General features: G+C 42.3%; 2 protein-coding genes across 2 annotated transcripts; both read left to right on the top strand.

Annotated features, from left to right (window-relative positions):
* Positions 1-3,436: 3,436 nt before the first annotated feature.
* Positions 3,437-5,745, top strand: LOC307004561 (uncharacterized protein; the record flags this gene model as incomplete). Its single annotated transcript, XM_079623878.1, has 3 exons — positions 3,437-3,537; positions 3,689-3,824; positions 3,972-5,745. The coding sequence occupies 3 exons, from the start codon at positions 3,437-3,439 to the stop codon at positions 4,275-4,277; spliced, it is 543 nt and encodes a 180-aa protein (XP_079480004.1). The 3' UTR covers positions 4,278-5,745.
* Positions 5,746-19,641: 13,896 nt separating this feature from the next.
* LOC307004135 (E3 ubiquitin/ISG15 ligase TRIM25-like) lies at positions 19,642-54,421 on the top strand. The gene is made up of 6 exons (XM_079623103.1): positions 19,642-20,272; positions 31,794-31,880; positions 31,968-32,201; positions 42,082-42,241; positions 42,392-42,439; positions 53,718-54,421. The coding sequence occupies exons 1-6, from the start codon at positions 19,703-19,705 to the stop codon at positions 54,227-54,229; spliced, it is 1,611 nt and encodes a 536-aa protein (XP_079479229.1). The 5' UTR covers positions 19,642-19,702; the 3' UTR covers positions 54,230-54,421.
* Positions 54,422-60,948: the final 6,527 nt, after the last annotated feature.

Here is a 60,948-nt window from a genome sequence, read left to right on the forward strand (position 1 = left end):
CCACACCCACACACAGCAATCCACAGATGCACGCGAGAGATCCACACACACACAGCAATCCACAAATGCACGCGAGAGATCCACACACACACACACACACACAGCGATCCACCACGAATGCACGCGAGAGATCCACACACACACACACACACACACACACAGCAATCCACCACGAGTGCACGCAAGAGATCCACACACACACAGCAATCCACCACTAGTGCATGCGAGAGATCCACACACACACACAGCGATCCACCACGAATGCACGCGAGAGATCCACACACACACAGCGATCCACCACGAGTGCACGCGAGATCCACACACACAGCAACCCACCACGAGTCCACGCGAGAGATCCACACACACACGCACACACACACACACACACACACACACACACACACACACACACACACACACACACACACACACAGCAATCCACCACGAGTGCACGCGAGAGATACACACACACACACAGCAATCCACCACGAGTGCACGCGAGAGATCCACACACACAGCGATCCACGCGACAGATACACACACACACACACACACACAAAGCAATCCACAGATGCATGCGACAGATCCACACACACAAACAGCGATCCAAAGATGCACGCGAGAGATCCACACACACACACACAGCGATCCACCACGAGTGCACGCGAGAGATCCACACACACACACACACACAGCGATCCACCACGAGTGCACGCGAGAGATCCACACACACACACAGCGATCCACCACGAATGCACGTGAGAGATCCACACACACACACAGCGATCCACCACGAGTGCATGCGAGAGATCCACACACACACACAGCGATCCACCACGAATGCACGCGAGAGATCCACACACACACACAGCGATCCACCACGAGTGCACGCGAGAGATCCACACACACACACAGCGATCCACCACGAGTGCATGCGAGAGATCCACACACACACACACAGAAATCCACCACGAGTGCATGCGAGAGATCCACACACACACACAGCGATCCACCACGAGTGCACGCGAGAGAGCCACACACACACAGCGATCCACGCGACAGATACACACACACACAAAGCAATCCACAGATGCACGCGACAGATCCACACACACACACAGCAATCCACAGATGCACGCGACAGATCCACACACACACGTCACCGGCCCAGCTGGGGGTAGGGCCCAGTAGCCCACCACCCATACCAACTACCACTCTGAGGAGCTACACCAAGGGAACACCACGAAGCAGGACACGAGATAAGATAAATAAGTTGACTTTATTGAATATTAAAACACTTAAAATAGTATCAGCATGGAGGACTGACACTCTTTCTCTTCTTCAGAGCGACCAGGGAACTCAGCACACAAGGATCTTCAGACGAGGAACCCAGAGCAGCGGGAGGAGCTGGCTTGCTATATTTCTTCAGGACAGCGGTGGAGCTCAGAGTACTCGGACTAACAGGATCTTGAGGTGAGTAACTCAGAACAGCGTGGGTGAATAACTTTCTCTGTTTCCTCAGGACAGCGAAGGAGCTCAGAGTACTCGGACTAACAGGATCTTGAGGTGAATAACCCAGGACAGCGGGAGGAGCGAGCTTGCTCTGTTTCTTCAGGTCAGCAGTGGAGCTCAGAGTACTCGGACTAACAGGATCTTGAGGTGAGTAATAATAATAATAATAATAATACATTTTATTTGTACAGCACTTTTCATAAAAGAATCTCAAAGTGCTACAGAGACCACATTAAAAAAAGAAATAATGATAAAAAACAAGTGAATAAGATACATTTTTAAAAGAAAAAAGACAGCTAAAAGAGGAGTTCTTTCAGTGCAGAGGGAGATTTGCAAAGCCTAAGGACAACTTAAGAACGCCTGCCTGAACAAAACAGTTTTAAGCTCTTTTTTGAAAGTGTCCACAGACTGGGGTTTTCGCAGATGTTCAGGGAGGGAGTTCCAGATGCGAGGGGCAGCACAACTGAAGGCTCGGTCTCCCATGGTGCGGAGTCGTGAACGTGGCTGATGGAGGAGATGTGTGCTTTGGGACCGGAGGTTATGGGTGGATGAGTGAGGGGTAAGGAGGTCTTTGAGGTATTTCGGGGCATTGCTATAGATGCACAGATGGGTGATGAGGGCAATCTTGTACTGAATTCTTGAGGTTATGGGTAGCCAGTGGAGATTTTGGAGAATGGGAGTGATGTGTTCGTATTTGCGGGTTTTCATCAGAGTTCGGGCAGCACAGTTCTGAATGAATTGAAGTTTTTGAAGGTGTTTATTTGGTATACCGATAAGCAGGCTGTTACAGTAATCCAGCCTGGAGGAAATTAAGGCGTGGACGAGTTTTTCTGCGTCAGAGAAAGTGAGGAAAGGGCGGAGTTTTGAAATGTTTTTGATATGAAAAAAGCAGGTTTTATACAGATGTTTGATGTGATTTGCATAGGTCAGTTGAGGGTCCAGCTTCACACCGAGGTTGGTAACAGTAGTTGAGAGGGGGATGTCTTGACCGGAGAAAGAGATAGTGGTTATGGGTGATGACTGGACCTGATGAGGGGTGCCGATTTGTATGGCTTCAGTTTTAGAGCTGTTTAACTGGAGGAAATTATAACTCATCCACGCCCTAATCTCCTCCAGGCAATTTGAGAGGGCTAGAGATGATGGTGAAGAAGCTGATGAGAGAGCAGATAATGATGGAAGGACCGGGGTAGAACATAGGTTTGAGTCGGTTCGCAGGTATAACTGGGTGTCATCAGCATAACAGTGAAAGGAGATGCCGTGACGGCTGATGATATGACCCAATGGCAACATGTATATAATAAAGAGCAGGGGTCCTAGGATAGATCCTTGCGGGACACCACAAGTGACAGGGGCTGTTCGAGACCTGGCTGATCCCAGGCTGACGTGCTCTGTCCTGTCAGCGAGGTATGAGGTGAACCAGTCCAGTGTGGAGTGACGGAGACCAATGTCAGTATGAAGACGGCTTAGTAGGATATGGTGGTCGACAGTGTCAAAGGCCGCTGAAAGGTCAAGGAGAATGAGCAGAGAGGGGGATCCAGAATCTGCAGAAATGAGAAGGTCATTGGTTACCCTCAACAGTGCTGTCTCTGAACTATGAGCAGTTCGAAAACCTGATTGAAATGTTTCAAAGAGTGAATGACGTTGTAGATGCTCCTGTAGTTGAGCAGCAACAGCTTTTTCAAGCACCTTGCACAGGAATGGAAGATGGGAGATGGGCCGATAGTTGGAGAGGGATTCTGGGTCAAGGTTGGGTTTCTTCAGGAGAGGTTTGATAACGGCAGTTTTGAGTGGGGGTGGGACATGACCAGAGTTTAATGAATGGTTTATTATTTGTGTAATGAGAGGACTAATGGCCGACAGGTTCGATTTGATGAGTGCTGTAGGGAAGGGGTCCAGTGGAGAGGTGGAAGGCTTCATCTTTTTAATGAGACCCTCGACTTCAATCTGTGTAACTGTAGTGAAAGTGCTGAAAAGAGGGGGTTGTGAGCAGACAGATGGCAGAGATGGAGCTGGGGAGCCAGAAAGGTGAGACCGGATGGAGTTGATCTTATCTTTGAAAAATACAAGAAACCTGTTGCAGAGTTCTGCTGTGGGTTCGGTATGGGTTTGGTTTTTGGAATTAAGGAGATGATTTACTCAGAACAGCGTGGGCGAATAACTTTCTCTGTTTCCTCAGGACAGCGAAGGAGCTCAGAGTACTCGGACTAAGAGGATCTTCAGGTGAGCAACCCAGGACAGCGGGAGGAGCTGGCTTGCTATATTTCTTCGGGACAGCGATGAGTTCAAGATGTTCGGACTACGGGAATCTTCAGGTGAGTAACTCAGTACAGCGTGGGCGGCCGGTGTTCTTTATTTCTTCAGGACAGCGGTGAAGCTCGGAATACTCTGAATATGAGGGTCTTCAGGTGAGTAACTCAGAGCAGCATGAGTGACTGGCTTTCCCTGTTTCCTCCGGACAGCGGTGGAGCTCAGAATACTCGGACTACGAGGATCTTCAGGTGAATAACCCAGGACAGCGGGAGGAGCTGGCTTGCTCTGTTTCCTCAGGACAGCGGTGGAGCTCAGAATACTCGGACTACGAGGATCTTCAGGTGAATAACCCAGGACAGCGGGAGGAGCTGGCTTGCTCTGTTTCTTCAGGTCAGCAGTGGAGCTCAGAATACTCAGACTACGAGGATCTTCAGGTGAATAACCCAGGACAGCGGGAGGAGCTGGCTTGCTCTGTTTCCTCAGGACAGCGGTGGAGCTCAGAATACTCTGACTAAGAGGATCTTCAGGTGAGTAACCCAGGACAGCGGGAGGAGCTGGCTTGCTCTGTTTCTTCGGGACAGCGGTGGGCTTGCTGGAGAAGATGCAAACCTCTCGTTCATTTTGTTCTGGGACAAATTACATTGGCTTCCAAAGATTGTTTTGTTCCTTCCCGCTTTTAGAATGCAGTTTGTTAAAAAGCTTTTGTATCAAAAGCTGTCTTGGACAAATATAGCTTTTAAGCTTCTAAGTGTGGTTGGGAAGTTTGGATTAAAGAGAGAATTATTTTGGACAAATTCTTCAAAAATGTGTTTGAAAGAAATCTCCTGTTTTTAATGAAGGTGTTCGAAAATCATGGAGTTTGATGAAAATAACAAGGTCCACTGATGGAAAATCTTTGCATTGGTTAATGCTAGAACCATTGATTAATGGATCTCGCTTGAATTTGTCCTGTGAAATAGTACCATGGTTTGAACACAAATTTGAATAATGAGAAGATTATAATAATGAAGGACTTGGTGGAAGTGACTGGATGGAATTTAAGTAACACTGTTGCATTGACTCAAAGACTTGGACTTCGGTCAGAAAGAGTAGTTGGACAGATGTTGAAAAAATGTCGAGAGTCATTATCTGAAGAAGAATGGACGCTTCTCCATGACTTTTCAACATTAAAAAGTGAGTCAAATGCTGAAGACCTGTTTCCAGCGATGAGGATTTCTCCAGACTTCCCAGATACAGATACTAATTGTCTTTTAACAATGTCAAAAGATTGGAAGGACCGAAATATTAAGTTTATTGGTGGAAAGAGTTATTATAAAATGTGTGTAAAAGTGTTGAATAAAAAACAGTCGATGCTTCGTTCTGACAATCCTTGGCGATGTCATTTAAGTGTGGGTTACATTATACAAGCCACCATTGACAAAGTTTACTGGAGACTTGCAATGGAGAATTATGCATGGCATTATTGCCGTTAATTCTTTTATTTCTATTTTTAATCCGCTTGTAAAAGACAGTTGTGTTTTTTGTGAACAGAGAGAAACAATATTTCATTGTTTTGTATATTGTGAGAGGTTGAAGCTTTTGTTTGAACTGTTGAAAGTGAAATATTTTATATAAAATGTTTTTATTTATGGTTTTAAGGATTCAAAAACAAAGAGAAAAATGGGGCGTTTGCTCAATTTTATTATTGGTCAAGCAAAAATGTCTATTTATTTAAGAAGTAGAAAACAGAAAATGTAATATGGAAATGAATTTAATATAGTGATTGTGTTTAAAGGGCTTGTAAAAGCGAGAATCAAGCATGATTATTATTTTTATTAATATATGAAAATGGATTTTGAAAAGATCTGGACTTATGTACTTTGCAAAGTTGAAAATAATGATCTACTATTTTCTGATGAATTGAGATGAAGTAATATGTAAAAACCTGTGTGAATAATTACTGTATAGTAAAGTTTTTCTAAAAATAAAAAATGTCTCTCTCTCAGCATGGACTTGTTGTGATTTAGGCCTATGTCAAATTCAGCACATACTTCTTCTAAAGACACCAACCACAGTTTACAATCATTAATCGAGTATTGTGAAACAAAGAAAAAGGTCTCATGATATTACGACGCATATTTGCTATGTGTATGCACAATACTCTTGTCTGATCACCTTATCTCATTACAGAACTGCAAGAATACAATGCAAACAACAGATCGCATTAGAATTAGACAAATCTTAAAATATGAATTAGAACTATAGTCTACTTTGGGGGGAATTAAATTAAAGGTTTGGGTGAAACTGGGTGAATAGCCCATTGGTAAAGTAGGACAATGGGTTTAATGTTTCTCTTTTTTATTCTGTAGTATAGTAGAGTTGAAATATGCAGAAGGTAAATTATCACACAGTTTCCCAGTATTAAAAAATAAATAAAAAATAGTTTCTCTGTGTTTTAGTACAATGATTGGATAGCCTAATACTGTAAAATGAAATCAGTCCGCTGCTGCCCGTTAATCTCATGACTGGCAGCACCCGTCCGACAGCGCTGACAATAATCAGTGATGAGGAAGATGTTGATGACACTGAACATCATACAGAGGATGAACAGTTAGGGGTTAGTCTTGTGTATCTACTTCCTTGACTACTCCAAAGGTTCTGGTCTGTATTACGTGCTATCTACTCAAAAAAACTATCAGACTTTCAGAACCACAGTTCACTATTTATTTATTTTTTTGTGCTCCTTAGGAGTATAGATTATACCTAACCTAAATAATAGCACTATGTGAAAAAGCTCATTTAAATAATGGTACATCAGTCTCCCTGAACAGTTATGCAGGAAAATGTCAAAAAAAAATATATACACTCTTACTCCTGTAAGTTGCGTTGTCATCAAATCAATTTAGAGCAGCTTATATCAAAAATGTGACATCCAATTATCTTTGCAGTGTTTATCAGAGGCTGACACTTTTTATGCATAATTACTAAATAACTTTGATGCAGTTTAAAAGTTGACTTAACTGTAGCCAGTTCCTCAGTTTCATTAGGATTTTTTATATATTTTTTTATAGATCTGCCAGGGAGAGTTCTCAACTGATGTGCTACCAGTGCATGCAAGTGCATGCTGTATTGATAGGTAAATTCTTAATTTTGCTAATGCAATGCAAACATTTTATCATCCAAAAATGTTTGTTTGAATCACATCAGTTTTTGACATTGAATATTGGACATTCATTTCTGAAGTCGCTGCCATCTAATTGAACAAATTGGTTACTATTTACTGCAGTGAAAGTTACATCAATACCACATTTGTTTAAGGTCTTCTCTAGAGTCCATTGTTGAAGAACACCCAGGGACGTCGCAAAATGCAGTTGAAGGAACTTCCCTTGAGCCAAGGTCCTCATTCTTCAGAGATTCTACAACGGGTAGGTTTTTAAAAAAAGATCAAAGTATGTCGGACATAATACCCAGGGTTCAAATTTAATTTTTTATAGAAAAAATAACCTACCTTAAAGCTAACCACTTCTTAATTGTATAAACCACATAATTTTGACAAAGTTCAGCAGGGTGAACAGTTCATTCATTTGTACTGCTCTTGCATTTGTCCAGATTGGAAAACCGAACCATGTCCAAAGAAGGCTAGTCTGCTTTTTGTTCAAGAGATCTGTTGTCAAAATGAGGAGAACCCGCAAGTCTGAATCTGACTAGATGACTTGCAAGAGCAAGACAGTGCAGTCATTTTGTTCAACGAGCAACATGTGAATTGGGCAGCTCCAGTAAAGTTCAACTTGAAAGGTAATGATCCACAATGTTCTTAAAGTGATGTTGATATTGTTTTGCAAAACCATTAAAGACAGATGCTGGCAGAACAGTGCAGGTATTTTCAAATTATGTTTTTCTGATTTTTGTGACGCTGGAGTTGGTAAAGAAGTGACACGACATGTCTTTTCATTAATGATGAATAAACTCAAATCTGGATTCAATTTCAACAGGTTTGTATTTAAGATTCTGAGATGAGCAAAAAGCTATCTACAAATCCTTACTGTTTGAATGAATTCTAGTGTTCATATCTCTCGTCTGTTCTACGCCTTTTCTAGAAGCCATCTGCCTTGTCTGGTCGGATCTGTATTGTCGTGTTGGTCTCACCTGTTTTCTGTCCAGTCGCCTGCTGCACGTGAGTGACCTTCTGGACGCTGTCTGTGGTGCGGACTGGGGCTGTTTCGCTCGCTACTGCCTACCCTGCTACGAGCTCAGACGTCTGCCTATTTCTGAAGACTGTCTTGTTTGAAACCTGTGTTATGTTCCAGATCTGCATCACCTTTTTCCTGTGAGCGGCAGTCTGCCTTAGTTCCTTTGACAAAATAAACTTTTTTTTCACCTTTGCGTTTGGGTTCTCTCTCCGATCTGTGACAGTGTTGTCCTGATTCTCAATAACTTGTGTTCTTTGAGTGACTGTATGAGACTGCCCTCAAATGTCTGCTAAATTGGATAATTTTGTACTAAATACATTTTAGTTGTACAAAGTAATGCAAAAAAAAAAGTGCAACTAAAGTTGTATTTAATATACTTGTTGCTAAAGTGGAACCATTCCAAGTATACTTAAGTACACTTTAAATATACTCTTGTATTTAAGTTTTGAAAGGTAGAATTCACTCAGCATAAACTTCAAATGTATTTTGGTAATATTAAAATTGCAATTCAATTACACGTAAGAGTGTTGAAAATACATTACTATTATACTAATAACAAACTGATAGAAATATTTTATGTAATGGGTATTTTCAACATTAAATGTACAGAGAAATGGTCAAAGGCCACATTTACTTAACCAAAAAGTGCTTAACACAGTACGAAAGGTCACATTTATAAAGTTAATGTATGAACTAACAGTCATATGATTAGCTTAGATCATTACAAACCAATCGCCAGAACGAATCACAGTGAAGAAGACTTGAGTGACATTGATTTTTATTCAATTGTATGATTTAAATGTGCATGTATTTTTCTATTCAGGAGATTCACTTGGTTGTTGTGGCCAATGATCTCCCGGCCGTCAATAAAACTTCATTTCTACAAAGAGCAACTTGGGAGTCGTGTCAGGTATATGCTGCGCAGCTGAGAAATATATTCTACACTCAAAAGACAACAACAGAACATCTATGTGTGATTGAGGTAGTAATAGAAGTACTAATATTCTACGGTCAAAAGACCACCGTAGAGACAGTGATAGTGTTGGAAGACTATAGAGCCGCCCGCGTGAGGCTGTAACACCTAGAGATCGGCATGGGGTAGTTTCCATAAGATCATCTCTCAATGCAAATCAAACCAGCTATTAGGTGAACTGAAATACAACCATGCCAATATCTAGGTGTGGTGAATAGTGTGTGATGATGTGGGGCTATTTTAATTCCAAAGGCCAAGGGAACTTTATCAGGATCATAGTATCCTGGATCCATGAAATAACTTGCCTTTAAAAATATAAATCTGCCTGCCTCTACATTATTCATTCACAAAGAAAATTGGTGTCCTTAAAGGTTGGATTTTTCCTCATTTTTTAAATTAAGGCATTAGGATCAATTTCCAAAAGATGATTTTTGTATTCCTCTTTTTAGTCAACTTTTGTCACAGTGTTGGGTTATGTTCCCTGGTGTCCACTAGAGGTCCCCTTCCCCCACGGTGTCATTCTCATTAGGAACTTCATTCCCCACAATCCTTGTCTGTACTCATCACTGTTCATTGTACCCAGCTGATCCCCATCATGATTGTTAGTTCTGTGTGTATTTATACCCTGTCTGTTTTAGTATTGTTACGGAGTCCTTGTTATTAGTCACACCACTTTTGAGGTCTGGTTCCACGCTGTCTTTTGCCTGTTTATTTGTGTTTCGGATTGCTTATTTGGACTTTGACCCCTGCCTGGACTGTTATGAGTTATGGATTTCCCTAATAAATACTGCAGTTGGATATAACTGTTTCATCTGTGTGTGGATCGTGACAACTTTAGCATGAGTGTGTTCACTTATGCTAAGCTTTATATATATATATATATATATATATATATATATGTGTGGCAAAGCGGTGTTCGCTCAGGCAGTTCTAATTTACCTACTTTCGACTACGCCACCTGGGGAATTTCACCCCAGGAATCTAACGGTAACTCTAATGTAAAAGGCACGCACAGGTCCTAATCACGTTGAGTCAGAGACACAGATAAATTGCAAAAATAGATGTACGTTTATTTCATTCAGCATTAAAAGACATTTGTCATTAAAAAGGTGTTGACCAGCAATCACTTCAATTTACTAAATCCTAATGTTGGCTGTGGAGGGACCTGGACACATCCAGGGGGCAGTCTCAGGATATCACCCTTTTGGTAATTACTCTACTCAGTGCACGCACACCAGCACAGCACACTCAACGACTCATGTAAGAGAAGACCACGACACACAGTGAGGACACCACCACCCAATTCGGTCACTCGTCTGCCCCCTGTGCGCCCAGGACCTGCCAACAAACAAAAGGAAAAAATACATTAACCAGTGATATGCAACCAAAATAACATGTAAGCAAAAATGATATATATAAACAAAAATTATATTGTTAACAATTTCAAGAGGGGACCAACTCCTTGGTCCCGATCTGGTCGTCACAAAAATAAGAAAACTCTATAAACAAAATCACAATTTCAGCAGCATATGTCAACCAAAAATAATATATAAATTTACAAACACAGCAATTGAGTAGGAAACAAATACAAAATTCAGGAAACACTCGCTCCTTAACATAAATCAAAGTAATAAACAAAAAGACAAAATAAACTCAAAACATACCACGGTTACCAGTCACCGTCAGTGGAACTGGTTCATGGAAACGATTCACCTGATGCGGCTCACCAAAACAGTTCACCTACAATGAATCACTTAGAATGGGTTACTTGAAGGGTTTCTCACAAAACAGTTCGCTCGGATGATTCACTGGAATGGATTACTTGAAGGGTTTCTCACAAAACAGTTCACTCGGATGATTCACTGGAAACGATTCACTTAGAATGGATTACTTGAAGGGTTTCTCACAAAACAGTTCGCTCGGATGATTCACTGGAAATGATTCACTTAGAATGGATTACTTGAAGGGTTTCTCACAAAACAGTTCACTCGGATGATTCACTGGAAACGTTTCACTAGAACCATTCACTTGGTGTGAAACCGCGCCAAACAGCACAAAAACAGAACAGCACATAAGCAGAACAGCACATAAGCAGAACAGCAGCTGGTAAGGCACAGCGCAAACAGGCTCCACAATGAAGCACCAGGCAGATAACTCTCGTTCAGAATGGCGATATTGTCCTTGTCGCATGCCTACAAACAAAGCAGAAGGTGTTACACTGAGCGTTCTTCCCCCTCAACTTCGTGCTCTAACAGAGACTCTATACTCACAACGGAGCACGCTGTCCCGGGATCAATATGAGAGGAATACGGCCGAATGCCTCCGACAACACTCACCAGCGCAGACGAATCTACACTACAATGGGCATACGGGTTAATCAGACTAATCGCTGGGTCAAGCAACCAAGCTTACAAAGCGCTGTCGCACGCGAATGCCTCTTACCTGTCTCAAATGTCCACATACAACTCCCAACAGCACCCAGACCGGCCTACAGCACTGCCAGAGGCCAGCAACTTCGGTGAGCTTTTACGAACCGCAACACAGTTTGCCGTGCACTCGATTAACCCGCAGCAGGGCACATGGATGACGTCATGGCCCCGGACGATGACGCATGCCAAAACAGCAGGTAGGCTGTGCTCTTATTTACACTGGGTGCCGGGCCATTGGCCACACATTAAACAATTACGCGCTATTCAAACGCAGATGATCTGAAGCAACACATGCAAACCAGTCAACGCCCACAACAGCTGGATAACACACTCGCTGTGAGGAATAATAATATTGTGATAATCCTGGAAATTTTACCTCAAACGTGCTGGAGTAGCCTAACAACGGATCCAGCTGCAGATCATCAGTAAGTGCTTTGTTCTAATCGCGATATGAAATGGTGTCTGTAAACCGCAAAAGACTGTTAAAATTTGAATCGCGTTTCTGTGTTTGAATGAATCAACGGCACATATGCATGTTGTTGTTGTTTACTACAGCTAGCACGTGTCTGTGTGTGAATGAAACTATACTGAATCTATATTGCCTACTGAGATGAGTAAAAATCGACTGAATACGTTGAAATAAAATGTCTTTGTATAAGCAACATATTAAACTGCAAATTAACATTTATGCCCTAATATATATTATAAAAGACGATATGTTACAGACGAAATATGAAAGACAACATTTAGTTTTGGATAGATTATAAAGTTTTTACTGCCACATCAAAACCTAATTTACAAGGGGCAAACAAAATCTTAAAAGATCAATATAAGCCTTCTCTTTAAATTATTTTTGTGTTTTATTAGTGACAAATTTGGGGAGAGGATAGCCTACATATTGCAAAACTTTCTGAAAATACGAATGAGAATTAACTGCACAATTACTAGAAATGTTTACCTTGGATATTATACAATTTGCAAGCATACAGTTTTTGGAAAAATACACTTTTTTTCAAGATGTTTCCAACTCTGAACCAATTCTGTAGTAATATATATATGTATATATATATGTGTGTGTGTGTGTGTGTGATGTCTTTGCATTCTATCTTGTGGCTCCGTGACACCTGAAATGCTCATTAGTATGCAGCATTAGCAGGTCTTTGTCTTCAGGTGTGAATGAGGACATTATTCATGACCTTGTTGGATCATTCACGCCCACTTGCATATTGCCTTTCCAAACAAAAAGTGTCTTACAAAATTTAAATCAATCTATTGTTTAATGTGAACGATTAGCCCGGATGATTTTCAGATAATTTTGAAGTAAACACTCTAGCCGACAACGCCCATTAGTCAAAAGTATTGTGGGAATATGTGAAGTTGGTCGTTTGTGGTCTTATATCAGAAAATGTTTGAGTTTTTCGAATAACCACGCATAAATAATATTCTCTCAAAAATGCAAACATACATGTTGGTCACATATTATGATAGCCATGTTTGTGCTAAATAGAGTGTAATTACACCTTTGCCATTAATATGTTTATAAGCAACTGAAAAAAATACAAATATCAGGGCATGTCAAAACATCTCAAGGACCCCAAAAACACCTTAGACCCCTGAGGGTTAATATTTAAGTCGTTAAATTCAAGTTTACGTAAACCCTCCGCTGTGGCTGTCAGTCATTCTCCATTCAGCATCAAACAGTGCGCCGCGTTCGGTTACGACAGTCAACAGCATGAAACGCTCAACAAGATGATTCAAAGTTAATATTATTATACTTGATCTGTAGTAAATGCCAAGGTATGGTTTCACATAAAATTACTTTATCTTGCTGGACTGTATTGCTGTAATCGTTAGCCTACTTTCTACCGGGTGTCTCTCACAACACCGGAGTAGAGCACTATGATTGATTCACGCGCACAGTAACTGAAATTTAAAACTGTTAAAAGAAAAGAATAAATAAACTATTGCTTAGATAGATACTGTATAATACACTACGCATCAATATGTCTTTCCTTCGTGCTTTAAACTCTTCAATGTTGTGGACTCGACGCGCTGCGCGCTGTGACTCATGTTGCTTCAAGCGCATCATTCTGTGCTCACGATGCGCATAAGCGCTTTGTACCGCACTGTACTGGAGCCTTTCATATTATAATACAGTGACGCAATGAATGTATTTTACAACAATACAATGTCTTGTTGTTTTACAACATAAAGCAATGTCTAACGTTTTAGCAGATTTAGTACTACACTTATTGTCTCTTAATTGTTCCCCACTAAATAATGTTTTTTTTTACTAAATGCTCAGATTTTATAAAATCGTGAGCTTAGAATAATAAGGTTCTATCTCCGTTTAGGGTAGTTCTGAGATATTGAGCATCAAAGTTTTTACATTCCATCTGGCAAAACTGAGATGGAACATTTTATTTTATTAATAACTACTAACAAAACATTTTTTTTCCAAAAATAACACCACACAGGTATTAATAAACACCTAATGGATCAGATTATGTCAAAAACTCAATTTCGACCAAAAGTGGAGATAGAACCTTATAATTCTAAGCGCACAAAATTATTGTGCATTTGTGATTTTTCTAGAGTAAATTTTACTGCTGAATTATCCACTAATCTAGTTTATAATAGCATTTTTGTCATAGATTATGATCATATATTTTTCTGATTTGTTGTTTTTATTTATAATGAAGTTGTCTGTATTAAGTAGGTTGTGTTTAACACACATAATAGTGATTATCAGTTCAACACACAGGGTTATAGAAATTCTACTTGATAAAAAAAAAAAAACTGCCCTGTATCGGATTGGTATTGGTATCGGTCGATACTCAGAATTTTTGGATCGGATCGGTTCTAAAAAAAAATGGTATCGGTGCATCCCTAGGTGTAACGATACACGTAATATTGAACCTTTCGGTTTGTAACGCGTACCGAACCGAAACCAATTGGTTCGTTGGACCATTTTTCCTGCCGACCAAATTTCGTTATTTCAAATGTAGGCGTGTGGCAAGCGCGCTCATAATGTAAGAGACATTGACGCGACCACAGCATTGCCCAACATCAAATGGCAAACGTAATGAAAGCAGAATGAAACTGCGCTACTCGTTATTTTGTGCTTCGCGGACCGTTTACCAGTTTGGACCAATGCAGCGCGAGCCGATATTGATCAAGCGACACTGTTACACAGCGCTAAGAGATCCAGTAAAGAAAGCAATTAAATTTGCCTCTGAAGTAATAACATTGCTGTGAGATCTAGTGAGCATTTCAATTTCTCTGTTATATTAACGGATCAAACAGCGCTGACGTGGAAACCAGGAAACATTGTGCCATGAATGAACTATCCAGTGTCCACAGATCAGCAACATTCACCATGGATTTACTGTAGTAATACTAAATGTAACCATGGAAGTTTGGCAGGATTAGTAGGCTACAATGCTTTCAAGTAACTTTGGCTGCGGCAGACGGAGGTTTTGAAAAAGGATTATAGGAACCTAATCGAGACGGTACGCACCGCATCGCCTGAAATAACGATCATCGTGTCTGGGCCGCTTCCCACGTATCGACAAGGGCATGAGAAGTTCAATAGATTATTCGCGCTAAATGAATGGTTGATGTCATGGTGCAATGAGCAGAAACTGCTCTTTATAAATAATTGGAATCTGTTTTGGGAGCGACCTAGGCTCTACCGTGCTGATGGCTTACACCCAAGTAGAAATGGAGCGGATCTTCTGTCGGACAACATCTCCAAGACGTTAAAGACCGTTTGACTAGTTACCAAAAATCCAAATCATAGTCTCTGCTGCACCAAATTAATTGATATAAATACTAGTGTAGAACATTTAATAGAAACTGTGTCTATTCCTCGTTTAGTGAGATCAAATAATAAATCTACTGTAGGATCTAGGAAAAATCTAATTGTTATTAAAACAGAAAATCTCGCTATTAGTGAACAAAAACAATTTCTAAAGCTAGGTCTTCTGAACATTAGATCACTCACACCTAAAGCAGCTATTGTAAATGAAATAGTCACAGATAATAGCATCGATGTACTTTGCCTTACTGAAACCTGGCTTAAACCAAATGACTATTTCGGTCTAAATGAGTCTACTCCACCAGGATACTGTTATAAGCATGAGCCCCGTCTGATTGGTTGTGGCGGCGGTGTTGCAACAATCTATAGAGATATTCTTAATGTTACTCAGAAAACAGGTCACAGGTTTAATTCGTTTGAAGTACTTGTATTAAATGTTACGCTCTTAGATGTAAGGAAAAAATCCCTATTATCTCTAGCCTTGGCTACCGTATATAGACCGCCAGGGCCCTACGCTGATTTCCTAAAAGAGTTTGCAGATTTTCTCTCAGATCTATTGGTCAACGTCGATAAAGCATTAATTGTTGGAGATTTCAACATACACGTAGATAATTCAAATGATGCGTTAGGGGCTGCGTTTACAGATTTATTAAACTCCTTTGGGGTCAAGCAAAACGTCACCGGACCAACTCATCGTCTTAATCATACACTCGATTTAATTATATCATATGGAACCGATCCAACCGATATAGATATCATTCCACAAAGTGATGGTGTCAGTGGCCACTTCCTGGTAACTTGTATATTACGGACTACAGTACTATGTCATACTGCGCCGCGTTACCGACCAGGCAGAACAATCCTTCCATCCACCATAGATAATTTCTCAAGTTGCTTATCTGATTTGTCTCAGTTACTGCCTGAACCCAAACAAACAGATGAACTAGAGGAAGTAACTAGCACTATGAGCACCATTCCCTCTAGAACATTGGATATTGTTGCACCCATTAGATTAAAAAAGGTCAGAGAGAAAAGTAAAGCACCATGTTACAACAATACTAGGCATGTTCTAAAGAGAGAAACCCGTAAATTAGAGCGCAAATGGAAACAAACTAATTTAGAGGTCTTTAGAATCGCGTGGAAAGACAGTATGTCACGTTATAAAAAGGCTCTAAAAGCAGCCAGGGCTGAGCATCTCCGCAAACTAATAGAAAACAACCTAAATAATCCAAGGTTTTTATTTAACACTGTGGCTAGACTAATAAATAAACAAACGTCACCTGACCAAAATATCCCGTTACAGTTTAGCAGTAATGATTTCATGAACTTCTTCACTGAGAAAATAGAAAGCATCAGCACCACAATTGTAAACATTCAATCTTCAATCGCGCCTTATAAATCAGCCTCAATTATCGCCCCGCAAGAACAATTACAGTGCTTTACAAATACAGAACAAAAAGAGCTAAATAAACTTTAGAGGTCGACCGATAGTGGATTTTACCGATAACGATAGCTAGGTTGGGCCATACTTGCCGATAACCGATTAATGAACCGATAGTTTTTAAAATTGATACTGGATAAAAACAAACATAACACTCCAAGTAAGACAGTGCTGAACTTTATTATAAAAAAAAAAAAAAACTGTATTGAACAATGAAAACATGCTAAATGAAATAAATATATAAATGTGAATAAATATTTAAGTCAATAAAAGACATTCATTCAAACTGAAACAAAAAGTAATACTCTAAATAGCAAATAAAACCAGTTACATTCAAAATGTAACTATTTAACTGTTCTTTTCAAGCCAACTTAATTAATAAAAAAGTAACAAAATTTGTATTAAAGTGAAGATGAAAAAAAATAATAACCGAAATCGAATGCTTTTCTGATTCGTTTATGTTTCTGTCGGCTGTATGAACATATCAGTTTGCTTACGTCTCTAGCTTTAAATATGCAACTTCTCTGCATATTTAATCAATACATAAAAGTGACCAGCTGGATATGAACTAATACAAATAGAGGTAAAAATTGTGACATTCAACATTCGGGTCGGACTTACGTTTATGTTTGTCAGTGTTTTAACCGCTTGAGGTAGGCTACTACTAATGTTAGCGTCCTCTCAGCCTCGAAGGCAAACAAACATACTGTTGTGCTGTTCTTTCTCTACTAATGCAGCATTTAGTCAACAAATGAATCACTTTATAATGATATGACAAAATGTACTGTATACATACATTTGAGCTGCCGGTGCTTTAAACGCACATCTGATGTCAGCGCTCTTCACGCAGCATGTGCTCTCAGTGTAGCACGCAGCATCACGTGTCGAAATAAACAACACGAGGCTCCAGCGATAGTTTTTATTACACCTCTAGAGGCCGCTCTTGTACTGCATCATGCCAGCAGACCCTTCTCAGCTCTGTGTAATGAATGACAGCGTGCGCTTCTCAGCCGCTCCAGCAATGGACGCAACCAGGAAAAACTATCTGTATATATTTTCGCCGATAACGATAGTTCCACCAGTCAACTATCGGTGCCGATTAATCGGCAAAACCGATGAATCGGTCGACCTCTAATAAACTTATCACTTCATCTAAAACAACACCGTGCTTATTAGATCCTATACCAACTAAACTACTGAAAGAAGTGTTACCTGTAGTGGAAGAGCCTCTACTCAATATCATTAACTCGTCTCTATCTTTAGGTCACGTTCCAAAAACATTTAAACTGGCAGTCATAAAACCACTCATTAAGAAACCACAATTAGACCCACATAATCTAGCAAATTACAGACCCATTTCAAATCTTCCATTTATGTCTAAAATATTAGAAAAAGTTGTGTCCACTCAACTGAGCTCTTTTTTGCAAGAAAATGACATCTATGAAAAGTTTCAGTCAGGATTCAGGCCGCACCATTGCACTGAAACTGCGCTTGTTAAAATCATTAATGATTTACTTTTAGCTTCGGACCAAGGCTGTATCTCAATACTAGTTTTACTTGATCTTAGTGCTGCGTTCGATACTATAGATCACACAATACTCTTAGATCGACTACAAAATTATACTGGCGTTCAAGGACAAGCATTAAGCTGGTTTAGATCATACTTATCTGACCACTACCATTTTGTCTATTTAAATGGAAAAAAATCGATCATATCTTCAGTAAACTATGGAGTGCCGCAGGGATCTGTGCTAGGCCCTCTATTATTCTCAATATATATGCTGCCACTTGGAAATATTATAAGGAAACATGGAATTAGTTTCCATTGTTATGCTGATGACACTCAATTATATATTTCATCACGGCCGGATGAAAACGCTAAATTATCAAAATTGACAGAGTGTGTTAAAGATATAAAAGATTGGATGACGCGTAATTTTCTTCTATTAAATCCAGACAAGACGGAGGTACTACTCATCGGTTCAAAAAACCGCCCACAAAACCTCTCACAATACAACTTTAACATAGTAGGATGTCCTGTTACTTTATCCTCTACAGTAAAAGACCTGGGTGTCATACTAGACTGCGACCTGTCTTTTAAAAATCATATTTCATATGTTACAAAAACGGCATTTTTCCACCTTAGAAACATTGCTAAGCTACGTAATATGCTATCAGTTTCTGATGCAGAAAAGTTAGTTAATGCATTCATGACCTCGAGACTAGATTACTGTAATGCTTTATTAGCTGGTTGTCCTGCATCCTCAATAAACAAGCTACAGTTAGTCCAAAATGCAGCCGCTAGAGTTCTTACCAGATCAAGAAAATATGATCATATAACACCGATCTTATCATCTCTACACTGGTTACCTATAAAGTTCCGTATTAATTATAAGGTATTGTTACTGACTTATAAAGCCCTAAACGGCTTAGCTCCAGTTTATTTAACGGATCTTCTATCGCCCTATAATCCATCGCGCTCTTTAAGATCGCTAAATTCGAGGCTTTTGGTTATACCTAGGATATCTAAGTCCACCAAAGGAGGGAGAGCATTCTCACATTTAGCTCCAAAACTCTGGAATAGCCTTCCTGATACTGTTCGTTGCTCAGACTCGCTCTCCCAGTTCAAAACTAGATTAAAGACGCATCTCTTTAACCAGGCATTCATATAAATGTTTTAATCTTACCGTTAAATCCGGCCTCTAGTTCATAACCGCCAGAGGAGAACTGGCCCCTGACTGAGCCTGGGTTCTCTTTTATAAATGTGTTAATCTGCATAAAATGTTAAGGAAGCACCATTAGAGATTCTCCTTGTTAGAGGTGTCTGATGGGGTCTGTTATATTTTAATAATGAAACTGAAAGAAGCCGAGAGTAAATCACATCACAACTGCATCATCATGTGGCATCTCTATTATTAAGAAGAAAACACAACGCAGACGGAAACCCACTACACTAGGAGTGAGGAACTTGCTTTATAGATTTGCAGACACATGTCTTCCACACATCACTCAAACACAGAAACAGGAAACAGGAAACTCTTCAGTTCAGAGAAACTGAAACTGAAGTGCAGTTGAGCTGTTGTGTGTTTGTGTGTCTCATGCAGTAAAATGGCGGAAGCCAGAATTTCTCAGGATGAGTTGCTGTGTTCAGTGTGTCGGGATCTCCTGAAGGATCCAATGACCACTTCCTGCGGACACAGTTACTGTAAGATCTGTATTACTGGCTGCTGGGATCAGGAGGATCAGATGAGAGTCTACAGCTGCCCTCAGTGCAGACAGACCTTCAGTCCAAGACCTGCTTTAGCTAAAAACACCATGCTGGCTGAAGTGGTGGAGAAACTGAAGACTAAAGTTCCTGCTGACTGTTATGCTGGAGCTGGAGATGTGCAGTGTGACGTCTGTAATGGAAGAAAACGCAAAGCCGTCAAGTCCTGTCTGGTGTGTCTGGAGTCTTACTGCCAGAATCACCTCGAACAACATGAGAGTTTCGTTAAAAGAAAGAGACACAATCTGACTGATGCCACTGGACGACTGCAGGAGATGATCTGCCAAACACATGATCAACTCCTTGAGGTTTTCTGCCGCACCGATCAGAAGTTTATATGTCTGCTGTGTACGATGGATGAACATAAAAACCACGACACTGTATCAGCAGCAGCACAGAGGACAGAGAAACAGGTATGAACTATAAACTAAACACTGATGATATAATGTTGACACTATTTATATTGGCACCATATGATCAGGAAACATCATTCCCACTGCAGACGTCAGCAGAAGTGAACAGAAGCTGCAAGTGGACTTTCACTGCTGAGTGTATTTGTGCTCCGCACTGAACTTAAAGTCGACATGAAATCAAAACTGACCCTATTTACTTTGTTAGCGCATATTACTAGTCTTGTGATGAACAATTAATCCATGCAAGTTAATACACAGAAAAAATTTGTTTGCCGTGTCTGGAATGACGTTCCTTTTTTGATGACGTCTGTCTGACGGCTTGGGTTGAAAACGCTTCACCACTCCCTCACACTGTTAGTCTGCTATGAGCGGAGATGGAGAGGAGGAGCGCTAAAGTAAAACCCTGCCCTCTGTTCAATATTCAGTTTCACTTGGAAATACGCCACGACACTGGAGAAAAGTCGTTTGCAACTTCCGGTTCATGGGGACCTTAACTGAAAATATGGTGAAATGTACTGTAAACATATTTAGCACCACAAGCTTTTGTAAAACAGGCTTTGATGAAGCAACATAAAATAATAGAAAATATTAATAGATTGTTTGACAAAATATATATATGTCAATAATAACACAAGTTAAATGCAGCGACAGACAAAAACACTTTCTTTTCAGTAAATCTGTCTCAGTCCATATAAACTCAGTCGTTTAGAGCCTCACTTCAGGCTTTGGATTCTGTTCTGTTTTCAAAATCAATTTTTGATGGAAATGGGATGCCCGTCTTCATGTAAATTAGAACTGATTTCCAATCACATTTTATAACTGATGGCAGTTATTAACAGAAATACTGTTACGCAGCAGGAAACGGTCAGTGTGAAGCTTTACATCTGTGTCAGTTTCACTTTTATGATACTTATGCTTGCATAATCAAGCGTTTTCGTTTCGTTTATTTCAGGCAATGGCACATAAAAAAAATTACAAGGTAGACAAAATATAGTTAAATCATACAGTACAAAAAACACACAAAAAAACACACATAACATACAGTATTTCAATATGACGATCGAATTCTGCCTGAAAGGGAGTAGGAAGAAGACAACTTATTTAATCCCACCCCAGTTCCTCATTTAGTAATTAATACATTAAGCTACATTGTTACTTTGCTCACGGATTGTTTACGAATATTATTTCATGATGGCGTTACCATAAGTAACAAATATTTATTATACCAACAGTGTATACCAACAATGTACGAGGAATAAACAATGCCAACAATGGTAATGGACAATATACCAACTATGGTAATGAACAATATACCAACAATACAATACAATACAATACAATGTTTATTTATAAAGCACAATTTAAAAACAACCGAGGTTGACCAAAGTGCTGTACACACAAGAGAAGAAAATTATTTAAAAGAGAGTAATAATAATATGTAAAGGTAAACAATTTTACAATTTACAGACAAACACCAGTTGTAAAATGGGTATAACACACAAAAGTAAAATCATAAAATAAAGAGTCAAGGTAAGTTAAACGCCAAAGAAAAGAGATAAGTCTTGAGAGTAGACTTAAAAGGTCAGTAGGGTTGGGGCAGTTCTGATATGGACCGGGAGACTATTCCATAATTTAGGGCCAATGGCAGAGAAGGCATGATCTCCTCTATTTTTTAATCTAGTCCTCGGAACTTGCAACAGACCAGAGTTAGCTGATCTGAGTGACCTTGACTGAGAGTAAGGGTGTAACAGGTCAGACAAGTACTGTGGTGCCTCATTATGAACGGATTTAAAAACAAACAATAGAATTTTAAAATCAATTCTATATTTGACCGGCAGCCAATGTAGAGAGATCAAGGTCGGTGTGATAGGTTCATATTTACGCTTCCCAAAAAGAAGCCGAGCCGCTGCATTCTGAACTAACTGTAAACGCGCAACACAGGCCTGTGAAGCACCAATGTACAGTGAGTTACAATAATCGAGTCGTGATGTAACAAAAGCATGCATGACCGTTTCGAATTTCTTAAGGGAAAGAAAAGGCTTCACCTTTGACAGAAGACGAAGATGATAAAAACACGACTTAATCACAGTGCTTATCTGCTTATCAAATTTAAGATTAGTATCAAACCAAACACCCAAGTTTCTAACACACGTGGTACTATAAAGCGACAAAGATGCAAAATCAGGATCCTGTAAGTATTGTCCATTTGAACCAAACACAATAAATTCGGTTTTACTCTCATTCAGACTCAGGAAGTTAGACGCAAGCCAGAGTTTTAGCTCTTTCAAACAATCCATGATAGGCTGTAATGCCTGCCTATCATCACGCTTCAGAGGGATATAAATCTGGGTGTCATCAGCATACAAGTGAAAGGAGACCCCATACTTATTAAAAATAGAACCTAGTGGAAGCATAAATAGGGAGAACAGTACAGGACCAAGAATTGAACCCTGGGGGACACCGGAATTTAAAGTTGTTTCAGAGGAAGAATGGTGTCCAATATTGACAACATACCTCCTGTCAGAGAGGTACGACCGAAACCACTGTAGTACTGTGCCACGAAGACCAACACATGTTTCAAGGCGTGATATAAGAATGTCATGGTTAACTAAATCGAAGGCAGAGCTAAGGTCTAACAAAACCAGGGCCATAGACTGCCCAGAGTCAGTGGTTAGCATGATATCATTTAAAACTCTTAAGAGCGCTGTCTCAGTACTATGGCGGGATTTAAAGCCAGATTGAAATTTTTCATGAATAGAACTGATGGTCAGATAAGACTGAAGTTGATTTAAAACAGTTTTCTCTAAAATCTTGGATAAAAAGGGTAGATTTGAAATAGGTCGAAAGTTAGCCAGTAGTTTTGAGTCCAGACTAGATTTTTTAAGATGGGGTCGCACTGTGGCCAGTTTAAAATCAAAAGGTACCGTACCAGTATGGAGACATTTGTTGATTACAGACAACAAGTCAGGGCCAACAGTCTCAATAACTTGCCCAAGGAAACGAGATGGAATGACATCGTTGGGACACATAGTTGGCTTCAAATGAGACATAGTCTCGATCAGAGAATTGAGGTTAACAGACTCAAAGACAGACCAGGTGGAAGTGGAGAGTGATGGTAAGGAAACATTGAGCACATGTTTTGTGACAGTGTAAAAAGAATAAACAATGCCAACAATGGTAATGGGCAATATACCAACGATGGTAATAAACAATATACCAACGATGGTAAGGAAACATTGCGCACATGTTTTGAGACAGAGTGCAGATATTTATAGTGAACATGACACTATGAGACAAATAAAACAGTAATGTAAATTAAAGACCCTCATCTCTGTATTTTAACCAGACCCAATGTTTATATAACAGTTTAAAATGATGAATAGTTTGGCATTGCTTTTGTTGCAAGTCCAGTTTGTTCCAGAGTTTCACTCCGCATACAGACACACAATAATGTTTACGAGTGGTTTGGGCTCTCGGTAATGAAAAATATCCAAAACCTCTCAAGTTATGGGCTCGCACTGTAGGTTTAAAAAAACGTTGTAAGTTAGGCGGTAATAATTTGTTAAATGCTTTATATAAGACTATTGATGTATTATATTTTACAAGATCATCAAATTTGAACAACTTTGACTGCATAAACAAATTATGAGTATGTTCTCTAAAACCAACCTTGTGAATGATCCTCACAGCTCTTTTCTGTAATATGATCAGAGGATTTATTGGGTTCTGGTAATTATTTCCCCACACTTCAACACAAAACATCAGGTATGGTAGTACCAGGGTGCAGTATAAAGAACGGAGTGAATTTTCATCAAGGTATAGTTTTACTTTATTTATAATTGAGAGGCTTTTGGAGATTTTTGTTTTTATGTGTCTGACATGGGGTTTCCATGACAATTTACTATCAATTATTACTCCCAAAAATGCATTCTCACTCACAATTTCAATTTGGGTACCATCAATACTTATTCTCTGTTCAGACATTTTGTTGCGATTACCGAACATCATTATCTTAGTTTTATTTATATTCAAGTATAATTTGTGTCCATCCACTTTTTTATTATTTTTAGTTCCCTGTTTACCGTACTTACGAGCTCATTGTAGTCGTCACTACTGTAGAATATATTAGTGTCGTCTGCATATAGTATGAGTTTCAGTACTTTGGATGTATTAAAAATATCATTTATATACACATTTAACAGTTTTGGCCCCAATACTGACCCCTGTGGGACACCACAAACAATGCCAAGAGTATCTGATAAATAATGACCGATTTTTACAAACTGTAACCTCCCTGTTAACCTGTTAGCCTTCAGCGCCATTTTTGAAAAATCCCCAGAAATTGCATTCTGAACCTAAAACAGATTCAGTTAATTGACCCTTTGTCCTAAAAGCACAAGCATGATCTCATTTGAAAGCTGACACCTGGCACTTTATTGGAAATGTAGAATGAATTATTGTCATAATGAAAAAAAAAATATGAATAGCTTCAAAGTTGTGTAAGTTATTAGAAATTTATTTTTATGAAACATCTTCATGAAAATTAAATTGAAGTTGGCCCGTCAGCACTCTAGAAATGCACTCCAGCTAAAGCCACATGTCTGACCATGTTATATTTAAAATTTGAAGGTGATAAGTCTAAAACTCTGTATTTTGTTAAATGTTTTTCAAGATCATCTCAAATGACTTTATTTTGAATTGACTCTAAAATGCAAACTTGTGTTTATTGTCATCTATTAGCATCTATTCAGTCTATTGTCTCTATTTTTTGTGGTGCAAACGAGCCCCATTCAGTGTCAGTCTCTCCTGCACTCATTCACACCTCTCCAGCCTGCTTATGGCCATAAATATGCTTTTCCCTTGTCTCCATTATAATGGCTAACGATCTGGCTATTCACGCCGTTTCACCCCCTAATTTCTTTCATAGTTCTCACCTTTCACATTTATAACTGTATCAAATGCCTTTCTTAAATAAAGAAATATTTCAGTAAGCATTCCGATTTAGAAAAAAAATCATAAAAAATAACAGCTAGATGGCAGGTGCAACTAGAGAGCTAGCTAGCATGTTAGCTTAGCACACCATCAATACACGACAATTTATGAGATTAAAACCCTGTTTGAGCTCCAAACTTACTTTATAGCGCAAGTCGAGTGTTTTAAATAATCTTCTATGAGCTTATTTGGCTTCAGAAAAGAAAATCAGACAGAAAATAAATGAGTTTATGTTATTCTGCACTATTGTAAAGTCTATATAGATTAGCATTACATTATACATATAATCTATTATTATAAAAATACCTGACATGGCTCGAAGAACACAGGTAAATCAAATATCATTGCAATCATGTTTATTGTCTTCAAAACATCTTTATCTGCATGTTACAACGATCTCTGAAAGCTAACTTTGTTATTGTGAGTGACGTCCTGGAAGGTCACATGGTAGGGCTCTTCTTCATGTGCAGTGCATCCGTATATGGATTATTCTGTGTATCTCTGGCGCCCTCAGTCTTCTGTATGGTTTGAAAACACAGTACATCAGAGTATCCAGCGCGCATATGATTACATGGACGCATTTTGATATAAATTCAATAAATATTATTCCTGTCTATAGAAATCTGATGTAAACCTATGAGAATATATCAATATTTCTCCAAATCTGCACATTTTTGAGCCAAAAGCCCTGAGGAACGTTGTTTTGTCACGCGTTCTCATGACAACACCACCGGAGTTTTTTTATGAATGGACGCGCTGATGCTCATAATTCACATTAAAGGTATCGACTCATTTTTTCATTACATAAATCCTGACACAAATTAAGACATAACTGTCACTATAAGTTTCTCAGAATACAATAGTGGTCAAATACTGAAACGTGAGACTTATATATTTTTAATGATGTATAGTTTGTCAAGGTAATAACATTAAATCTGATAGTAACTTTGAACTATTTAAAAAAAAAAACGCTTCAGAGCGTCCTCGCTCTGGTGAAGGCTAACAGGTTAAATAACTTTTTAACCAATCTCCAGCCAGTCCCCTAATTCCATATCTTTCCATCTTATTTAATATGATTGAATGATTAATAGTATCAAAGGCTTTTTTTTAGATCAATAAAGATACCAACTGCATACTTTTTTGCTCCAGTGCATTAGTAATTTCTTCAATAGCTTCAATTATTGCCATTGAGGTAGTTCTTTTGGACCTAAACCCATACTGACCATCATTAATTACATGATGTTTCTCGAGAAACTTTTCAAGTCGAGAATTGAAGAGTTTCTCTAAAATTTTTGAGAACTGAGGCAAAAGAGAGATTGGTCTGTAATTAGTAAAAGCATGTTTGTTATCCTTTTTGAAGAATGGAATTACTTTAGCGATTTTCATTTAACTTGGAAAGCAGCCAGTCTGAAATGACAAGTTACAAATATAAGTTAGGGGTTTTACAATATTCAGGATAACTATTTTAATCAATGTCATGCTGATATCATGACAGTCAGTGGAGGACTTACTTTTACATTCCCACACAATGTTTGTCACTTCCTGCTCATTTGTAGCTGAGAGGAAGAATGACAAAGAATTTCGATCAATAGTTGAATTTCAACTCCATTGTCTGGAATAAAAGCGGCCAACTTAGGGCCAACATTTACAAAAAAATTGTTAAACTCAGGGTTGCCAACTTCGGGGCTTTGGCTGGAGTGAGACTCTGTAAAATTTCAGTACGCGTGAGCGGAGAAAATTTTTGGTAACCCTAATTTAAAAAATGTCAGTCCTTGTTTACTTAATATAAACCCTGATGTATGCAAAAAAAAAAAAAAAAACTAATAGAATGGAAACGCTTTTTCAAAATGTACCAAAAAAAAGTAACTAATTACCAGGGAAAGTAACTATTGCATTACTTAAAAAAAAAAAAAAAAATACCCCCAATATTAAATATGTTAAATGAATGGAATGTACACTAAATAGAACAAATTATTATTATAAAACATTAGGCCTATATACACTAACAAAAAGTGCTCTCAATATAATACTGAACAATGTACCAACATAAATAATGATAATAAAATATAATATCTTGGGGTTTTATTTTTATAACCTACAGGTCATCATCAGAGGTTATTTAAGCCAAATTCTAGTCGTGTTTGCCTCACGTGTTCACAACCGGTCAAACAAAGATGTTTTCTTTGAACGTTCCCTGCAAGTTATTTTAGAGTTTTATTTTATAACCATGTAAACTAATTAAAACGCTTCAGATTATACCAATAGGCTACAGAGATCATCCTAATGCGGAAATGTATATTTAATTTTTAAACAAACTATATTATGCTCGGACACACTCGATCTCACTCGCGCACTGTCGAGCGCGCTCTCGGCACACAGACTGATTAGGCAAGGCTACGTCTGTAGTGACAAGGCACATCATTTTATTATCTGCTTACCTTGATTGTCATCCAAACTTTCAAACGCGCATCAGCGGCTCCGACTCCGCACCTATGCTCCGAACTCTCTCTGAACTTCTCACACGCAACTGACGTATCAGGTGCAAAGGTTTTCAGCGAATCAACGATCAGAAAATACTGCAGTGAGAACGTTGTTGGCAGATGTTACAGCTGTGGGCTCAGCTAAACTCCTCTCCTGTCATTAATACACTGTGGTCTAGTCAATAGTCATCAATAGAAAATTAACGGATTGAGAGGGGAGAAAAATGGATTTTGGCGTGACATTTCTTGCGTGTGCGTGAGAGCGTGAGATTGATGCTGAAAGCGTGAGTGTCACGCCAGATGCGTGAGAGTTGGCAACCCTGTAAACTTATTTACTACATTACTCATGTCTTTAAAACGATAGGGTATATCGCAGCCACCACACTTGGCGGGAGTTACGTCCTGCTCCTTATGTGGGTGGCTAGCATAGAAGTCGCTCCCCTCAGACGTCTTCAACTGAGGGCAGAGCCGCATGGTTCAGCCTTGTTGACTTCACTGGGTTTTCAAGTGGGCACCCCACTTCACCGGTGTTTCGTCAACTAGCCCACGACACCTCAATGGGGATTGACAGCAGATCCAGCGTCCTGGAACTGCTCCCTCGGTCATTCAGGACTTTACCACTCAGCTCTGACCCCCACCCTCTCTGCCAGCCTGGTTTAGCCACCGCTCGCTCCTCTTCAACCACAGCCATCTGGATGCTGTCTCTGCCTGCTTTGCTGTATTGTTCACCAGGTTCTTGCGGGTTGCCCCTTTAACCCCAAGCGTCCCCAATGCTCTCCAAAGTGACTGTCCCGGGAACCCCCTGCAACCCACCTCCACCGGTAGATTCCAGGCTCTCCAACCCCTCTGCTGGCTCTCAGAGATGAGGGACTGATACTTCCCTAGCTTGCGTTCGTGTGCCTCCTCGATCCTTTCCTCCCAGGGTACTGTCAGCTCTATTAGGGCCATCTGTCTTGTTGCCTGGGACCAGAGCACGATGTCCGGTCGGAGGCTGGTTACGGCAATCTCCTCTGGAAACTTGAGTTGCCTTCCGAGGTCAACTCTCATCTCCCAGTCCTCTGCCGTACCAAGGATCCCTAAACATCTGTCCTCCTTGCCTGCCTTCTCCCCAGGCCTGAGGAAGCTAATGAAGCGGGGGCCTTTATCTTGGGCCTTGGTTCTTTTCCGCTTCCTCTCCTTCTCTAGCCCATCGGCCAGTTGTGCCAGCACCTGATCATGGCGCCACCTGAACCTCCCTTCAGTCAGACCTGCCCGACAGGATGACAGAATGTGCTCCAGGTTTGCCGGCCTCTTGCACAGTGCACAGAAAGGATCCTCTGTCAGTCTCCATCTATGTAGGTTTGTTGGTGTTGGCAGGACATCATACACGGAGCTAAGGAGGAACTTTATTCGGTGCCCCTCCATATTCCAGATGTCCTTCCAACTGAGGGATCTTCCTCTGACACTTTCCCACCGGGTCCAGCTGCCTTGCTGTTTCATGGCTACTGCCCTGGCTTGTCTACTCTCTTCCTCCACAGCCCGGATCTCCTTCTGCACCATCCCTTTTCGGTCCTTTGCCCTTGCCTCCTTCCAGCTTGCTCGGGTGATGACTCCCAGGCCCAGCCTCCCCTGGGTCACCGTGCCCATGATGTCTGCATGCTGTAAGCGTTCCTCCGCTTCCCTCAGAGCTCCACTGGCCTTCCACTTCCGTCCCGTCTTCACTACGATGTTGGCCTGTCGCACAGCCTGATCATTACTGTCGCGCAACATCATGGCCAACCGAACTTTGGCTGTCTTAAATTCCTCCACGACTGATGTAATTGGCAATTGCAATTTGCTCCCTGAGCTGTAGAGCCCTATAGAGCAAAAGCTTTTGGGGACAGACAGCCACCTCCTAAGGAAGTTGTTAATTTTCCTTTCCAAAGCCTCCACTGTTGTCAAGGGGACCTCATACACAAGCAATGGCCACAGGAGCCTTGGAAGGATGCCGTGTTGGTAGCCCCAAACCTTGTACTTGCCGGGCAGGCCACTCCTCTCCAGGGCTTTCAGCCATTCTTCTGCTTGGTTGAACATCTCCTTCACACTTGCTTTGTCAGTAAGGTCGGCTCTGTACCACCTCCCTAAGCTCTTTACTGGCTTCTCTGTGACTGTTGGGATTATATCTTTACCGATCTTAAAACGGAAGCGGTCCTGCACACGGCCCCGCTTCAGTACCAAGCTTCTCGATTTTGATGGTTTGAACTCCATCCTAGCTGCTGTAGTGAGCTCTACCAAATCTTCCAAGATCCATCTGCCCTCCGGGACTGACCTCGCTGTTATTGTCAAGTCATCCATAAAGGCCCTGACTGGGACCTGTTGGACTCCACTTGACAGCACAGCTCCCCGTCTTGGCTTCTCCGCTGACTTGACAAGGAGGTTCATCGCTGCTGCGAACAGAATCACAGAGATGGTACATCCGGTCACGATTCCGACCTCCAATCTCTGCCAGTTGGTAGTGAAGTCACCGGAGGAGAAGCGCATCCTGAAGTTCCCGAAGTAGTTCCAGAGGAGCAGCCGTACCATTTTCATCAATAAAGTGATCAGGATATATCAACTTTGAGGATCCTTGTTTAATTAGGCTATTCAAAACATCCCAAGTTCCTTTTATATTGTTTTTATGTTCATATAGTTTTTTTTAATAATATAACCGCTTGTTTGTTCTTATAATATCAGTTAACTGATTTTTATACTTCTTATATCTTTGTTCCACTTCTTTTGTTTTTACTTTAATAAACAATTTATAGAGGTTGTTTATCTTTTTACAGGCATTAATGAATCCTTTCGTAATCCAGGGGCTTTTTTTTACGTTTTCCTTCATAAAATATTCTTTCACAGGGCAATGTTTATTATGCAGGGAAGTTTCTATGCTTGAACCAGGTGCCCGGTATACACAACTCATGAAGATATTTGTCTTTTTATCATTATGAATTTCCACTGTTATGCATTCAAATAAGCCATCCACAGCTATGGTCATATCAGTTGAAACATTAAATTTAACATATTTATGAAGGTACAAAGCAACCCCTCTTCCTATTTAGTTTATTCTGTTTGTATATCTTAATTCATAGCCATCAAGACAAAAATCAATACCTTTATCATCATTAAACCAGGTTTCACTAATGCAATGATGCTAAATGGATGAGCAAAGTGTTCCAAATAATCTTTGATAGCCTCAAAGTTAGTGTACATGCCTCGACTATTAAAATGTATTATTGACAGGTTATCTTCTGATTTTACACTGTTTTTGTATTGATGGTGAAAATTAATCTATCATCCAGCAGCCATATCACCCTGTAGCCCAAGACTGGTTGCCCACTGAAGCTAAGCAGGGCTGAGCCTGGTTAGTACCTGGATGGGAGACCTTCTGGGAAAACCAGGTTGCTGCTGGAAGAGGTGTTAGTGAGGCCAGCAGGGGGTGCTCACCCTGTGGTCTGTGTGGGTCCTAACACCCCAGTGTAGTGACGGGGACACTATACTATCAAAGAGCACCGTCCTTCGGATGAGACGTTAAACCGAGGTCCTGACTCTCTGTGGTCACAAAAAATCCCTTTCAAAAGAGTAGGGGTGTAACCCCGGCATCCTGGCCAAATATGCCCAGTGGCCTCTGTCCATCATGGCCTCCTAATCATCCCCATATATACTAATTGGCTTCATCACTCTGTCTCCTCTCTGATAATAAGCTGGTGTGTGGTGGGCGTTCTGGCGCAATATGGCTGCCGTCGCTTCATCCAGGTGGATGCTGCACATTGGTGGTGGTTGAGGAGATTCCCCCTTCTATGTAAAGCGCTTTGAGTGCTGAGAAAAGCGCTATATAAATGTAATGAATTATTATTATTATCCCTTTAACGACTTTGAACCTACAGCCATTGGTTATTTATTCTACTGTTACTGGATTTAACAAAGACAAGACAATACTGGAGTGTCAGGGCTCTGGCACAAAACCAAGAATAAACTAGACCAAAGTGACAGAACCCTGACAGAAATGTGACAGCAGAATAAACTGACATCTCTGTTATTGATTTGTGGTGCAGAAGGAGACGCAGAGGTTGTTCCAGCAGAGGATCCAGCAGAGAGAGAAAGATCTTCAGCAGCTGAGAGAGGCTGTGGACTCTCATAAGGTGAGTCTGGAGAAGAAGAGAAGTTTGAGAAGTCTCAGTCAGGACTCACTGAAGCTCACTGTGTGATTGTGATGTGTGTCCTAACAGCGCTCTGCACAGACGGCAGTGGAGGACAGTGAGAAGATCTTCACTAAGATCATCTGCTCCATTAAGAGAAGACGCTCTGAGGCGACACAGCGGATCAGAGATCAGGAAAAGACTGCAGTGAGTCGAGCTGAAGAACGACTGGAGCAACTGGAGCAGGAGATCAATGATCTGAAGAGGAGAGACGCTGAGCTGGAGCAGCTTTCACACACACAGGATCACATCCATTTCCTGCAGGTAACACAGATCTAGAAGAACAGGGTCATAACTTGAACAAGAGACTCGCAGAGAAACATTTAATAAGAGCACAATGAGCAGTTGACTGCAATGTTGCCAGGAATTCTGTTTGTTGTGTTATATAATAATAAGGTAGATTCTCATCTGATCATCTTGCTTTAAAAATAGACTACACTTGGAAATCTGGAATGATCTGAGCTCTTTCTTCTGGGAGATATATTTAGCTGCCAAACAAATTGCAAATAACAGTTAAAAACTTCCAGAACATTAAACCTTTTTTAAACCAAATTTTCACATGGTGAAATTAATGGTACAATTTTGAGTAATGTTCACCAAAGTTGCTTCAGGTGATCTTCAAACCTGATGGAAGTTTCATAATTGTTTGACCATTTCCTTGAGGATCACAACTATGAGTATCTCCATCTACGTAGATCACATGGTGCACTACCCAGTACCCACTACCCCAGACTCCCTGTGAGCCTTATATCACGCCGGGCTCAAAGACCAGACAGAGCAGACGCCTGCCTGTGGTTCCCCCTTCAGAGTGGGTGAAGAGAAGGAGGATCCCTAATACAGTGGTCCTGGAGCTTGCACTCATTTACCTACATATTCTGTAATGGACTCCTACCCATACTCCCACCCTTGAGGTCTCTTCTTCTCCACCGGTCCTACCAGGCCTAATGGACTCTCTGGTTCCGAATAATTCCCTGGCCCTCCTTCCTCTGCTGGTCCCACCCAGCCTCCTGGCTCCTTTGTGTCCGCATTCGGCCTCCAAGCTCCTGCATTCCAACCATGGAGGTCATCCACATCCCTGTCGTCCTAACAAGTTCTGTCCAACTCCTCCCTTTCCACTGGCTTTATCCAGCTTCCAGGATTCCCCACAGACTTCCGGAGCTCTGGCTGCACCTCAGCCCTCCACCCCTTTGGCTCCATGGGGCTCCGGTTACTCCGGTTCCCCAGTCCACCGGATCTGCCTCTGTCTTTTCTATAATTCTATCATTTCTATTTACTCAATACAGCTAAGATGATGACCCGATGCATTTGATTTAGATAATGGGTAACGCTTTATAATAACGTTCAATTATAAGTTTTTTTTTTTCTTTTTTTTCTTGGCAAAACTTCACACGTACAAAACCCAAACAAAGTGTAAAAGACATAAAACATACAACATACAATGATTGTTTGATATTATAAAAATATGGAGAGAGCATGTTTCACACATTCAACATAAAAAAAAAAGTTTGTGGAGGCGCAAGAGGTGAGGCATGTTCTCCCTCAAGGTAACCCCCCCCCCCCAATTTAATTGCTAACCTATTATTTATTTTGTAAACAAAGCTTTGTGCTTCACTCGTGTCATAATATTCATGTAAAACAGCATTCACATACAAAACATGTGTTTATGCGGACCTACGCCGGTGCTTTTCCGCGGTAGAAAAAGACTGACTCTGCGAGCTCTAACGCATCTGCTGGGTCAGCAAAAGATAAAACTAGCATAACTAATGGTGCTATAATAATGGCAGCAATTAAGTTTTTGGAAGCTGGAATTCAACAAAAGTTTGACGCGCATGCAGCCGAGTTTCGAAAAGAAATATCATCCCTGAGGTACATAATTCGCTATCGGCGGTAAGGGACCGTTCGGTATTTATGGAATGGGCCACCGGAGGAAAATAGGGGAGGGTCATGCCTTTTTATTCTTTGTTGAGGGGAGGGTCATCCAACTTTTTTTAGTCTAGGGGGAGGGTCACCCAACTTTTGTGTTTATAAAAATAACAAACTTTCAAAGTGGCTTGTTTTGTGCATATTTTTCCATGTAGCTCTCTCAGTCTCGGTCCCCCCATAGCTAGCAGATGGGTCTGACCCAACAAAAATCAGACGCAAAAGATGGAAAGATCAAGTCCAGTTTGGCGCTGTTTGACAGTGCGCACGCGCTCAGAAAAAGAACAGAACGCCAATGAAATGTTTACCACGAGCAAATAATAAACTTTTGTGATTGCTAATCACAAGCAGTGTCCTGTGAGTGTAACTCTACCGCTGCATGTGATGTAGCCTACGTCGCTATCATGTCTGAAAACAAACACAAATAGGCCTAACGCGTGCTAGGGCTGTTTACACCTGGCCACTTCATGCGTTTTCTCAGATTGGATAGCTATCTGATTTATCAAAGCGATTCCATTTACATCTGGTGTGGTCGCATAAATGCGTTTTTGCAAAACGGATTTAAATCCTATCTTCAATTCTTCAAATAGTTTGCACGTTGGCTCATCTGCAGTGATGCGTGTTGCAGTAGCGTCGTCATGTCTGGCTATAACATGACATATAGCCTATAACACGCTCACGTTTATTTTTATTTTATTGCATTTTTTGGGAGGAGTACAATTTACATATGTGGTTTCAACAACCAGATGCATTTACACTTGTCCAGTTTTGTCGGGAATGTGGCCCAGACCTCCCCTGAAGTGGTTTGAGCGATCGGATTCAAATCCGTCTCGAATGCGTTTCGGAGGGCATTTATACCTGGTCTTTTCACGATCGGATAGCTATCCCATCACAGAACACGCATGAAGTGGCCAGGTGTAAACAGCCCCTTATTCATCGCAAGACAGAACCAACACTGAGTGGGGGCCCCAGGCAAAATTAACCAATGAGGACCTTTTTTTATTTTATATAGCCTAGGCTATGTTTTATATATAATATATACGTTTTTTGTTTTTTTGTTAATATATCTTCATTAGATATATTATTATACAAAATTTAAAAAGTATAGTAAACACAGTACATCTAACAGAACATTTTAACAACCTTATGTGCTTATTTTTTAATTAACGAAATGTCAATCCTTATAACAGAAGATACAACACAATACAACAATCTTCAAGATACAGTAAATCTTCAAATGTGAAGATGTGAAAACAGATTGTCACCTCAAAAACAGTCATTTGCGTGGTCATGTTAAATAGAATTATAGTTAGCATCTTAACTTTGTTCTATTATTTTATTAGTTCATTAACTAGCCTAATTGTTAACTCAAAAAATGTAATGTAAAGAGCTGGATACTTACTAATTAAATAATGTCAAATATAGTAAATGTATTGTTGCCATACTAAATATTTGACTAGTCGCACGTTAATTTCTGCTTAAATACTGCATGGAGGGATATAGCCCATTCTGCGCTCAAGCGCATGTATAATCTTGCCGCAAAAGCAGGCTCATGATAATAAATATGTATTTAAAAATAACGATGCATTTTAATTGTTTATTAATAAACTCTTTTTTTCTAAATCAGTGTCCGCTGCAAACATGTCTCCATACATCTCCGCTGTAAAGTGCGCCTTTAAGAGAAATGCATCTTTCATACGGATTACATAATCAGATGATATTTGCTTTCGATTTGTTTGTTTTTTTTCGTTTAAAAGTGGACATATCAAGCTTTATATAGATATTTTTTTCATATATTTGAGGCTAGTATGCTATATAGCCTACGATATGTTTCTGCTTTTTTTTTTTTCTTCTTTTTTTTTTTACGCGCTCCAGTTCACGGAGACCATGAAAGCGCGCCCTGATTGTTTTATTTTATTTTACGAAAGCAAAACGTTTTCTTGTTATTGTGAGTTTACACAAATACAAGTATTGCGACAGATGCATTATTCTTTTCTGTATGGCCATAAATAGAGTATTTTAAGTTGTTTCCACTGTTGATCGCATCGGCGCCTCCATGTCATGCAGTGCGCGCTACACACTCCGCACACACACTTGGTTATGCGCCTAAGAACAGCGAACAATTATCTAGGTTAATGTTAGAGTGAGCGGCGATGCCAGACGGATAATCCTCATGTTTAACAAATCAAATCATGCAGTTTCTACCGCGAGTCAGCGCTGCGCCAGTTTGAAAAAGGCGGTTGTACAGGAGCCTTTTAATGAACGTTTGGTGTAGGTCTAGGCATAGAGATATCTGAACATATTTGCCAAGCGCAATTACCAGTATTAATCAATAAATGATCGGGGAGGGTCATGCCTTTTTTCACAATCATTTTGGAGGGTCATAGAAAAATTTATTGCTGGCGAAGGGAGGGTCAAGTCTGTTTTGACTATAGATCTCAAAACTCCTCCGGTGGCCCCTTAAATAAATAACGAACAGTCCCTAACTTCAGAAAACTTCAAAATGCGACATCAGAGTGGACGACTAGTTTGCAGGCACTTGATCCCACCGTGACCTCCTTACAGAACGAGATTGCTGCTCTTCAGGCTAAATGCACAGATTTGGAATGCCGTTCACGTCGAATCATTTTCCTAATCGTGGGTATTCTCAAAGGCATGGAGGGTACATAGCCGACAAAATGAATTTCAGAAGCACTGCAAAAAGTATTCAGCCTCCGTGAACCCCCGCTTCTTGCCCGAGCCCATCATACACTGACAGCGAGACCCGCGGAGGGAAAAGGGGAACTGTGAACTGCGTCTGCTCTGTCTGGTCTGTCTGGTTTCTGATAATTTTAGGTTTCTGTTTGGGCTTTTTTGTTGTTGTTTTTGCGCATTTTGTTAGTTTGTTTTCGTTTCTTTTTCTTTCCCTAAATATCATGTCTCTTTCATTAAACACTTTTGTATGGCAAACTCTGAGATTTGTTAGCTGGAACTGTAAGGCTGTCAATTATCCTGTTAAGCGCAACCAAGTCTTAAAACCATCTGAAGAGCTTAAAGGCAGACTTTGGCTGCATTTACACTGCAGGTCTTGATGCCCAATTCCGATTTGCTGACTATATCTGATTTGTTTGACGACCCGCTTACATCATCTTTTAAAAGTTACCCATATCCGATATTTGCATTTTCACTATACACTGCCGAAACAACTCAATGTAGATGTTCTGACCCGGAAAATTAAGTAAAACAGCTCGATATGCAATGGATGCAGAAGCAGACATGATGCGTGGATCGCGGTTATATCCGCGGGGGCTCTGCGGGATAATCTGTGGATCGGGCGGGTCAAGTAGTAAAAATAACATTCGGATTAATTTCGGGTGGATATGATAAATCATTATTAACAAAAATATTAACTACATTCTCTAAAATATGAGCATACTCCATTCCAGTTTAAGTTTCAAGGGAGTAAAGCCTGTTTATGCCATTAAGAAAATAAAATTCTGTCAAATAAATTTTGTTTTAAAGAAATGTTCATTTAAAAGCAGCGCTCATTCATCAGTGTATTATACCAGAGATGGGCGCATCAACCGCCGTCGAGTCCGCCGTTGAAGGTGATGATAATCAATTTATCCTCACGCGTTACAACACATAAGAATAATAGAAATTTGACCAACGGGTGCGGATACTTTAATCAAAGAAAATTATTAGTGCGGGTGAGTGGCGGGTGGATGATTTGTTTTTGGCTACGGATTCGGGTGATGTTGGAGCTCATCTGGGGAATTACCGGGGAATATCCGATATGTCTGCTTACATGGCACACGCAAATGCACGTATCCGATTCATTTCTGATTTATTTCCACTTATGAGCGAGGTCTGACACCGATCTGAGAATATCGGAATCCGTGTGCTTTTTTCCTGCTTACACGCTGGTCATATCCGATCTGTGCCACATGAGAGAGAAAAAAATGCAGTGTAAATGGGGCCATATGTGACGGAGCGGTAAAGGATTTCAATAAGTTACTTTGCTTATGGTGATAATTGTCGACTACGCCACCCTGAATAAATCAGGGAATATCTAAATAACCCAACAGTTAGCATTAGGTCACACAGGTTCGTGTGTGTCTGGGAGGTTAGAGACAAGAGTACAACATAATTACAAAAAGGTCTTTTATTAACATACAAAAAATAGTTAAAAACAGTATCTTCTTTTAAAACAAAGGCGCACAGCGCTCAATGCACAAATGTCAAGGCACAAAAACAGGTGCTCACAGGGGGGGCAATATGAGTGGCACACACCGACATAGTCCTCTACCCACGAGGGTAGGAGGAGTTTGTCAAACGAAAAGTAAAACAAAACAACCAGGCTGAGCCTACCGCTTAAAGGACCACTTAATGGCTTTTCCATATGCGTAATTCTACTCACACACACACGTCACCGTGCACTTGGATCATACACGCAAGCACTCCAAAGGTGTCACCCACTGCAACACTACCACCACCACAAATGCACTCGAGGGTCCTCCCGCCTGGTCACCTCAGTTCCTGGGAGAAAACAAGATAAACAGCTGAATTTGTAAAACCCAAAAATAAAATATAATAATCAAGGTCCACAACAACACACAACAGTAGTTACAGAAACAAAATCTAAACAAAATAAACACAGCTGAACTAAAGAAACAGAAAAGAATCACAGTAGATAGAGCTGGTGCAGCACACACACACACACACTGGTTCTCGTACAAATAACAGTCAATTATTATTAATCTTAACTTTTCTATCACAATCAAAACGAAAGGAAGTAGACGGTAGAAATCCTGTGCCCTTATGAATTCCCGCCGGCACGATCAGCGCGACACGGAGGGCAGCGCAAGCACCGTGGTTATCCAGGTGGACTCAAGTTCATAGGAACACGGAAGAACGAGAGGGAGATTGTGCAGGGAACCAGCACAATGGTCCTGAGGACGAAAGGGAGGACCTGCGCCTCACGAACGCCTTAAAGAGAAGCAGCGGGATGTTAGTGCCTCTCTTTCCACTACAACCTTCCAGACATCTTACATGACACTTACCAAAAGACGACATTACCCCACATATAATCCCCACGCGATCATCACAACCACCGATTAACTGGGGTACTACAGGAAGCTACACATTAACAGTGACATAGCGACTCAGTATACCACACGCCATCATAACCACCACTCAATACAGGGACAGTTTACATACCTGAAGGGTGGGCAAACACCTATTCTAAACTGATGAAAATGCACCGTCGGACAAGTGCTTAAATGAAACACTACAATTAAAAGATAACACATATCAGTGGCGTTCTAAACACACGATTTAAACCACCCACTACCAGCACATACCTGAGGCGATAGTGGATGACGCAGGAGGGGGAGGACAAGACGTGACGCATCTCAGAGTACAGCCAACCAGCGTTAAATAGACCATACTCTTTCCTGATAGGACACCAGGACTGTCAGTCACTTACCTAATTCTGCCACACATAGTTTTGTGCAAGAAACGCATCTCCGTTCTGCTGACCACTTTAGGTTAAAAAGGGATTGGGTAGGACAGGTTTTCCATTCAGTATTTCACTCTAAATCTAGAGGCTGCACAATTTTATTGCATAAATCTGTCCCATTTGTAGCCCCGATATACTATTGTAAATCAGAAAGGAAGATACATTATTTTCTCGACTCCCCTGACTCTTGCAATTGTTCATGCACCCAATTATGATGATCCTACTTTTATTTCTTCTTTTCTGTCTTGTATTCCAAATATTGATTCGCACCCACTTATTTTGCCTGGGGACTTTAATTGCATTATGTCTCCCGTTCTTGATAGATCTTCCAAAAAGATCATAGCTCTATCAAAATGTGCCTCAGTTATATAGTGCGTAGCGTCAGTTCTGGCAGGTCACGTTAGTCAAACTGATCCACGTCTACCTATAGGAATACAATGCCATCACTGTATACATCATGGCCGCGGGAACTAGGGGTGCTGAGGGTGCTGCAGCATGCAGCAGATGACATGACTTTAAATAACTTTTTCAACATGATTTTTAAAAGAACACTTTCTACCTTTATAAAATTACTCTAAAGATTATTTCGTTTTTATATGTTGTAGAATATGTTTATGACTATTAAAGAAATTAATATCACACAGGAGCCATCTTTGGAAAAACGCCGTGCTACATGAGCTGAACTGTGTGTAAGGACCCTCATTCTGCTACCATGTTAGTGTGAGGCTATTTTGAGCCTTGTTAGTGGTATTAACTAGCGATTTCTTTTAACTTATATTCAATGCCCCATATACTTGTGATGATGTGAGAGAGGACCCAAACGCAAGATGCGGCAAAACAGTCTTTAATATAATGAACTATGAGAGATTCAACCCGGCGCTCAGGTAAAGTTAAGAAGTCCGTGATAGGTGCTCTTGGGGTAGGGACATTTTTTTTGTTCCAGTCTTTAATATAAATTAGAAGCTGTCCACAGATAATATAACAAACAGAAAAGTACGGAGAAGTCCGTTGAAAACAGAAGCCAGCAGGCTCTTTAACGAGAACTCAAATCCCCTCGTAGGACAGCGCAGCACAGGATGTGGCCAGAGAACAGTGAGTGTGCGGCGAGCCTCGGGTCTCACGTGAAGAAAGGGAAAGCCAGTAGCTGGATGCAGGTGCTGTACAGGTTCTCGGAGTCAGGTAATCTGGATAGAATTCAGAGAGCACGTAATAGCATAAACAATATACTGCCGTAGATAACGCTCCAGCAAGGGCACGAACAGGACAAGACACGAGAGGTTTAGAGTAATGCGATACGCATGTAGCATGGAATAATCTGACAATGAGACAGGGAAGGAGAGAGCTAGAAGCAGAAACAATTAGAGGAAAAGAGGGAACAGGTGGGAGGAAATCAGCGCGGAGAATGTAGAGAGTGAAAACAGCTGAGGGTGATGAGATGACGAGAGAGTGGTGTGTGTGTGTGTGTGTGTGTGTGTGTGTGTGTGTGTGTGTGTGTGTGTGTGTGTGTGTGTGTGTGTGTGTGTGTGTGTGTGTGTGTGTGTGTGTGTGTGTGTGTGTGTGTGTGACCAAAAGAGGGAGACAGAGAAGGAAGAGAGAGCCAGGATCATGACAATACTAGCGTTATAAGCTAATCTGTTTTTAGAGATGCAAATCTTTACATTCGATTATCATGAATACACATCCCAGAGAACGATCGACTCGGTAACGTTAATTTTTCGACGGAATTGTCTTTTAAACATTATAATATTCACCATATTAGAGTAAACACTGATACTAGCCTACTTTTATATCATGCTGTGTTTTATTATCAAACATTAAAACATACTTGTGTCATACAAATGTATATAAATTCTGCATTGAAAGGTAGCCTGCCTGTCTATAGTTCATATTTCAACGTTTCCGTCGATTTCATACATTTTAGTCTAGCAACAGTTCAACTAAAATGTGAAGATTATGCAACAATAACACTAACTAATATAATTCAGAATAGCCTCCATTTCTTACCTTAAAATCTTTCTTGTCTTCAAATCGCGTTCTTCTTCTTCTGAGGTAAATCCAATGTTAGCTCACAGCGTGTTCTAAACTCGACGAAAAGCAGAGGACTGATGCAGTTTGGTGCTTTGTTTTTGAGGTAATGGGCGCGTTCGCGTTCCTTCATGTGGATGCATGTCAATCTCTTTTGCGCGTGTGGGTGTGGTCAAATTAAAACTAATGAGCGTTTGAGAAACTGGATATCTTGTTGGTTTTATACAAATTACCTAAACATAGAATATTTGTTTTCGGTTTGAATCATTTAAAAGTGCACACTTAAATGTTTATAAAGATATATTTATCATGCCTGTGTGACAACAAGTATTCGCTGAGTTTTGTTTATGTTTAGAGACATGCTCAAGAAAAAAAAGTTCACGAGACGGAGAGGCAGAAAGCACACCCTGTTTAATTTCTTTATTTTAAAAAAGCACAACGCTTTGTTTTGATTGTAAGTGGACACATACAAAAGTAGACATCTCACAGATTCTTTTTTCATATTTATTTTTTCTGTATGACCATAAATGACGGAGTAATTTAAGTCTATTGAGCTACTATGTGAAGAAAATCCAGCAAAACACACTGCCGCGTTTGCCGACCCCAGAGGATTAACAAGAGCTGCACAAATCTGACAGTAGTAGTGCAGGTTATTGATGAAGTGTGGAGGTGATGAGCTTTGATTTCTGTTTTCTGTAGAGTTTCCAGTCTCTCTCAGCTCCTCCTGACTCTACAGACGTAAATGACAATCCCTTCAGTTCTCTCTCCTCTTTTGATGGCGTGAGAGAATCTGTCCGTCAGCTGAAAGACAAACTGGAGGATTTTTTCAAAAATGAGATGAAGAAGATCTCTGACAGAGGTAAAGTCCTGGAGATTCTGCTCTCAGAAATGATCCTCCATCATCTCAGATCATGTAGAAGATTATTTTAGAAATGTCTTAGGAACGGATGCAGGGATCATTTTCTCTTGACATGATAATCACACTCTTCATGTCTGTTGATTTCCACAGTCACTTTCACCAACATTGTTTCCAAGACCAGGAACGACTTCCTACAATGTAAGTCACTAAGAAAACAAGCAGAGAAACTCACTGAGTGTGTTCATGTTCTTCCTGTAGAAGCTGAAAGAAAACATGACAGAAGAGTTTTAGAGTTGATCATGTAAATGATGATTTGCAGAGGATATCTAGTAAACTGTACTGAGAAACTCCTGATATATTGAACATGAAGAGTTCAGATACACTGAAAAATAACACCCAGTAACACTTTATTTTAAGGGTCCATAATTATGCGGTAGTGAAGCATTAACACACCCATAGTTAATGGTTAATTTTACATGAATTAAAGGCATATTTTCCATTATTTATGTGGTAGTTAAGCTTTAACAAACCGGCAATTAATAATGAACGGAACATATATTAGGGCATATTTGCATTAATTACAACTTATCAAACATCTGAAGGATAAATAAGCAAAAATAAGCCAATAATTAATGGTTAATATTTGTATTTTTGTTTTCTGAGCAGTATGATTTCATATTCCTCATGCTCCGCGCACGACCACTGACGGTCTGTCCCATATTAGCATATTCCTCAGCCATCTGTATACTGTCCACCAAAGCAGGTTGCCAAGGCAGCACTTTGTGTCTTGTGTGACACCCCCCATGGAAGAGAGGGGTGGGGTGAGCAGTTGCTCATTACGAGACATGCACCGAAACGGGTCGCTGTGAACAGAACTGTTTTTGAGGAAGTAAAAAGGGTGTTGTTTTACACAACCATTGAGGAATTTTAACCAAAGTATGTTACAAACTTTACATGAAGACATTAAAGAATCATAAAACTTGTGGAAAATGGGCATCCGAAGACCCCTTTAAGGGATGATGCAGCGTCGGGTGAGAGATAAGATATCAGAGTCTCTTCAACCCTGGCATCATCCCGTAGCCATTCTCTTTCGACTCATGTTGTCTATTTGATCCGGAATTAAAATAGCCCCACATCATCACACACCCTTCACCACACCTAGAGATTGGCATGGTTGTATTTCAGTTCGCCTAATAGCTGGTTTGATTTGCACTGAGAGAGGATCTTATGGAAACTACCCCATGTCAATCTCTAGGTATGGTGAAGGGTGAGAAAAATCCCATTGACTTTCATTGCGGAATGAATCTATTTATCTATCTTCAAACTTTATCTATCGATCGATCAATCTATCTATCTTCAAACTATTTCTATCTATCTATCTTTATTTATTTATTTCTAACTAATCTTTCTAACTAATCAATCTCAGTGGCGTGCACAGACCTCCTCAGGGGCAGGGGCGGAGGGACCAAAAAGGGCACTACATTTTTTTAAAAACTTAAAATAACAATCAAAGGAATTCTTTACAGAATTGAAATGCAACTTTGTATTAAATAAATCACCATCAGAGAGTTCCTTGATTTTTGTTTTGTTTTTATTATTTCTTTCCAAAATATGTTGATACAATTAGAATGCATAACACATCAAATGAAAATAGGGAAATTATGATAATATTACTAAATATTATTTACTTTACCAAACAAAACAGTGAGAATCAAGAAGGTAATTATGGAAAATAAATTTTCAGTTTTGTTGATGTTGTAAATTTAATGTATTATATGTATGGAAGTGTTGGCTATCATGAATCAGTAACACTTTACAATAAGGTTTCATTAGTTAAATTAGTTAACATTAACTAATAATGAACGTCTTACGTTGAATGACGACGAAATGGGGTTCGCTTAGAAGCCTATCCTCTTCGAACAGTAATAAAACGAGCCAATGGCAAGCAAATGCCATGGGTCTGCTGAATTTGCATAGCATAACTCCGCCCCACCATGTGGGTATAAAGGAAGTGAGCTGGCAACATGCAGATATGTTTCTTCGCTGAAGGAGCCAAGGCTGAACTCGGCTGTTCCAGCGGTACAGCGTAAGTGGCAGGAAGACGTAACCCTACTCAGGGAACGAGGGTTACATCCGTAACCGAGACGTTCCCTTTCGTTGTCACTTCGAGTTACGTCGAATGACGACGAAATGGGGTTCCCAGTCCAATCACGCCACCTCGGCTGTCTTCCAGTGCCCTGCGTAAGTCTGAGCTCCCTGTCGAGAGACTAACACGGACAAAGGACTCCTACTTAACACAGGAATACCAAGGTACACTGGGAAGCATATCTCAGTGGAATATGCAATCAGTGCCCGCCCGAAGGGGGGACTTAAGAATACACATATGACCCGGAGGGGGGTGCATACGGAGAACACTGGGGTGTCCAGCCCGCAGGGTGGAATCTTTCAACCCCAGGGGTGGCAGACTGGCTTGCCAAGGGAAAGACACATGCTCGAGAGAGGCTTACAGTGGAAATACACACGTGGGGGTCGCCCAGAGGGGGAACCATGCACATGGCGGCACCTAGCCAACGCGAAAGCTGCCAGAGGCATAACTCTGGCGTTGACGTCAACAGCGCTGGAGGAACTCAGGGCTTATCAGGCTCACCTGAGGAAAATATCGCACGTATCCAGTCCGTGGAGTGGAATGGCGAGCAAGCGAAGACACCTGAGCGGGTCCTAGTACCGGCTGGTTGAAGCGAGTACACGGGAGGACACTGGCTCCACTCGGAGATTATAGAATCTGACGAATGTGTTGGGTGTCGCCCAGCCTGCAGCTCTGCAGATGTCTGTTAGCGAGGCGCCATGTTGACAGGAACTTAAGCTCCACTGATTGCAGAGGCTCAAAGGGAGCAATCTGCAGGGCAGTTAGAACCACTGAGAGGTCCCAAGAGGGAACGAGAGGAGGGCAAGGAGGATGTAGTCTCCTCGCTCCTCTCAGGAGCCTGATGACCAGGTCGTGCTTTCCCACGGACTTACCTTCGAGTGCGTCGTGATGTGCGGCGATAGCGCCAACATACACTTTCAGGGTGGAGGGAGACAGCCTTCGCTCCAACCCATCCTGCAGGAAGGAAAGCACGACACTGATCGGGCATGATCTGGGGTCTTCTGAGTGAGAAGAGCACCAAGAGACGAAGAGGTTCCACTTCAACGCGTATGCATGTCTAGTGGACGACGCTCTAGCGGAAGTGATGGTACTCAAACCTGCCTCGTCCCGTCCAGGAGCCACACGTGGAGGTTCCAGAGATCGGGACGAGGGTGCCAAAGGTTGCCCCGTCCCTGAGAAAGGAGGTCCTTCCTCAGAGGAATTGGCCAGGGAGGTGCTGTCGCGAGGTGTACAAGTTCGGAGAACCAGGTTCAGGTGGGCCAGTGTGGCGCAACCAATATGACCTGCTCCTCGTCCTCCCTGATCTTGCACAGGGTCTGTGCAAGAAGGCTTACTGGGGGAAACGCATACTTGCGGAGGCCCCGGGGCCAGCTGTGCGGAAACGCATACTTGCGGAGGCCCCGGGGCCAGCTGTGCGCCAGTGCGTCCGTGCCGAGCGTGCCCTCGGTCAGGGAGTAAAACTGGGCGCAGTGGGACGAGTCGTGGGAGGCAAACAGGTCTACCTGTGCGTCCCCGAACTGATCCCAAATCAGCTGAACCGCCTGGGGATGGAGTCTCCATTCTCCAGGAAGAGGTTGAAGCCGTGAGAGTTCGTCGGCTGCACAGTTCAGGTCTCCCGGGATATAAATGGCTCGAAGCGACCTCAGATGCTTCTGACTCCATAAGAGGAGGTGGTGGGCGAGTTGCGACATACGTCGGTAGCGTAGACCACCTTGTCGGTTGATGTATGCTACTGTCGCGGTATTGTCTGATCGGACTAGTACGTGCTGGTTCTTGAGCAGCGCATGGAAGCGGTGCAGAGCGAGACGTACTGCCAGCAACTCGAGGCAATTGACATGCCATAGGCGGTGGGGTCCTGTCCAGGAGCCCGCGGCAGCATGTCCATTGCACATGGCGCCCCAGCCCGTGGAGGAGGCATCCGTTGAGACAACAACATGCCTGGAAACTCGTTCTAAGGGCACTCCGGCCCGTAGAAAGCTGAGGTTCGTCCATGGGGTGAAGTTCTGACGGCAGGTCGGAGTAACTGGTACTCGGAGCGTGCCCTGGTGCCATGCCCACCTCGGGACTCGATCGTGAAGCCAGTGATGAAACGGACTCATATGAAGCAATCTGAGCGGCGTTACCGCGGCTGCAGATGCCATATGCCCCAGGAGCCTCTGAAAAAGTTTTAGTGGAACCGCACTCTTGCCCTCGATTTGTCTCAGGCAAGTCAGCAGTGACTGCGCGCGCTCGCTCGTAAGCTGCGCGCACATGGCGACCGAGTCGATTTCCACACCGAGAAAAGAGATCCTCTGCACGGGACAAAGTTTGCTCTTCTCCCAGTTGACCCGAAGGCCCAGACGGGCTAGGTGCCGGAGCACTAGGTCCCTGTGTTCGCAAACCTGGTCTCGAGAGTGAGCTAGGATTAGCCAGTCGTCGAGATAATTCAGGATGCGAACCCTGTGTTGCCGTAGCGGCACAAGGGCTGCCTCGACGACCTTCGTGAAGACGCGAGGAGACCGGGCCAGCCCGAATGGGAGAACTGCGTACTGGTATGCCTGCCCCTCGAAAGCAAACCGCAAGAACGGTCTGTGTCGAGGAAGAATGGAGACATGAAAGTAGGCGTCCTTCAGGTCGATCGCTGCAAACCAGTCCTGTGGCTGCTCACATTCGAAAATGTGTTTGGCCGTGAGCATCTTGAACGGAAGCCTGTGAAGGGAACGGTTCAAGATGCGCAGATCCAGGATTGGCCGTAACCCACCGGTTTTCTTGGGGACAATGAAGAAGGGGCTGTAGAAGCTGGACCTCATTGCGGCTGGAGGGACAGGCATTGCCACCGACCATAGTGAAGCGGGGAGGAGACCGCACGAACTGAATCGCGTAGCCGAGCCTGATGGTTCGCGTGAGCCAGTGGGACAGGGGGGAAGCTCTAACCAGGCTCCCACGGACTGTGCCAGCGGGGTCATGCGAACGACAGACGTCCCCCCGGGGGTGCAGCGAAGCGGAATGACCGGCCTGGACGTGGGTGGCATAGCGGCCCGGTGTGGGGGCACGGTCATTAGCCGCGTCCTGCCAGAAGAGGCCAGGGAAGGACCAGCGTTCCACAGGGGCGTGCTCTGGCAGGGATCTGGCGACAGAGGGGGACGAGAGTGGCGAGGCCCGTGAGCGTGCGCACTGTCATCCGAGAACTCTGTGACAGAGGAGGGCGAGAGTGGAGGGACCCGAGGGTGGCGCGCACTGTCGTCCGAGAACTCTGTGTGCTCAGAGATGGGAGTGACAGTTCTTTGGAAAAAGAGGTTTTCCCCCGGCCCTCCACCGGGGGAAGGAGTGGCCCTGCAACCACCTCCTAGAAAGAACTGCAACCCACCTCTGAGCTGCCTGTAATGGGAGCACCGCAATGCTGCGGGGCTGGTACGGGCTGGGGCGCCTTCCTGCGACTACCTCCAGGCACGGCCTGGGTGAAGGATGCTCTCGGCGGCGAGCAGACTGAGGCGGCTGAGCCGGCGGCTGAGCAGCTGGCTGCGGGATCAGAGCCTCAGTCTGCTCTGGGCGGCCGAGAACTCTGGGCAGAGTCCTCGACTGCGCCGCCGAGGAGGCCAGTCTGGGATATGGGGAGTTGAGGAAGCGGGTTCGCTCAGCCTTGCACATATCAACCAGACTAAGCCAGTTCTTGTCTCTGGACCACATATGTGGACATCACCTGACCCAGGGAGCGTGTGGTCACCTTCGTCGCCCGTAGAGCGAGGTTGGTGGCGGCACGCAGCTCCTGCAAGAGCCCTGGACCAGCCCCACCCTCGTGCATTAGCAATGACCACCCCTGGCCTGGTAGACCTGAGGGATGGGCAAAGCATGCAGTGAGGTGGCAGCCAGCCCCACAGCTCTATAGATCTCTGCCACCGGAGTAGACAAAAACCTACATGCTTTGGGTTGGGTGGGTGCTTAGGGCCACCATGCCAGTGGAGGCGCTGTGGGGACACAGTTGTACCCACTGGCCGCGACCTCATCGAGGGCAGAGAAGGCGGAAGAGGCCGCTGAGTAATCTCATGACCTCTTCATGCACGTCCAGGAAGAAAGGAATTGGGGGCGGGCCGACGTGTGCCGGTGCGTCCCCAAAAACCGATCATCAGCCTTAAGCGCTTGGGACATGGCGCCACACAAGCCCAATGCTCGCGACTGCCTGGGGAAGCATGGCAGAGTTCTGGTTCAGACTCGGACAATGCTGGCACACCCGGAGGAGGCAGCACAGCCGAGTCTTCTCCAGCGTACTCACGCCCACCTTGTGATGCGGCGATAGACAAGATTTCATCTGCCGGGGCATCGAATGAAATGCTGGACCAGCCCGCGACCTCTGGCCGGGACTGGTCAGCGATCTCATCCGGATACCACACGGGTTGCAATGTGAAGAGGCGTGTGTGGACCGAGGATAGATCGTCGGGTTGGTTCCACACAGCAGCCTCTGATCACCCTGGCCACCAGCCGAAGTATTCCCTCTTGCGGAGAGAATAGATCGGGGTGTGGATGAGGGGACTCTCTCTCGAGGAGGTCATCGAGTCTCGATCGTTACATTGCGATGGTCATGTCCCCGCAATGAGAACATGACGCATCCATGAACACTGTCTGTGCGTTTGCCCAAACACATCAGACAGCGTCCGTGCCCATCAGCTGATTTAATCTGTGTATCGCACCCAGAAACACATGGGCGAACCGTCTTTAAAAAGACGCGCCGCGTGCAGCTCTTTTAGAGAGATAAAACTCAAACAGCAGTGTTGAAGCACCCAGGGAGAGACACACGACTGGCAGACCACTGCGCAGATCGGCAGGCAATATGAAGCTCGCTGGAATTCGCCGTCACACCAACACCTGAAGAGTAGCTCGTCTCGAAGAGTGAAGAGAGATGATCTCAGAATGGCTTGTGGAGTGAAGAATGCTCTTGGCTCCGAAGCGAAAACATATCTGCATGTTGCCAGCTCACTTCCTTTATACCCACATGGTATTATGGTAGTTATGCTATGCAAATTCAGCAGACCCATGGCATTTGCTTGCCATTGGCTCGTTTTATTACTGTTCGAAGAGGATAGGCTTCTAAGCGAACCCCATTTCGTCGTCATTCGACGTAACTCGAAGTGACAACGAAAGGGAACTGCACTTCTACAGCATTTATTAATCTTAGTTCATATTAATTTCAGCATTTACTAAAACATTAAAATCAAAAGTTGTATTTGTTATAATGAGTTAATTTACTGACTGTGACATAACATGAACAAACTAACAGTTGTATTATCAACTAAGATGAACAAATACAGTAACAAATGTGTTGCTCATGGTTAGTTCATGTTAGTTCATACATGAATAATGAACAACTGAACGTTATTATAAAGTGTTACTATGAAATCCTTACAATTTAGAGTTGGACATGGACTTAAGATTAATTTAACTAGATGTATTTCCCCAAGCTAAGAACACTTGCTATGGCCTTGGATAAAAACGAATGATATTGTCAGACTCAGAATGCGTCTGAAATCGAGTTATACTTTTATTATAGTTAAAGCTAGGGTAGGTAATGTTGGAGAGCTAGCCAGATTTAAAATGTGGCACCTTTTCTAAGCTCCGCCCCCTCCTGTCAGTGCTCCGTCCAAAGCTACGCCCCCCCACAAACATGAACGCGCATCCACATTTGGAGTCAGCTGCATGTACCTACCAGTGATGCGCGGGTTGATCCAAAATGAGCGGGTGCCTGCGGTCACCCGCGGTTACGAGTCATCCAAAAATATTTTTAATGATATTCGGGTCGTGGTCGGTCGGGTCGTTTGAAATAAAGATGCCTATTAAACCTTTGTAATTTATATAGTAGCCTACTAGACACAATGTTCTATGAAATACATAGGTCTACACTTTATTGTCTGAATAACTGCGCGAGGATGACGCACGAGCAGTCTGCAGATGAAAGTGGGAAATCCTTATTTACCTTTTGAATGTTGAGCGCGTTATTAACTTTTGAATAAAAGCTGACGCGGGACAAAATGCCCGATTTCCCAACACGTTGAACTGAGCAATGCCATTGTGCCATTTTAATAGGTTACTTTTAAACGCATATAGCTCAGTAATGTCAGTTTTATGTATTTGCTGAGAGGGGGCGGGGTTTTTGTTGGGAAAGTCGGGAGAGACGCACACTTCGATTAGACTGGATAAACACATGCAGCATAAATAAATGAATAAATCAAGCCTTTATTACAAAACACTAGGCTATATCATACAGCATTCAGAAAAATGCGCACCCCTAGTTCCTCCGTCTATGGCCAATGACGCTACGATGAGCATTTACTAGCTACTTTAAAAAACGCGGGTCAGGTACAATATTTTCTTTCTTTTTTTTTGCGGTCCGAGTTGCGGGCGGGTTAGTTGAAAACGTCGGTCGGGTGCGGGTTGTTTATACATTGACCCGCACATCACTGCTGTGCACGCAGTGGTGCTTGGGCACGAGACATGAAGGCATCTGATTGGTTCTTTACATTCGCACCGAATGGCAGTGATTGGTCAGAGTTTTTACTGTCCTACAGCTGCTACAGAGGTCAGATTTTTTTCATTCCTTTTTCTGAACACATAATGTATTGACTACTATCAGAATGGAAGGACCATTTCACCCAGTATAAAAAAAAATGTTTCTGAACAGGATTACCTACCCTAGCTTTAAGTATAACTCGCATGCTGCCGCAACTTTTAGAGTAGCATAGAAGGATAAATGTACATTTTCTGTATTAGCTTAAACGTTGCCTGCTGCTCGTGTAGTTTAAAGACCCGCGCGAACTGCAGCGTATAGTGCATACCTGAATCGTTAAATGCGTACGAGGCGCTGCAGAGGAAACTCTGCCTATATCACTTCTCCACCAAATGCTTCCGCGAAAAACTTTTTTTATATAATATTTGTTTGTATTATTATTGTTGGTGGCAATGGTGTGTAAATGTATTGTTATTTATTATAATATTTATAATAATAACAACTTTTCTTTCTAACTAATCGCTCTTTCTTTCTAAGTTTTTCTATCCAACTGCGCTTTTTATCTATCTATCTACGTAATCTTTCTTTCTCACTAATCTTTCTTCCTAACTAATCTTTTTTCCTTCTAACTAATCTTTCTTTATTTCTAACTAATCTTTCTTTCTAACTAATCTTTATTTCTTTATCTTTCTTTCTTTCTTTCTTTCTCTTTCTTTCTTTCTTTCTTACTAATCTTTCTTTCTTACTAAACTTTCTTTCTAACTACTTTTTTCTTTCTAACTATTTTTTTTTTAACTTCTTTCTTTCTTTCTAACTAACTAATCTTTCTTTCTATATCCATTTATCTATCTATATATCTATCTATCTATCTATCTATCTATCCATTAGTTCTTTCTTTCCTTCTTTCTACCTAACTAATCTTTCTTTCTTTCTTTCTACCTTTTGATACTGTTAATCACAATCTTTTACTTAACCGTCTGGAAACTGTCTTTGGTGTTTCTGAGACTGTTTTAACCTGGTTTAAATCTTATCTCTCTGATCGTAAACAGTTTGTCTGCATGAGTGGTCACAGGTCTGAGATCGGCACAGTCCGTACGGGTGTTCCTCAAGGTTCAATTTTAGGCCCCTTACTTTTTAGCATTTACATATTTCCACTCGGAATGCTCCTAAGATCACTAGGGCTTAATTATCACTTTTATGCAGATGACACTCAGATTTATATTCACTCCAAGCCTGGTCAAAAATTGGATGTTCCTATTTTGACTCTTATTATTTCTGAGATAAAAACATGGATGTCCCAAAATTTCTTGTGTCTCAATAGTGATAAGACTGAGATTTTGCTCATTGGCACCTCTTGTCAGCTTCGTAAAGCTGGCTCACTAATTTTAAACATTGATGGGTCTGATTTGGAGGCACAAACTAAATTAAAACATTTAGGAGTGATATTTGATTCTAGTTTGACCTTTGACTCTCATGTGCGGTACATTGTTAAGAACTCCTTTTTTCATCTGAGAAATATTGCTAGACTCCGCTCTATGTTATCCCTCTCGGTGACTGAAAGGCTTATTAATTCCTTTGTTTTTTCCCGCATTGATTATTGCAATGCACTTCTTGCTGGGGTTCCTAAAACCACACTTAACAAACTTCAATGTGTTCAAAATTCTGCTGCTAGGATCTTGACTGGAATCGGGAGAAATGAGCATATTACACCGATTTTAAAGTCTCTGCACTGGCTCCCGGTCAGGTTTCGAGTCGATTTTAAAATCCTTATGCTCACATATAAGGCACTGCATGGCCTGGCCCCTCAGTATCTGTCTGCACTGTTAACTCTATACACACCTGAGCGTCACTTACGCTCTTCACAAGCTGGTCTATTGGCAGTCCCACAGACTCGGTTGCGCACTGTAGGGGACAGGGCTTTCTCATCCTATGCTCCTAGGCTTTGGAATGCACTCCCTCCAAATATCAGAGATGCACAGACTCTAAGTCATTTTAAAACTAATTTAAAAACGCATTTTTTTAGGTTAGCTTTTATTTGATTTTTTTTTTTTTTTTTTTTTTTTTTTTTTTTTTTTCCTGTGTGTATTGTATTTTAATTTGTCTGTTCTATCATGTAAAGCGCCTTGAGAAGCTGCTTTAAAGGCGCTATATAAAAATAAAGTTATTATTATTATTATTATTACCTTATCTATCTATCTTTCTGATGGACTGTATTTGCCTTCCATTCTGCCTAGGATTTTTCAAGCCAACTTAAAGTTTGCCAACAATTTTTTTTATCTAGTTATCAAAATAAAATATCCAACCAAACATATAGAAAGTTAACCAAACCATGTCCATGCTACAGAGGTAGCCCTTGTTTAGGAACTGGTCCTTCTCCTGCACGGAAACGCCCGGTTCTGTCTCCTTCACTCGTCATGCTGTTATTCATGTTTCTGCCTGCATCCCCATGGTGGCATGTAAGATTGCAGTCATCCAAATGATGAAAAGGTTTTGCCGTACACAATGTATTTTGCGACACCACGAAATAAACGATAGAGCATTATATGAAACGATAGACTATTTATTTCGTCCATCCGATATATATCGTCATATCGCACAGCCCTTTATGATTGTACATGCCTGATGAAGGTCATGGGTCTGAAAGGTTGCTAATACATTTTTTATACTCGGTTGCAAGTATTAATAGTGTGCGGGATTTACTTGTTTTTTCAGATTTTTGACTTGACTTATTTGGTCTTTTCTCCCACGCACCTATCATCTTCATGTGTGCAATGGTGATTGCTAATTGATTTATACAGTTACATTAAAAAATCAGATTCATAATTCCTGATTCTGATGTGTTTTCTCTCCATCAGATTCCCATCAGCTCAATCTGGATCTGAACACAGTGAATGTACACCTCCATCTATCTGAGGATAACAGAGTGATTACTAACACTAGCACAGTCCAGCCATATCCTGATCATCCAGACAGATTTGTGTATCCTGAGGTGTTGTGTAGTGAGAGTGTGCGTGGACGCTGTTACTGGGAGATTGAGTGGAGAGGGAGTGTGTTTATATCAGTGTCATATAAGAGCATCAGCAGGAAGGGACGGTATACATGTAGATTTGGATATAATGATCAGTCCTGGAGTTTGATCTGCTCTCCTGACAGTTGCTCATTCAGACACAAATGCATAGAGACTAAACTCCCATTAAAGCCCATCAGTCGTAGAATAGGAGTGTATGTGGATCACAGTGCAGGAACTCTGTCCTTCTACAGCGTCTCTGACACAATGAGTCTCATACACACAATCCAGACCACATTCACGGACACACTCTATCCTGGGTTTTATGTTTATTCTGGATCATCAGTAAAACTGTGTTGATTAATCAGAACAGATTCTAGAATCTAACTACCAGTCTAAGGATTCAAGTGTCATACATTTTGTGCATGTACTTCATTGTGCAGCAAATGGGGTGAATCATTGTGCTTCTCTGTCATTAGCTCTCTGTGGCTACTTGTTTCCTGCTTGTCTTTTCCTGTCACTCTTCTTAATAAATCATCACTGTTTTACTACAACAAGATTTGTTTAGTATTTAGAATGGAGTTTATGTGGATCACAGAGCAGGATCTCTGTCTCCGACATAATGAGCCTCATCCACACAGTCCAGACCACATTCACTCACACGCTCTATCCTGGGTTTAGGGTTTATTAAAATGGATCATCAGTGAAACTGTGTTGATGAATCAGAATAGACTGTCGAGAGATTCTGCCCATAATGCTTTGAGCTGCATGGTAAATCAGTGACTGTCACACGCTGGCTTGACTAGATAATCCGAGGTAAGAGGCTTGATGCAGAAAGATGACGATCACTTATATTTAATAAACATCAGCAGGAAACATTAACACAAGACAATGCACATTAGATGATTGAGGGTTTAGATAAACAAGATAACAAGAGACTAAATGAAGGACAGGTGATGGTGAGAAGTTGTCATGGTTACAAACAAGGGTTGGAAATGGAAACACAGGAACCAGGAACTAAACCACAGGAACTGAAAACCATACACAACAAGACAAAAGGAATTCAAAATAAGAGTCCATGAAGACAGAGACATGCAGGTAATCGTGACAGTAGCAGTCAGATGTTATATAGTCTCTTACTTTCTCTTCATTACATTAATACTACAGCTGAACTTCTGTCAGTGAAATAAAGAAAAACCCAGAAAAAACAGGCAACGTAGGTTACTATCGTAACCCCGGTTCTCTGAAACATAGCGTAGAGAGATCCACATATGGGAAGCTATTCTCCAGTAAGTATATTCGCTTCTCGTGCGGCAAGCGGGGCAAAGCTGGTGGATCTCTCCACTCGATGTTTCAGAGAACCGGGGTTACGATAGTAACCTATTGTTCTCTTTCATCATCTCGTGTTCGAGATCCACCTATGGGAGAGACATGGACAGCTCACTCACATTGAGGTTCTGTAAGCCTGAGAAGGACGGTCGCATAATCATGAACCTGCAATCCTGACGGACACATATAACTGCTGTGCACATGCAGAACATGAAACATGTGGCACACACACGATAATAACCCCAGCAACACCAATGTGCATATATACACCCAGGAAGGAATGGAAATACATGCTTGGTGACAGGAATGTGCATGGCCTGCCAGCCCATTCACTCCTTATTCGTTACTTCCAACGGGGTTGCAGGGAAGGGCTAAGAAGACCCCACCCCTAAAACCGAATGTGCTACCGAGATTCTGGTGACATCCAGCCGGTAGTAACACACAAAGGTATGAGGAGAAGCCCAACTGGCAGCGGAGCAGATGTCCTGCAGTGACACTCCCCTAAACAAAGCCTAAGAGGCGGCTAAGCCCCTCGTGGAATGAGCTCAGATGCCCCCTGGGGGCTGCACTCCCTTTGACTCATACGCCACAGCTATAGCATTCACAAGCCAATGTGAGAGGCGTTGCTTAGATATGGGACTCCCTTTGTGAGGGGACGCCCATGAAATAAAGAGCTGGTCGCTCTTCCGGAACGCACTGGTCCTGGTCATATATGTCTGTAAAGCACGGACAGGACACAGAGCATTTAGCCTCTGATCCTCCGGTGAGGAAAACGGTGGAGGGTGAAAAGCAGACAGCTCCAACACCTCCGAAGTGAACGCAGGGAAGCACTTCGGCATGAAGGCCGGATTAGGCTTAAGGGAAACCTTATCTCCACTAAGAGAGAATTTAGTGCACGAGGGATGAATCGAGAGTGCATGTAGCTCACTGACACGTTTAGCTGATGGCAAGGCCAAGAGCAAAACTGTCTTGAAGGACAGCAGCTTAAGGGAAATACTTCCCAGAGGCTCAAAAGGATATTGAGACAGAGCCTCCAGCACCATGGAGAGGTCCCACTCAGGAACAGTTCTCCTGACGACTGGCAAAGAGCGACGGGCACCCTTCATAAATCTGCGTATTAGAGGATGCTTCCCGACTGTTGAGCCCTCAAAGCCCACATGACAGGCCAAAATCGCAGCCAGGTAGACCTTAATGGTGGTAAAAGACCTCCCTTTTTCCATGAGGTCTTGAAGGAAACACAAAATATCAGGAACTGAGCACTGATAAGATGTGAGACCACGCCCATCGCACCACCCTTCGAACACTTGCCACTTACAGCCATATAAGGACCGTGTAGAAACGGCCCTGGCATTCTGTATAGTAGCAATCACATGCAGCGAAAGCCCCAGTGTGCTTAGCTTCGTCCTCTCACGGGCCAGGCCCAGAGAGCCACCCTGTCCGGGTGTGGGTGATAAATCTCCCCGTTTGCTTGGGACAATAGGTCCGTGCGTGGGGGTAGGCGCCACGGCTCGGCATTTAACAGAGGGATTATCTCCGCCAGCCACGGTGCCTTGGGCCACCTGGGTGCTATCAGAATGAGAGACAGGCTCTGCTCTCACACCCTGGCCAGTGTTGCAATTATCAAGCACAGGGGAGGAAAAGCATAGAGCAGCACTCTGGGCCATGGGTGGGCCAGTGCATCTACCCTGACGGGTGCGTCCATGTCCTTTAGCGAGAAGAACATAGGACAAATGGTAGTTTTCGCGCGAGGCGAATAGATCTACGGTTGCCTGTCCGAATCTCATCCATAACATATCCACTATCTGCTGGTCAAGGCGCCAATCTCTGTAGATTGGGTTTCCCCTCGATAGAAGATCCGCGCCTCTGTTCAGAATGCCTGGAACATGAGTCGCGCGTAACGACAGGAAAACCCATATGCTCCACACCAAAAGCTTGTAAGCTAGAGCGTGAAGTTTCGACGAGTGCACGCCGCCCTGACGGCGGCCGTGGTATTGTCGCAGCGTATGAGAACATGATGTCCCTGCAGGCGAGGCAGAAAATGATTCAGAGCTTTCCAAATGGTCATAAGCTCTAAATAATTTATGTGCGCTGAACGTAGTCTGCTCGGCCACAGACCGTTCACCGTTCTGCCCTCCTGGGTGGCACCCCAGCCTGTTAAGGATGCATCTGTCGTCACAACTTTCCGCATCATAACCGTCCCCAGAGGGGAACCCTGTGCGTAAAAAGTCTGCGCTCTTCCAGTGTCTAATGGCTGCCGTCCTGCCGAGCAGGTGTGCGTCACTATTACAGAGCGGCAAAGATCGCGAATCGGGCTGAAATGTAGTGACAATACCCATTTCATGAACGCTCTCATTCTCAGGAGTCCCAGTGGCACAACTTGTATGGATGAAGCCATAAGACCCTGCAGCCTGAGGCATGTGCGATATTGCACTCTCGCCACCTCTCTGAACTGCGACAGACAGTTCATTAGAGAGAGAACACGCTCTTAAGAGAGACACGCTCGCATGGAGACTGAGTTCAAATCCAAGCCCAGGAAAATGACATTCTGACTGGGTGTAAAATTCCTCTTGCTCACATTCACTCTGAACCCGAGAGATGTGACGTGCGCGAGCACACGGCAGGTGTCCTGCAACACTTTCTCCTTCGATTCGGCTATTATGAGCCAATCATCTATGTATGTCAGAATCCTCAGATCAGACATTACCATGGGTGCTAAACCCGCCTCCGCACACAGACAGAAGCACCGGGGGCTTAGACTAAACTGAGCCCAAACGGCAGAACTGTGAATTCGTAACATGTGCTTTGGTAGGCAAAACGAAGAAACTTCCTGTGTGGCGGATAAATGCTTATATGGAAGAAAGCATCTTTCAGGTCTACCGATGTGAACCAGTCGTTCTGTTTTATGGCGCGGGCGAGCGAGCCATGAGTTAGCATTCTGAAATTGTATTTCCTCAAATGTTTGTTCAGCACACGAAGGTCCAAGATAGGGCGGAGAGAGCCGTCCTTCTTTGGGACCAGGAAATAACGAGAATAAAACCCCTCATCAGACTGGGGGGCACCACCTGAATCGCTCCCTTGTTTAGGAGGGAGGATATTTCCTCTTTCAGAATGTGTGAGGCATTCTCTTCCGTGTGTGAAGAGAGAACGCCGTTGAAATGCGGGGGTTTCATTGCAAACTGCAGTTTGTAGCCCTGCATTATAGTACGCATCACCCACTCGGGAGCCGAAACAGCTTGCCAAGTGTTGTGTCCTCTATTGCATCGCTATAATATCCATGTCCACTAGGTGGCACTGATGTGTTTACATGTTCAAAGAAAGAAGATATGATGGAAGTAAAAAAAAGAAACTGCTAAGCTACTGCTCGCGTCTGTCTGTGATTTAGTCCTTATTACTTCAACTTAACAAGTGGCGACGAGGATGTTAAGATGGCCCTGCTCTCTCTACAACCCCCAGTAGCATTCCTGGAATGTCCAGGTGAACCAAAACTGTCCTTTGATGCTTGGGAAAAGTTATTTCTAAACTACTTGCTTGCAATCGGCGGAGAAGAGTTTTCTGCCGAGAGAAAGAGAGCACTGCTGATACACTGTTTAGGAACAGAAGGGCAACGAATCTACAATACATTGCCTCTTACCGCTGATACCTACGACGGATCGTTACAAGCACTGAAACAGTTTTTTTCTCCTAAGCTGAATGTGGTTTCAGAGAGATATCGCTTCAGACAACGCGCGCAAGCCGTGGGTGAGTCCACTGATCATTATGTTGCAGCGCTACGTGAGCTAGTGAAAACATGCGCTTTTGGCAATATTGAGCATGAAATGATCCGTGATCAGATTGTGGAAAAAACGTCCATGCCTCGAATCCGTGAACGACTGTTACTAGAACCAGATTTAACCCTTGAAAAGACGATGGCTATTGCAAGACAAATTGAAGCGGCAGTAGCAGACGCCAAAGTCATTACTGAGGGGGAATCAAAACAAATAGCAGCGATTCAGAGGCAAGAAAAAACGCGAAGGTACAAAAATAAAACAAGGATTACGTTGAAAGAGGATAAACGTATAAAGGGACAGCAGCAGTGTTACCGCTGTGGGTCTGCTAACCACCTTGCAAATGATAAGTCCTGTCCTGCTAAAGACTGCAAATGTAGAACGTGTGGAAAATTTGGACATTTCTCAAAGGTGTGCAAGACAGCATCACAGTCGGTTAATGAAGTATGCTTGCCTGAAGTGACAGTGTTGTGTGTAAATGATTGCCATACAGATGAGGGAGCTCCAGTGGGTACTTTTACTATAGCTACTCCCACATCGCCTACACAGACTTGTACCATTAGGATGATGGTGGATACAGGCTCTGGTGCATCAATATTACCGCAACACATATTCAAGGAATACTTCAGCTCATGTGTTCTGTCACCACCGAAAGTGCAGCTTTTGACTTACTCAAAGGAAAACATACCGGTGTGTGGTTCCCTGAGACTGAACGTGACATATTACGGAATGACGGTTGCTGGTGAGTTTAACATCGTCAAATCAGGAACTCCTCTCATTGGACGTGACTTATGTAAAGCACTGGACATTGAGATTAAGGGTGGTCGCTTGATTGAACCTGCTACTCACTGTGCAATGCTTCAATCATCCAGCACTTAATTTGTTTCTGCAAATAGTCCTGTTGTATCCGTACCAACTGCTGCTGGATTTGGATGTGCTAAAAATTTCACGCACAAAGTGAAGATCCGCTCTGGAGTTAAGCCTGTACAACAAAAACTCCGTCATTTACCTTTATCAGTGAGAGCAGCAGTGTCAGACGAACTCAAGATGCTAGAGGAGAATAGTATAATTGAGAAGATTGATTCATCTGAGTGGGTTTCTCCTATCGTGGTCACAAAACGAAAAAACAACACAATTCGTATGTGTGTTGATTTACGAGAACCCAACAAGTCGGTGGTACAAGACAGTCATCCCCTACCACTGATCGAAGATATACTGTCTGAGTTGCATGGATCAGTGATGTTCTCTTCTCTTGACTTAAAAAATGCATACCACCAAGTACAATTACACGAGGAGAGTAGAGGACTTACTGCTTTCATTACCCATGAAGGCCTATATCAGTTTTGTAGAGTACCATATGGACTGTGTTCGGCACCATCTGCTTTTCAACGGATGATGACCATGATCTTAAAAGGTCTTGATGGTGTACAGTGTTACTTGGACGATGTGATTGTCCATGGTGCGTCCGAAGCCATTCACAGTGTCAATCTCAAAGCTGTTCTGCACAGGATTAGTGAAGCTGGGTTGAAACTGAATACAGAAAAGTGTAAGTTCAACTTGACAACACTTAGCTTTCTTGGATACAGACTCTCAGATGATGGCCTGCACGCAGATGATGCACATGTTACGGCAATTACAAATGCACCTCCTCCTACTGATGCAACTACACTACGGTCGTTTCTGGGTCTTAGTGCCTGGTACAGTAAGTTCGTTCCTGCCTATGCTACTCTGGTTGAGCCAATGAGAGCCTTACTTCGTAAAGACTGTGAATTCCGCTGGACTACTGCAGCACAAGAAAGTTTTGTTCGAGTCAAACAGGCAATAGTGGATAGTCCTGCTCTTTCCTTATTCAACCCCAATCACAGCACAATCGTCTCCTGTGACGCCTCAGACTATGGTGTGGGTGCTGTTTTGACTCAGCTGGATGGCACAGGAACAGAACGAACCATTGCGTTTGCTTCACGCTCCTTGTCTGATGCTGAACGA

The sequence above is a fragment of the Phoxinus phoxinus genome, assembly GCF_949152265.1.
Source record: "Phoxinus phoxinus genome assembly, chromosome: 9".
NCBI lineage: Eukaryota > Metazoa > Chordata > Actinopteri > Cypriniformes > Leuciscidae > Phoxinus > Phoxinus phoxinus.

Coding starts and splice junctions, on each gene's coding strand:
- LOC307004135 (XM_079623103.1), top strand. CDS start 19,703: ATGGCGGAAGCCAGAATTTCTCAGGATGAGTTGCTGTGTTCAGTGTGT. Junction 31,881..31,967: donor AGGCTGTGGACTCTCATAAG/GTGAGTCTGGAG, acceptor GTGTCCTAACAG/CGCTCTGCACAGACGGCAGT. Junction 42,242..42,391: donor GAAGAAGATCTCTGACAGAG/GTAAAGTCCTGG, acceptor TGATTTCCACAG/TCACTTTCACCAACATTGTT.